Genomic DNA, 70,229 nt, shown 5'->3' with positions numbered 1-70,229 from the left:
CATAAATGTGAGTACAGTTTTGGGGACCAGCTCTGAGAAGAGATGCTAATCTTCTGAACAACCCCCCCAAGCCATCTTTCAGTGTTTAGGAGACCATTCACAATGAGAAAAAGGATAAACAATCTGGTCATTGCTTTTTTTCTGGGAGAAAAAAAAAAAAAGGAGAAGAAAAAGAAAAAGAGAAAAGAGGGAGAGCAAATTGCTCTTCCAAAGGGAGAGTATGAGTATTTAGTAACTTAGTGAGCCGAGGCACCAAGTTTATCCCTGCAGCTGTGGGTTCTCAGCTTAAAAATACAAAAGTAGTAATTAATAGTTTGCACTTATATAGCATTTTTGCAGATTAACCTCTCCACCAGAAGTTCACCTAAATCTAAATGCAGCCATTTCTGGAGTGGAAAATAGTGGGAGTTTAATAATGCATAGCAACACCATGCAAGAACTCAAGTCATGAATATTATACAGAAATAAAAATGCAGGGGCAAGGTTCATAGTGAGAGAACTCAGTTACTCTGGCTAGAATTGCTTCACGCAGTCCGGCTAATAACCTGCCTTACAAAGTTGTTGCTGAATTGTTAAAATATTACAAGTAGGTATTACAAGTACACTTCAGTTCCATATCTCATCTTACAGCTAGCATCTCCCAGAGCATGGTGCCTCCAATCTAATGCCACTGCATTAATCCAATATTGATTCTAAGGAAACAGAGCTTCGGAGCCACCCAAACAATGTTTTGCAGCACAGAAGGTTTCCATTGAGATCTCTCCTCATTGCACTGACCCAGCAATCCTGATAATTTGTGAGAGCTGCAAATATCACATTGCACGGTGATGCGGGTGCAGCCCATTGATTTGATGCTCTCATCCTCATCCTCTGGGACTGTATCCATTGCACAATTTAGCTTGGATGTCAGAGAAGTACTGCAGGTGAGAGAACTGCCTCGGAAACAGATGATAGTTTTCCTGGTTTTGCTATTGCTAGAAAATGCTATTTGCCATTTCTACGCCTCATTCAAAGTCTCCAGTCCTTACTATTGTTTGGCATCAGTTGGTTGCCATGGGATGGGGATCAGGTGTCACTTTTAGCCCTCTCCCTTGGGTTCTTCTGCCTGGGGTTTGCCATTCAGTTGCCTCATTCACAACAGCTCACTGTGCCCATCAGCAATGCCCATCGCTGTAGGCTATGACCTCTCCGGCAGCACACGCCTTGGTCCTTCTACTGCACTGAAGATGTCCCGTGACATCTGGAGCTGGAGATGCTGCTCACGTACAGTGAGTTCAGCTCATGAAAGAAGGAGAATACACTACCGAGGGGGCGTTCGCTCATTAGCTGACCCCAGGTATTCCTTGATTGGACTCTGCTTCCTTCAAAATTCTCTCTTGAGGGTTGAGCTCTAATCAAATTAATTTGTCTGTTGGCTGGTGAGGAATAACAGTAAATCTGAAGTCCTGAAGGTTTATGGAAATTTGCCCACATGGAGCATATCATTTTTAAATATAAAGGAGAAAACGGATTTGCAAAATAAGTTTCTCAGCTGGCAAAACAAGCTATAACAGAGAGCACAGCAAAAGGGAGAAAATAGTCTAGAGAATACTGCAACACAGCTTGAACACAAGGGTTTTGTCTGAGAAAAGCAGTTTCTTGTAATTTTACTGGAAAGGCATTTTTACTCTGAAAATGAAATCTAGACAGGATGTTACTGATGGCCCACATCTTATTTTCAATAAATGATGAACCTTCATGTCCCATGAAATATGAAAGTAGAAAGCTGCATTCTATTATATTCAGCAAAGGTTTGTTTCCCCCTTTTGTTTAAATATATTCATTATCAAAGGTATAGTGCCCTTGAGAAGCTGAGGCAGTTGCTTGTATTGCTGTGCGAGGAATTTAAGATACTTACTAAAGTTTTTACGAACGATGATGCAGAGATGTGTAGCGTGTCTTTCAAGACCCCCAATCCATCTATTCAGAGCTGACACTTAAGCTGTAAAGAGGCATCCTTGTCAAACTACTTACATATTGCATATACAATGAGGTAGCTCTTCATTTCTAGCACACTAGTTGCAGGAGGTAGAATTTAAAGCAGAAGGGCTCTAGACCTCTTATTTCAGACTCTTGTGGCTCCATGTGCGGAAATCACATTGGCAATAAGGAAAGTTCAGCATTTACATTGAATGCATAGTACATGAGAGGGCAGGAAAATATTTTGATGAAAAAGAATCTGGCTAGATCGAACAATGTTTCCATCCCGTGCTTCAGAAACTGTCAGCGTGCTACGAGTTTGGGGGAGGTGTGAAGGGACGATACTTGTTTGGGATGCAGGTTATCCCCATACATCCTTTGTCCTGCTGCTCAGCAGTGACACTTAGGAAATTAAATACATTTGTACGTACCATACAGACCTACAATACAAAAGAGAGAAAACTATCTCAAATGGCTGATTTCTGAAAGTCAGTAAGAGTAATAAGATTCAGTTCAGCCCTTAGATACATACCAATGGTTTCATCTTATGATTCCTCTTTACATTTTACACTTCCTACTTTTACTATTATTTTACTAACACTTTTCCTAACTTCTACCTGTCCTTTAGACACACTGATTACTATTCCACATAATATTTTCCTTTTTAATATGTGTTATGCCCTCACACATGGTTTAAAAGCAGGAAGAAATATTTGTCTTCTCAAAAAATAACAGTGGTTGCTATTAACCAGATTTTGGTCTCTGCTGTGCAGTCAAGAAAGGGTGGCTCAAGTGTCTTATAACACAGGAACTGAAGTAACTAGAAGTTGATGCCTAAGTTGGCATGAAGCTTTCTCCTGTGATTATGTATTTCAAAGGAAAGAACTCCATTGACATGTGGAGTGCTTACACAGACATGCTGGGTACTAGAAGAGCTCCATCTTTACGCCAGTTTTTGTCCATGACAATTTCTCATCGGCAGCCCTATACAGTGATGTGAAAAATCTGAAAATGGATGTTAACAATTCATTTTCTACATTTGCTTTGTTCATGTAACTTAATAATTTCCATGTACCAACAGCTTGATTGTGCCTGCTAGCGTTCACTAGCTAAGTAGTTCTCCCCATAAGAAAAATCTCTGCATAACACAGGCATCACCTGAACCAAGTCATTCACTGCCAGGAAATGGCAAGATTTCTTAGAATAACAACGATCTGGGCAGCTTTTTTACAAATCAATGTAAGTTCCACTCCTGTGAGAAGGGTTTTCTGGGGAAGAACTCCCAGGCTCAGCATCGCTCTGTTTTGGAGGCAAGCAGGAGTTTAAGATTTCCTTCTGCCTCCAACAGGAACGGTGCCCTTCCCACCACGCCGTCCAGGGCAGCAATAACACCACACAACATCAGCTCAGTCTTAGACAAGCAGCCTCCCAAGGCTACTTCAGCAGCTGGAAATCTTGAGAGGTGCTTTATAAATACGCCCACTCTTACAGCAGGTGCCACGTCCTGTTCCACCAAGGAATTTTCCTGCATCTGCTCCACGGAGAAATCCATGTGAGGCTGAAGGTCGCAGCTCGGAGAAGTCCTTGCGTTACGTGACCTCAGCTGGCTAGGATGTGGGACCGGGTAATGTCTAATGGTTTCACATGACTCAGGTTTTTCTCCTTTGTCCTTCCCTCTCCTTCACCAGTGTGCATTTTGCTAGTTAGTGGTTATGCAGCAACAGCTGCAAAGTACCATCTTAAGGCAAATTATTATTAATATCACTTTGCCAAATTGCCACAAACTATTGAATGTCATTCTTCCAAGCGGCCTGGTCACTGCAACCCTCTAAGCAGAGCGTGCATTTTTATCTTCACATGCATTTTTATCCTAAACCAGTGGTGCATAAGGATAAAAGTCAGGAGCCTTGCCTGCCTGCCAGCAGAGGCAGGCGGTGCTCTGAGCCCAGCTCAGCCAGCCCAGGCTCCTGCTCTCACACCGGGTACGGTTACGCTGCAAAAGTACTGAAGGAAAAATCTGCTGTAGTGAGCAATGCTTCTGCCATGTGCCAGTTCAGTAGGTGGCACAGGAAAGCTAATGCTCCAGTGCGATACTAGAGGGCACTGTAAACCTGGCAGTTTTGGCTTCCGAGTGGGACGAAGTAAAAATTGAAGTGTTTGCTATTTGCGGTCATTAAAGCTCTCTTGGTACTTAGTGCAAAATTAGTGCTAACCCCTGGGTCTTGAACAAATTAATTTGTGGAGTTACATTCTGCTGTCGTAGATGCCCCCCTTACAGTTACAGTATAGAATCCTTATTCATTGCCAGGCCCTGAGCTGCTGTATCCCGCTGCTAGAGGGGCTCCGCTTCCAGTAAACGAGCAGTCGGTGTAATGCTTGGAGGAAAGGGGAGCAAGAACCATTATGAGAACTCAGGAACTTTTTTTAAAGCTATCACTTAACATAATGTGTTCATTAATTGGCAGCCAGACCGCTGCCTGACTTCATTTAAAAAAAAACCGATGGTTTCCTTTTATTGTGGTAGCGCAAGGTTTCGTCCTGTGTCTTTTGTATATGCCAACATCAATTTTTTCTCTGTGCCTGCCTAAGGATATACACCTATCAGAGAGCAGGAGAATTCCTGCGCTGCGATAAAACAAAGCTGTTTTTAAAAAGGTCTTTTAAAACTTATTTAAAAATAGGAATATGCTATTCTAAATTAAACACTCCAATCAACGTGATCGATAGATTAATAGGTTTCGGTATCTGTCTCCTCAAATATTCCTCATACACCCATCACTGTAATTTATAATTCAGTATTCAACTTAAATTAGTAAGATTTAAACTGAAACAACAACAGACTGACAAGTAAACAAGACTTCCCAATTTAAATGTAAAATGTTTACCCAATATGCAGAATCAAGCTCTTCGCTCTCACAATATCACCACCTTGCGAAATACACGTAGAACCACAGGGAATAAGAGGAAAAGGGATCTTGAGAGGTCACCTAGTCCATCTCCTTCCCCCAGGGTAGGATCAACCCTGCCTAAATCGGTCTTGACAGGAGTTTCTCTAACCTGTTCATCGCTGGAGGTTTTTAAGGAGATTCCACAAGCTCCCCAGATGGTCTATTCTGGGTGATAGATGGAACATTTTCCCCCAAGTCTAACCCAAATTGCGTTTGCTGCAGTTTAATCCCGCTACTTCTGTCCTACCCTGCTGGATGTGGGCAACAGTTTATTACTTTTGTAGCATCTTTTACATTTTGGGAGATTATTACTGTATTTTTGTCAGCTTTAACTAATCGACCGCAGTTCTTTCCTCCTTTCCTTCTCGGTACGTTTGTTTTCTAGAACTCTCACCGTTCTTTTCATTTTCTATATTTTTCTGGAAGCCTGATGACCAAAACTGCTCCTCCCCAACGCTCAGTGCAGATGGGAGCAGTGTACCATACCACACTCTCCTTACGGACCGCAGTGCCAGCTTTGCTTTTCTCACACCAGGGTACCACAGTTGGCTCAGGGTTAATTTCTTGCCCATGATATTGCCCCTTTTCCTTAGAAATGCTGCCTACGCAGCCATTTCCTGACACACGTTTCGATAGTTCTCATACATTCTGCCTTGCTCTTGTCCTTTTCAAATGTCGATCTATTCTTTCCAGCCTGTTTCTTCAGTTTGCTAAGATTTTTGAATCTTTCTCCTGTTCCCTGAGAGCACTTGCAGCCCCTCTCAGCTTGGTACTGGCAGCAGATGCAATAAGTCTACTCCATATTCCATTACCCAAGTCACTAATGAAAATATTGAGTAACACCAGACCCTGCACAGACCCCTGCAGCGCCGTACTCAAGCCATCCTTCCACTTCAACAATAAACAGCCGATAGCTTTTCAGTATGCTTTCCCAGCCAGTTTGGTACCTTACAGCATTTCTCCTCGACCATATTCCCCCACCTTGCTCCTGGGAATGCCATATGAAACGGTGTCAAAAGCCTTACTGCAGTCAAGATGTATCACATCTCCAGCTTCTCGCCTCTCTGAGACCTGCTGCCCTGTCACAGGAAAATTAGATTGGTTTGACATGATTTATTCTTGACAAAACCACAGCTTGTGGGGCTACTGTATACCTTATGCCAATGCCTTGCCTTTGGATCTAGCGAGCAAAATTCCGTCCCCATGGAAGCAGGAGACAAAACTCCCAGCATCAAGAAGGACTTTACCATGTCCAGATCCCACCCGGCACGCAGAAGCAGTGGAAATATCATTGCACTAGTGCGCACACGGGTAAGCAATGGTTTATTTCCACTGAGAGCTGCAGATGCAGAACACAGTACAGGGATATCATAGACGGCTTTGAGCTTTGTACGCCCCGAGTAGCGTCGCGTTGTGTGCACGCAGTCCCCAGCCTCTCTGAAACTGCATTATCTGGTGCTACATCATTTCATTAGTATCCTTGGTGCAATGGGTCAGATTCAATATAGGTGGAAGCGGGTATAATTTACACGCTGAAAGGAGCTGGAAGAAGGCGTAAATTACTCAAGCACAGACTACCAAAGATTCACTTAAAATTCACTCTGAATTTGGCACCAGATATATAGGAGATAATCAAGTTTTCCTTTTTGAGATCTTGTGTATTTAAAACCTGCTGTGTTTAATTTTTGCAGTCACAACAATGCTCATTCATAAATATTTCCTAATGTTTGATCCTATTAGTATGTGCAGCGCAATGTTTGATTAATGGACTAGAACAATGGGATCAAATATATTTTGGGCTCCAGAATACCGCTTTGTAATGCCTAATATTTGATAAGATATTACAGATAGGCTTGTCTTCTGCCTAGCTGTGATTGCACTTGAATTCTGAGAAACTCAGATGCAGATCATGGATAAGATCTGAATTACAAGTGAGTCCTAATTACACAGCACGCTGGACCAAACCTTGAGGTCTGCACATTTCCAGCGTTGGATTCTTCACAGCTCAGATGCAAATGCTGTTTCTTAGCCCTCTCTCTCAGGAATTCATAACATATTCATCAACTTGTAGTACCTAAGAGCCCTGTCCGACTGTATTTGGAAGACCTTAATTTGACTCCAGTAGGAGTTTAACAATATTAATAACTAATATTAAACTAGATTCCTAACGGGGATGCTAGGACAATACCCTTTGATCACTGCATTAATCTGGTGCAATTGTGTTTATATCAGCCTTGTTCATCCCATGTGTGCTTAGTGCCATCTTGGCATGAATATGAAATATGCAAATCTGGGGGATACACGTTAATAGTGGGTCCATCTGCTAGGATCTTTTATTAAAGAGAAGTGTGAATGCAGTTGCCATGCAATACACTCTTACACACAAAGACCATGAGTTACGAAAACAAGAGAAAACATCTCATGCTTTTGCCTTATTGGTATTTCACGTTCATCGTTTCTGCAGCCCATTTTCATTTTCATTTAGAAATTTTCACAAAAATGAAATTTGAGTGAAAAAGCTCAACAGTTAGCAATGACTGTGCGTATACACGCACGCACATCTCTTCCTCTCTAGTGACAGACAGGATATTACTTTTCCACTGCATATGAAATTAATACCAGAAGCACAAGAAAAAGCATGTAAATTCCAAGCCTTAAAGCCTGACCCGGATCTCACTTCCACTGCTTAAGACAGCTATAACCTAGAGGAAAACTATCTGTTCAAGTTAAAAAGAAGAAAATCCAGAGCTGCTGAATGGAGAGTCAAGCCCAAACTTCAGCTCAGCCTTGAATATGGAGTCATAGCCCAGTGCCTCCATAGGATACGGATGAACTGCTGTGTGCTGCTATTTCACTTTTTCTGTAATAAACAACTCTTTCAACTCTATCCAAAAGGAAAAACTCCTGTGGCTCATTGTTCTTGTGAACCACTGTGTCCTTAGCTTGTCTCTCCCGTGGTTGTGTGCCGCTCCATGCTAATAGTTTGGGGGGAGTATGCTGTAATTTATTTAACAGTTGGCAGGTCAAACCTCCATGCCCTAGATATGCAAGTGCTGATTCGGATGTGGAGTGGAGAAGGTGTCCTGATGACATAAAGTCAAAGTATCCATCTTGATGAGCGTTCCTAATCCAGGAACTGCCATTTGTCCGCCAGCCTGCAGATATGGAGAGCTTTTGTCACCGTAGCTAGTTCTGAGTCTCACACTCATCCCAGAAGGCTGGATTGAGCAATCACTCCTTTATTCAAGGGCACGGAGATCTGAAATACAAAAAGGGCCCATATTGTCCTCCTTGTTTCACAGATATTTGAGTAGGCAGAGGAGTAAGCAAGAAGACAGGTTTTTTTCCATGTCTTCAATATGCAAATAGATTAGCGAGCTCAGCTCTCTATTCATTGCTTCCAACATACATGACACAGATGATGCTGTTCCCATTGTCAGACTAAAACTGGGGGCTGGATGGCAAGAAATTCACTGAGTTTCCATCTGCATAAAGCCGAGATGATGGTTGGGTAAGGAAAGTCACTGCACTGGAATACATCGGCTCTGCTGTCTACATCCGCGATTTATTAGCTGTGGTTGGGATCTGAAAAGCCAGTTAGACTCCCAGTTATTCCTGCACGATCAGCTCTTAGTGCTACTTGGTGTGGCCTCATTTGTATCTACCCAAGGGACTGCCACCTTTCTCCCTCGTATAGGAATAAACTGCTGTAATCTGGGCTGCAGCCAGTGAAACTACTGAAGTGAGCATTCAACCAGCACAACTCAAGAAAAAGTTAAGGGCTGAGATTGATTATCTATGTAATTATTAAGTTCCAGTGATGCAAATAGCATATTAGCATAACTGGGTCAATTATTTGGCAATCAGCACATGTGTGCCTGGGAGGGAAGCATGTGCGCGTGTCTGCTGGTTTTGTGCTGCTGAACACATCACCTGCTTGGAGGAGAATAAACGTGTTTATCCCAGTGCTAAGGAAAGAGAGAAAAAAGAACAAGTCAACCTTCCAGAGCTAGCTGATTATGCATTTTCCGCATCAAATTGTCAGCATTTATTCAATTACTTCACTCATTACAAGTGTGTTCTTCAACCACTAACCTAAAAACCCTCCCTGCTGCTGTCAGCTCCATTAGAAGTGACACGTTCCTTCTTCAGGTTAAAAAGCCTTTGTGGAAGGCATCTCCTCCCTGCGTGAGGCTCGGGGCTGCTGAGGAAACACAGCCCGGCGCTGGGAAGGGAGCTCCTCTCCCCATCGCCACCCGCCCCGAGCGAGGCCGGGGGGCAATGCTGGGGCTTCCCGTGGGAATCAATCCGCGGGTTGAGGTGAGCCCTCCCTGGGGTGGCAGGAGATTTTTTTAAAGCACAGACACGCTCCCAGGCAGGGATTAGAGGAATTTGCAGGGCTCTGTCAAGGATGCGGAGGAGATCCCCAGAGCCAAAACCGTATACTGGCAAACACTTCCATTTTAATAGTAAGTTAAAAGGAAAGTTCCCCTTCTGAGGGGTTGTTAATTATAGATCCCTCCTTTAAATGCTCCTCCTGTTTTTATCCATACTTACTCCCCCACAGCTGGTAAAGATAAGGAAAGCTCTACCTTCCCCAAAATCAAATAAATCTTAAATGCTTCTTGAGCTGATTCACTTGGCTAAGCTCTGATTTGATATATGAAACAAAAGCCAAGGCAAAAGACAAGGCGACAGAAAGCAACATATTTTCCCTGTGTCAAGGTGAAGTACTTCCCATCACCCAGCCCATCTCTGCTGGGGTTAATGGGCATCAACGATATTTAAATGACCAAAGTTTTTCAGCAAAGACAGTGATGGGTTTTTTTCTGACTTGTCATGCTTGTTTTCCTTAAAGAGGCAATGACCGGCCGTAGTTAAGGCTTGCAGTTTGGCACGCAGGAGCATTTTGAGAGGCGTTATCTCCCTAACAGAACAGCAGCCTCATGTTTCCCTGCACAACAACCTTTCTTAGCCTAAAATGCTTTGCATCCCATTTCCTTGATCTGGCTAAGTGCTTGCATGCTGAAAATCCCACCCTCCCTCCAGCTGTCCTTCTGGCAGGAAAGAGACAGCATCTTCTCCCTGGAGAGTACAGTCACTGCTCCTTTGGTTATCTAATCAGGGAGGGCAAAATTCACCGAGGGCCCTGTAAAACCATCTGAGCTGCAGCAAATGCATCCGAGGTCTTGTGCGGGAGGGTGTGAGCCAGGGAGCTGGGAGAAGCCTCCCCTCCCAGAGCAGATGCTCTCTGCCATCTCCCCAGTAGCTTTCACAAAGGAAAAAAATATAGAGTACTCCAGGGACTGAAGCACTCAGCTCTTCCCTCTCCTGCTCACTGGGGTACGTGTGTGCCTAAGAGCAGGGGACCGGTAGCGCCGGCTAGTCTGGCCCCAAAGCTAGAGCAGCGGTGGGTGTGCGGGAAGGGCAAGAAAATAAATATCCCCCACCCACCCTCCTGGACTGTGTGTACCGAAGCTGTCTGTTGCTCAGTTTCTCAGGCTTTGTGTGGGTTTTCCAGCATTTCTCCTAACTACAAAATATTATGTCTCTCTCCTTTTAAAACTCAGTGATTTTGTCTTTGCACCATGCACAAGAACTGGGAAGCACAAGCCTCCCAGTTCGGATCAAGCTGGAAGCTTTCCTCACGTTCAGCTTGCTAAGAACAAAAGGACAGAACAAGGGCGGTGAGATGAGACAAATCTCCCCCAATAAGCGCAAGGTTCAAGCAGCCTTCCCCTCCATCATCCCTAAAACAAAAGCAACTTTAGTAATTTCCTCCCTTTTTCTCTGCAAACTTCTCCCCGGAGTGCTGGTGGGCTGGAGAAAGCCACCGCTGGAACGCGGGGTCGGGCTGAGCTGCGCTTGTCAAATATTACCCGAGACCCTCCCTTGCAAAGGGGTCTCTCACCTGCTCCTGGGCTCGGAGCACAATTATGAGCCTTGTGTTTCCACCTAATAAAATGCTTACTCACTTGCAGGAGGCACTTTGACATCCTTGGCCGCACATTGCTAGATAAGGACTATAAAAAGAATGTATTGCTATTATAGGTGATACAGCAATATGTATCCTCAAATGAAAGATCCTTTATAAGCCTGGTTATTATTCTGGCAGTAATCTCGGAACTCTCTCCACGGACTCAACTCAGCTCAAGTGTTAGCAAGCGCATCGCCACCGAGAACGGGGACTGCGAGGTGTCACGTTTACCTTCTGTTGTTTCGGTATATCCTCTCTCATCCCAAGTCGGGAAAACACTTCCCTCTTCTCCCGCGCATGTCAAAAGCACCATTTGCCATTTAGATTTAGGGAGCCAAATATAGCCATAGTATAAACAGGTGCGAGCCCGCATATGTCAATAGAATTACACCTGCTTATAATGGGTTTACATTTGGCCCTTGAGCCCCAGGGATCCCTTTGGGAGCAGAGGCTGTATTAAATATTAAGGGCCTTATTCTCCACCCCTGCCTACGCTGTAGTAATTAAATCTCAGTGCAGACCCATTGATTTTCAACGGCGCTCTCCTTGCGTGAGAAGGTAGTGCTCAGCGCAAGGGAGGGGGCAGAGCTGTCCCCTCAAGGAAAAGCACATCCATTTTGCTCCTCGTGGAAATTTCACCCAGAAGGAAACGATACCCAGCATTAAATATTTGCAAAATGTGCTTGGGCAAAAGAATGCAAATGGTCTAAAATTAACCATTCGCTGCAACTCTTCCCCATTCCTTCCTGCCTGCGACAGCAGCACCGCCGGCTGCTTTGCAGTCGCTTCCTTTGGGCTCCCGTGTCTATGAGTGCCACCGTCTCCTTCCCAGCATAAGGACCCGTGGAGCCAGACCTGTCTGTTTGCCCCAGGAGCGGGAGCAGGGCGATTTCCCACCCTCTGAGCCTGTTCCTGGATCGCTGCGTAACCTTGGACAAGCCACGCAGCTGCTGCCAGCCTCTCCGGGGTGTTACGCTGGTTAGTTAATTCTGGTGATTTGCCTGGAGCTAGCGCTTTTTACCTGTGTCTATACACGTATTACTGCTAGCTTCTGATCTTTCAAGCTTGCAGGGCTGAGAAAAACGACTTTGGTTTTTCTTTAAATGCCATGTAATTTAGAAGTGTGACGACTCATACTGTGCTGTTATTCTTTCCAATTGAAACCTAATGATGCGTGCATATCACTTAACTCTGATGTCAATAATCAGCACACCACTTGGTCTTTGCCGTGGCTATTACAGGGAATGAAAATGAAATACCAACTCCTTTTTATCCTGTTACTGTACCATAATAACTAATAAAGGAGTAATAAGTGAGACACGGGGAATTTCCAGGGGAGTCATTACTACAGCGAAGACCTAAAGGCACAAAGTGAAATCCAGGAATATTAGCCAGTCCTGAATTCCCAGCCAGTGCTTCTCACTTAAGTAATACTGCTGCTGTAAAATAAGTGTTTACAGAAAAAAATTACCAAGTGGAAAGTGTCAGTCTGTGCCCTGACCAGAGGAGTGCAGATTAAGCCAGAATCAAAGACAGTCTTGCAGGTAAAGACCACCCTGTGCATCAGTGTAGCATTTAGGCTGGGCCACAGTCAAGATACATGCTGGCATTTCATAAATCTCACTTATGCTCCGGTCTATGGGAAACATTTCCCAGAAGAGCTCTAAATCACCTCTGCCCGGTCACAGGATGGATCGTGCGTTTTCCAGGGACTCTTAGATGGAAGAAGCCACGTAAAGACCTCAGAGCAACGGGCCAAAGGAAATCATGTAACCAAATACTGAGTCGATGAGATTGCAAACCACATGCAAGTTGGACAATGCACTTTCTGGCTTAGAAATTATTGAATTCTTGGTTAGGAAGGAACAGTCATTTTTTGGTGGTCGTGTACATAGGGGGCAGTGGGCATTCTTTGGTTTTACTCCCCGTAAATGGACTATCATTTATCCATGTGCATGTCAAAAACCTGTCGCTGATTAGCAATGATCCTGTCTCCAGCATCTGCCTGGTGCAGGGCAAACCTGGACCTTTACCTGCTACGGTTTTATCCGCCCTGTTGATAGCTGGAGCCTCCTCTGCCCCTCGGTGTGGACACCGGAAAGTTGACCTAAGCAACACCTACAGCTTCTGCATCCCCGTGCTGGAAGGTGTTATCACACCTTACAGCCCTGCACGTCAATCCCTTGCCTTACCAAAGAAAAAAACAGGTTGGGTTAAATCCCAAAGCACATTCCCACCATTATCAAAGCATTTCCCAGCCATCTGATTTCCCCATCTCCGAGTTGCTGCTTTGTTTATCCTATTAATTCCAGCCACCCCCTCTTCCCCCAACACACACGCACGCAGCCTCCCTTACAGCATCTTCGCCAGCAGAAGCCTCCCCAAAATATCCAGGGCACACCAGCCGAGAACTTACACGTGCGGGAAAACCCTCGTGACTAGGGCGTTTTTTTTCCTCGAGCAAACATGATCTCATGATTTTTTATTTTTTTTTAAGCTCTTAAAGGAAAAAAGAAAAAAAAAAAAAGGAAAAAGCACGGAGGAGCGGCACGCCCGGCCTGCCCTTCTCTCCCCGCAGGCAGCGGGCTCTGCCCGGCAGCCGGGACGGCGGGGATGCTGCAGCCGCGGTACCCCCGGAGCCGGCGGGGCTGAAGGCTCCCCCCTCGCAGCCTCCTCTTCCTCGGGTGCTTCTCCTCCCTCCTCCCTCCCTTTCCCCTCCCTCCCCGCTCGCATTTCCTCCCTGCACCTTTAAGAAGCACATTGCTCGCCGGTGGGATGGTGTGTGCTAAAGCTGCACAGAGGAAGTTACGCAGCCGGGATCAGGCACGGAGATAAAAGCTCCGATTGTGATTGAAAGTGAGAGCAAAAGGGATTTCAGCCTCGGCATTAACTTGCGAGGGGAGCCGGGGATTGCACAAAGCTTCCCCGGCCATCTGCCCTTGGGGGCCGGCTGCGCAGCGCCTGCCCGCCGGGCTGGGAGGGGGTGTGGGGGTTCCCCGGCCCCGAAGTTCGCTGCTCCGCCGGGAGCCCCGCGCCGCAGAGCTCCCTCCCGGTAAGGACCTGCAGCGCCGAGCACCGGCCACCGGGGCGGGGGGGGGGGGTGGAGCGGCGGGCAGCGCGCGGTGCCGGTAGCCCCCTGCCCCCATCTCCCCGACACCAGCCTTCCCCCCCCTCCCCTCCCCAGCCTCCGAAGTTGCCCCGGGGCTCTCCCGGGGTCCCGAACCCCGCCCGGGAGCAGCACCGGCTCCCCACGGCGGGACGGGGCTCTGCTCCCTCTCCGGAGTTCGCCGGCGAGGGCTGGGCAGCCGGGGGGGCTCAGCGCCCGGGGCCGGCTCTGCTCCCGCTTTGCCGACTTGCAAGACAGCCCTGGCAGTCTCTAAAAGTCCTTAGTGTAAAAGAAATCACGCGTGGGAGGGGGGGGGGGAGCGGCATCGCTTTGCCTGGAGCCGCAAACGCGTTAAGGAGAGCGGCTGAATGTAAGTGAGATTTACAGGTTTTTCCGTCGGGAGCTTTGCAACGTTGTTGGTGGGGTTCAGGCTCCTGTCAGATCGCAGGCTGAGCGGGTGTTCCCCAACTTTGCTTGGAAGGGTGGAGGGGAAGGGATGAGCAGCGTGGAAAAGAAGCGAGAAACTCACGCTTGATCAGCGCGGGGTGGGGGGGAGAGCGGTTGGGGTTTATTCTGAAGGCAACACTTCTGAAAGAAAATTGAAAACTCCTTCATTGAGTTTACTTTCTGTTCGTAATTCCAGAGCAGCTCAGTTGTTGCTCGGTGTTGTCTCTTTATTTCAATCGGGTGTTAATCCAATAATAAAAAAAAAAAGGAACCAGCTAAGTCAAGAGACAATCTAATTTTGCGTTTTTAATACTCTGGCTATCAGTCCCCAGTGATTGCTGAGTACTCTTCAAAGAAAACAAAGAGCATTGATTCTATTTGTTCCCATGAACTGCAGTTTCTTAATAATATCAGGTGAAGATTTATTTTCTAAGGATCAAACCAAATCAAACAGGGCAAAACCTTTAATTCAGAGAGTCCCTCTCCCCCGTCTGCAGTATGCTGGCTTATTTCGCAGCAAGGTTGTGCAACTATTTCTGCAAAGGGACTGTACCGGCTAAGTGTTGCACCGCAGACTTCGCAGGGAACCAGCACGCCTGGCTGACTGACCGACAATAAATACATTTTTTCCGGCAAATTTTTATTTCCCTGGGAATCTATGATATTTAGCCAGCGTAACAAGAAACTAATAGATATTATAGATCCTGTCTTCCCGGGGTTTTCTCCGACAGCCATTCAAGTGCAAAATATAATTGTTAAGGCTATGAAGATAGATCCATAAACTTAACAGCGCTGGACTCCTCATTAAAACTACCCTGCTTGTTTTCTGTACAATACCGGAGTCTCACGCTCTCCGCTGTTATTAGGCACTTGGCTGTGACCAGTTTGATGTGATAATTAGGAACTGACTTGTTATAACTGAAAAGACAGCTCTGATGTCAGCGGGACTTATAAACACTGTGTCACACCGGTTTATTATTTTTACTACATTTACTCATAATGTAAAAATAGCAGCCAGTCTATTCTTTCTTTGGGAGTTTATTCAGGTCCAACGCAGCTATAATAGGCTCTTCTTTGAGAGCTGGCGATGAAGCATGAGAGAGAGCTTCTCTTTTCTGAACTCATTCATCTCCATCAGCAATCTTGCAACCAAAAAGGGGGGAAAGGAAGATGGTAGCACAGCGATGTGAAGCCCCCGAACATGGATCAATGCATCTGTTAACCTGGGGTTTCTGAGCTTTAGTAACTCAGCTTTATGAGAAAGCAAATACTAAACGTGCTGTTGGAGCAGATATCCCTAAATTGTGGAAGAAAAGTTGGGGAATCAAATAGAAGGGGAATCAAAAAGAAAGAACTATCCAGAGCTAAATTTCTGTTCCGGGTATGTGCCTCCCACCTTCTCTTATGAGATCTCCCTCCTGGGTCTAATGCTGAGAGAGGGTTTGGCTTTTTTTTTTTTCTTTTTTTCAGTTGTCATTTTGTTTTGTAATTACTTAAGGTTTTTATAGCTCTACTGGAAAGATGACAAAATTGCAGAAATGTTGCTCTAACCTGAAATGAATACTGGGAAGGTCACTGCTCTTTGTATTAGGTGAACCTTAAATGTTATTAGGACTTTAAATTGTTTTTTATTAAATGTTATTGTTCAGATAAATCATATGTGGGGATGCTGGACAATGTATCTGTCTCCCCAGCTGTCTTATTAATTTGCTTATCTTTTTAAGACTATCAATTTGTCTGTCTGTCCCTGCTCTGTGTCTGCATATTCTCCATCTTCTAATGACCTATAGCTGCTTCTTGATATTCTTTGAAGACCCATTAGAGCTCTTGTTGTCCAGCTGCTATTACAAACCTGGTACCTTAAATGGGGCAGCGCTCCCTCCCATCTCCCAAACAGCAGAAGAGCCATAAGCATCTTACTATGGATTTCTTTTTATTAAAGTTGTATATCTCCCCTTTACAAAAACCTGGCTTGTGGCTCAGGAAGCCCAGCTGAGGGCTGTGTCTCCTGGGGGACCCCTGTTCCTACAAGTCTTGTTGCTCCAGCTGCCCCCCCCCACTCCCAGCTAATTTGTCTTTCAATTTATTGCAGGTGCAGCCTGCTAACGAACTCTCCCTTTGCCCTGACCATGAAAGAGAGAGGAGACCTCAGGTAGCAGCATGGCTTGCAGCTGAAGGCTTGGGGAACTTGATGCTCAGTTGCCAAAAGGCAGAGTCGGACAGAAATCCTCGCCTGCGAGCATCGCCACCGCTGCAAGACGCAGAGGGAGAAGCAGCAAGGCCAGCGCTGCTCCTCAACCCACTGGCCACCCAGCATCCTGCTGGGACCACTGCGGATCTTGCCACCCAACGTGGTTATGTTGGCACAACCATCCTTTGGGAGCCAGGAATTTTAGCTCCATAGAGTCTCTCTTGTCAGAGTTGTACTGATGACCAGATGGTATATTTATTTTATGTATTAATGTTGAAAAGCCCCAATAATTATTTAAGGCAGACCACAGTTTAAGGCACTTTCCACAGCGACGCATTTGCGGCAGACAAGAAGGTTGAGGAAAACCTGATCCAGCACCATCTCACGGCCTCTCCAATTTACTCCTATCAAATTTCATCAGCGACTCAGAACTTGATCTTTCTATTGATTGACTGGAGTCACCTCTAGATATTTTCATGCTGATTTGGAAGCCCTTTCATACAATAAAAAGGGGAAAAATGAGGTTAAGGAAGACTTTTGACCACTGATCAGCAACTCCAGCCAAAACTTTCCCAATCAAGTGATTTGCAAAGTTGGCTTCTGTGCTGAGAGAAACTTTCCACGCCCAAATACAGCGTGCAGAGGGGGACCATTCCTGTTATCACCTGGATCTCCTTAGACTGGATCACTTTTAGATGAGGTGTTTCCATGCTGATCCCGAGAGCAACCCCTAGCCTAGTAGCTGCCTTCCTTGGGACTCTCGGCACTGCCCTCGCCCAGGGATCCCGCGCTTGGCCGCAGCTGCCATGCTCTACCTGGTTGCTCTCCTCTTGCACTGTCTCCCCTTGGCCATGGGACAGTATGACATTTGCAAGTCCTGGGTGACCACAGATGATGGCCCATCATGGGAGTTTTATGCTTGTCAACCCAAGGCCATGCGGATGAAGGATTATGTGACAGTACGGGTGGATCCAGCAGGAATCACTTGTGGGGACCCGCCGGAGAGATTCTGCACCCATGTAAGTGTTTCCCTCCTTGTTTGATGTGTTATAACAGACTCCGCTTGCAGGTGGCCAGAGGCAGTGTCCTGCCGAGATGCTGTTACAAGGACACTTGGGTTCAGGGTGGCAATGGTGGCTGCTGCCTCGAGCTCTCGGTCTCCCCAGCTGCAAAATGGGGAGAAGGTGTCCTGCCCATCCTGGTGCTGTGCCGATGGGAGGTCGGCCCTAGAGCAGGGATGGTGCTGGCACGCTGAGGGGAGGGTGAGGAGGAGCTGGGGGGGCTTAGCAAGTCCTGGTCTGGGGTGGTAAGGTCTGGGTTTTGGAAAAGCTCTGCCCCCAACGAGCACGCGATCTGAGCTGCTCTGAGCACATCCCTTTGTTTGCTAAAGTGTTCACCAGTCCCATCCCAAAAGGCTGCACAGGCACTGGGGTTTTATCAGAGGTGGGCGCATTGTCTCAGCGTGAGTAAGAGCGAGGGGCAGGGTGGTGGAGGCCAGCGTGGCCCTGCACGCCGGCAGCTCAGGCAGTCGGTCTGACAGCCACGAGTTTCGCTGAAGGCCCTGAAAACACAGCTCTCCCTCTCTTCTAGCCTCCGCATGAAAAGACTCTCTGGACAGACACTTACCCTTGTAGTTAAAATCTTTAACTTATTTTCTCTTTAATATTAATCATTGCATTTCATTCCGTGCACCACAAAGCTCAGCAGGAACATTTGATTCATAATTCACAAGGCTTTACGTTGTTAAAAAGAGTTCGGGGGTCAAAGCAAAGAGCAAAACACCATGGCTGCAACATCCCCTCCCAAATGCCCTCCAGGAGTGGTCTGAGCGCACATCTAAGGCACAGTGACCAAGCCAGTCCATGCTGACAGGGTTTCTACTGGGGTGAGCGCTGGACAAGGAGTGTACTAGCCTATTACCTGTAATGAGAAGGGGAGTTCTCCTCCCTCTAAATCAGTGGAAGAGGGGACAGGGGTCCCAATTTCTGTTGCCAGCATTACCCAGGCTCACATACCCCATGCCTCAGTTCCCCTCCTAGAAAATGCACGTACACATAGAAAATACCCTGAACCCAACCAGCGCAGGGCACCTCTTGAAAATCCAAGAGAAAAATGCTGCTTTGATAACCAGGAGATGCCAAACATTTATGACCATCAGAACATGCTGTCACTACTTATCTACCCAGTTCTCCCCAGCCTAAGGGGTCTCATTAGTACCAGAGTAGATATTTTCACTAATTCCTGATAAGTAGCAGCTTTTCCTTTTAAAAGATCATTTGAAAAGAAAGATTAAGTCAAAGGTTGCAATTAAAACAGTTAACTATTGATGGGTCAGTCTGGATTTCCATTTATCTGACCGGCTGCAGAAGGATTAAAAGGTGAACACCAGATTGCTTTCTGCTACATTCACTGCAGCTATTTGCAAACGCTTTCTGGCTAAGGATGCTCCAGACTTCAGTTCCACTGACCTCCAAGGAAGCAAAAGACACAAACTGCAATCAGCTCTCTGCATCTCTTGATTCAGTCAATACTGAGCTAAAATCTTTCTATTCTGGGCACCAGCAGTATTTCCTCGTAGCGTACGCCTGCCATGTGCTGTAACACTTGCAAACACCGCGTACAGCCGTGAATGGGAGTTACACAAATGCAAAACATGGATTTGCCTTCCTGTCCCTGCCTCACCCCGGGGTGTGCGCCTGGCCCAGCATTTGTCCCCTGACACAGACACCAGCATTCACGGCAACGTCCCCGAGCAATTCCCTGATGAAGAATCAAGCGAAGAACAAGAGTAATATATTGCAAGTTATTTTTTAGATTTTTGGGATAGGTTTATGAAATCCCACTGTATTCGTGGCCCGTTCTCCCCCATCTTACACCAGCGCTATCCTCTCCAAAGGATTAAAGAGTTTTAAAAATGAAGCAGACGAAGAGCAGCCCTGCTGAGGTGAGCAAGGAGCCCACCCAGCACTTAGTGCATGGAGTAGGAGATGGCTGCAGGAGAGATCCAGGCTCCGGTCCAGCCTAAGGACTTGAGCGGTGTGTGCTGAGAGGCCATCAAGATAAATTTTCATGGCCTCTGTCACACGTGGCCATTTACTGCTGAGCATCCCCTTATGGTCAGTAGAAGGTGGAATCAGCAAGAAATGGCCTTTCCATCGCCGGTCCTGGGTGGTGACTTGACACCTATTGACATGCAGAGAGAGGCGAGCGGAGCCCGCAGGGGATGCGAGCAGAGTTTTGCTACCCCTGCGCAAAGGAAGCGCTGGACAAAAATCAATGTCGCTGCCCACCGATCGTTACAACCTCCGAGCCCTGGCCCTTGCTGCGGGAGGGGAGGGTTAGTGGCTCGCATGAACCCTGCACAGCTCCTTGCCTGCCAGCCTGCTCGGATGCCTTTTGGTGTCCTGTTATCCTTTCTCTTCAAGTTTTAATTATTTTTATGTAACAGGTGGGTTCTCGTAAGAGCCTGGCTTTCCAGCAGAGAAGTTCTTACAGTGACTATATTGCTTTCTTAGGTGTCTTTCAAAACAGCAGGGTACTGTCCGTGCAGTTAAACTAACGTTACTCAGAATTAAGCACAGCCCAGCAGGACGCCTGCACTGCTCAGACAACTGAAATCAAAATTAAAGACGCACAAGTGTCCCTCCTTGCTTGAGGCAGCCAGACAAGAGGGAGCTGGACGATGTCCCTGCACGGGGCATCGCTGCAGGCAGAGGAGAGAGTCCTGGCGAAAGTCAGGACCCTGTAAGACAGGGAGTGTTTCCTACGAGGCTGTACCGGCACCGAGGAGGCATTGCACAGCCCACAGTATCGCACGCTACGGTTTTTACAACTTCGAGCAGCACTCACAGAGAGTTCTGCAAAAGGAGGTGTCTGGGGGATTGCAGGAATTATTTGGAGGATTGTCTTTTCTGTTTTACAGCAATTCCAGACACATCTGGCTGCTCCCTTCTGGTTGGGAAGCGTTTTGCTGCTTATTAAAGTTGGGAGTTTTGCTTTTTCCACAGTTCCTGAACCTTCTCCTATTCGTGTCAATGCCCTTCTGGCACGGTCACCTGCAAAATGAATTGTACTTTCCCTTGTGGCAGGGCAGGGGGAGTGGTGGGAGCAGGAAGACAGAGGGATAAGTAAATAAAAGCCTGAATGAATCTAAAAGCGTGACTGAAGACTAATAGGGAACAGATCTTTTAACGCAGGATGCCGAGGGAAGGGTGAAACTTCAAAGATCACATCCAGGGCATGGCACGGAGCAGCTAAATGCAGATTTCAAATGAGCGGGGTTCGCAGGACAGGCGCGGCTGGGGCACGGCAAAGCTGCGTGGGGCGGAGGGGAGATGCGGCGTTACTTCGCCATCCCACCCTCCCGGGGAGGAGGAGGATGGCACAGCTGGCAGGGTGCTCCCAGGTATGAGATATTCTGAGATGCTGAAGCACTTCTTTGATGCCGAGCAGGGACCTTCGAGAATTTCACTTTCAAGCGTTGGTGTTTTGCACACATGATAAAAAAAGAAAAAAGCAGGTTTTGTGGGCAACCTACACACAGGGCAGGCAGCAAGAAAACACCAAAGCCATGGCCCCTGCTCCAAAGAGGTTTGCAGCTCAAGGGATTTCCAAATCATTCTAGAAAAAGCAAGGTGGGGCATACAGGAGAGGTGGCCGGAGCAGACTGCCTGCGAGCCAACGGCCATCACGTAATGGTTTCGCTGCTCCTTGACACCCCGGTGGGAGCTCCCCGCACCCGGCCGGCAGCACAGTGAGCCCAGCTTGCCGCCGGATGGGAGCCCTTTTCTTTTCCCCCAGAGGTGTCAAGACCGTATTTCTTGTTCAGACAACACTCTTTGATGCAGGGCCGAGCTCTTAGCCTATATTGATGGGTGAGGGGTATTTTTATTTGGCGTCAGCATTGTTTCATCAGCTAATAGAGCTTGCTGATTTTGGCACGGGTACATGAAAGGAAAAGGCTTTATTTATTCATTACACATTCAGCCAAATTTGATGTTTAGTTTAATTCTTAGCTAAACTTTTCTGAATGGCATGCGGTTATAAGGCTTGTACTAAAGAACTATTTCTCTTAGTAGACCAGGTGCTAAAATTGGAAAAAGCAGACAAACTTTTGGGCACAGAAACCCTTTTCCCTACATTCTTAGCCCATCTCATACGACTCTACCCAACCATATCTTCAAACCCCTGTTCAGGTGCAAACAAAGGATTGTGGGTTTGGGCATGATTAAAACTAAAGTCAAAGTTTTTAAAGTAAGAAGGAAAATGGAGTTGCTTCAGAGATGCTCTTCCAAAAGCATTTTTAAAGATGCAGCGTGATCTGGTGATTAAAGGATGGATTCATCCCTTCTGGTACCCCGAGCAGAGAAAAAGCCCGCAGCCCTTCCCCAGCCCACCCTCTCAGGGAGGTGCCCGTGCTGCCCCTGCGCCTTGCTTCAGGCAGGAGAACCGGGGGGGCAAAGCACGGGGGTCCTCAGCCTCGCGACTGCCCCAGGATTCAAGGGCAGCCTTTGGGCCGAGCGGAGCCTGTATACAAGGCAAACGGAAAATCCTTTCCAAGAAAAGTGGATGTTCTCCCTCTTCCTTGAATACATCAGCACTACCCACTCTTGGTTGCAAACCCATCCTTGGCCTTAGCAGAGGGCTGGGAGTCAGAGCTCCCCTTTGCCCTTCCTTATGGGCCCTCCATGGCATTGCGGACAATTACTTTGCCTTTATGCCAAAATTCAGCAGCACAAGAAATCCACTCTCTGCTGTCAAAGTGCCCATGGCATCTCAGTCAGGGTTGTGGGGACGGAAAGTCGCATCTTTCTTTTCCCATCTGTAAAGTGCTAACAGCCCCCCTTCCCCCTTGAACCCGCCGGTACATTAAATTAACACCTGGAAAATACTGCCCTTTCCTTTGAGGAGAGCCTGGAAAAGGCAACTGCTGCCATTTCCATCCGGATGAAGGTTTCCCTAATTCACCCCTTGCACCCGTCGTGGCATTGCTTTCGAGCGTGGGAGAAAGGGCTGGGGCCTTTTGGTTTTGTTCCCACCCTTAATCACTTCTCAGCACCAGGGTTGCTGCGGAGAATACTATTTGAAGTCAAGATCAACGGCTCCTTGCCCCTGGGGCCAGACCCTTGGACTGCATGTTATTAGCTGCTCAGCAAATTACACACTACTCCTCTCCTACCACAGAGGCTACTCCGGAGTGCGGCAGGATCTCAGCGTTATAAAAGCAGAGGCTTTACAGAAAATGAAAGAATACAATTCAGCTTTAAATTAGAGAGTGCTGAGCAAACGGGATTTCCTCTCACAGTCCGTAGCAATTTCCTTAAATGCCCAGTTTGGGATTCATCTTGTGGTAAAGTGGGATGCTGCTCCCCTAACAAGGATCATTTCCACTTGCTGATGGAAAAGACACAGCAATAAAAGTCAAGCTGTCAAGTAGATTTAATTGGTACAGTGAGCAGAAAGTTTACCCCCACCTTGAAAGAGATGAGGAAGAATAAACTGCTTTTAAGAAAAGCTTTGCTCTTCAAAGGGAACAGCGTCCAGATGGGAAAAGCTGGAGAGAACTGAATCCGAAGACTTGCTGGGGAGCAGGGCCAGAGCCGGGAGAGCGGCTCTTACAGCAGCTCTTGCACTCACTCTTACACCAGCTCCAGGTATCAGTTTTCCATAAGCAACTTGAAGCTGAAGGGATTCAGGGAAGTCCCTCCTCTTTTTTTTTTTTTTAAATCTTCATTGTATTCTATAGCATAGATATGATCTCCTGTTAAACTTTAAAAGGAATTCTCCCTGCAGTCAAGACTGCCTGAGTGGGAAGGGGTGCTCTCCTGCCACGCTCTGGTTTCCCTAAGTGAAAGTCCAGTTTTAACCTCAGTTGAGCCCAATTACAGTTTCAGACCCCAAACAACCTTTTTTTACCACCAGGATTTTGAGGCATGGGGTTTAGGCTGTCCCAGCCCCACAACCCTGCCCCGTTGTCCCACGCAAGTGACAGCCACGTCCCCGCTGTTCCCCCTGCGGCAGCACTACAGCTGCGGAGCCACGGTCGGTTGAACCAGTTCAGTGATCCGTCCAAAAATCACCTCTGTAAAACGACCCAAACCGCTTTGCTTTTCGCTCCCGTGGCAGCCACGGGGCTGAGCGCTTGGCTGCAGCGCTGCCCGCAGCAACAGCTGGGTCTTCTGCAGCAGCGACAGGCTGCGAACTGCAGAACTGGGGTTACAAAATCACGCAGGGCACTGGATGGGCACCTCTCCCCCCCGGTTACGCTCTGGGGCAGCACGGCAATGAGCAAGCAATCCTGATGTCCTCAATGGGGACCATCAAAGCTCTGTGTCTGCCTCACACCATTGCTTTGGAGAAACCAAAATGGAAACATGCCCAAGCAGCACCAAAAGTCCTGTCCACAAGTCAGTCAGCACAGCCCCTTCCTTCGCAGCAGCCTCATTTCCCCCGCAGCCCCCACAGCACAACCCAAAGAGCTCAATCTAAAGGCGCAGAGGGGTCTTTGGGAGTGGCTGCCCCCGTCCCCACCAGAGCCACGCACCCCGGCACCAGCGGCTTCTCTGTTTTGTGCTGAGCTCAGCCCCACTCGCCAGAAGCACTAGACCCCTGCATCCCACCGGGGAGGGGGCCGGGGCAGTGAGGAGCGAGCGGTCGCTCTGTGCGCATCTCACACTGTCCCTGCCCGGTGGGGTACAGAGCTCACAGCAACGCAGCGAGAGCCGGGGGGTCTCGAGATTAATGAATTCCTCCTCTGACCTAGATGGTGAGCTCCATCAAGCGTGAGCAACAGCAGCTTGGCAATGCTTGGCTAGTAGAGCCCGAATTTCTGACTTGCCGGAGTTATTATGCATGGGGGCTGTTGCTGACCTGCTTAGCAGGAGTTCTCCACCGAGATGGTGCGAGCACCGCTGCCGCTGCTGCCCTCTTGAAGGCCTCCGTCTCCTCGGGCACACAGCCTGCAGTGCTGAATATGCCCCGGGCGTTACTCGGGCCATTCAATGCAGTACGCGGGTTCCTGTGCTGGGAAACACCAAAAGGGCCTTTCCCTCTATGGACCGTGAAGCACTGCTTGATGACCATCCAGGAGATGTCCATGGGAAGAAGCTGATGCCTGCAAAGCCCTGCCTAACAGGCAAACAGCAGTTTGGACTTGCAGCCTTCGCCCCAGGCAGACATGCCATCCCCTCCCAGGCAGCACCCTAACCCTGCCTGCAGCCTCAGACGTGTCCCGTGCGGTCCCCGCAAGGCCCCCCATCTTTCAGGCAGGGTCGTCGGACCCCACAGAGGGTGCGCGTTGCAGCATTGACCCCGCACCCGCCCTGCTCCGCTGCCCCGACCTGCGCTTGCTCCAGCGTTGGGCCGGTGCCTCCGTGCATCTGCTCTGCGCTGTGAGCAGGCGGGCTTAGGGAAACCTGTGGCTTTTGGCTCCATGAGGGTTTCTCCATTTGTCACCTGTCCCCGAGCAGGCTCCAGCCACGAGAGGGGACTGGCCGGGGCTGCTCTTCCAGGCACTCAGTGGGTGCAGGCACGCAGCGATGCAGAGCCCCCAGGTTGGGTCTCATCCCAGCCGGCTCCCACCTCTTCCGCGTGCTCGCATCTGTGCGGAAGCCACAAACGCAGCAGCCTCCCCTCCCCTCCCCGGAGCAAAGCCAGCGGGTCATTAGAGCAGCGCGGTGACGGGTGCCCGAGTGGGCAGCGGGGTCGCCCACCCATGAGCGGTGCCAGGCGGCTCCAGCGCCCACATGCCCGTAGCCCAGGACCAGCACCCATTTTTGCTGCACGCTCCGGCGTGGGTAATGGGTCTCTGCTCCCCCAGAGCCGAGCTCCGCATGGATGCTGCCACCACCGTGTCCGGTCCTGCCCTCGGCACCTCCACGTCCCTTTTGGGGGAATATCCCAAAGGGAGAACTAGCACAGATTCAACTGGTTTTGACACCCAGCCAAAGGGTTTGTGAGCCCCCATCCCCTGGCCAAGTCGGCTGCTTCAGTTCCATGGTGCTGCCATTAAGGGGGTTTGGGGGAGCCCTCTAAAGGAGAGGATCGTAGTCCTGCCCTCGGGGACAGCCCCCCGCAGCAGCCAGGGCACATTTCGGGCTGACCACAGCACCATCCCAGCCACCAACAGGCACCTGCTGAAACGTTACCCTTAAAACAGAGCATAAAGCAGCTAAATACTTTGCATGCAACAGCAAAAGCAGAGTGCTTGATGCAGCAGACACAGGAGCCCTGATTGGAGGTGGGGGGGTGGGTGCAGGGGTATCCACCACCCAGCTGTGCTCCCCCCGAAAAGGCTTTGGGGGAGATCTGCACCCGCATTTGAGGGCCGCGGCAGCACCTCTGCTCCCTCCTCTTTCCCACCCCCAGCCTCCGTGTCCTGCCCTCCCCCATTCAAACTATCAGGGCCTCTCTTACAGAATAAAATATTAATAGCGGCGTAGCGAGCCTCTCTGCAAAGGCTGCACGTATTGAGCTTACAAGGCGCACAAGCTTTTAGAGAGCAGGACACTTTTCCTACTTCCTAAGCATTTTCTTAGTCCTGAATCAATAACGCGCTCGGAGCCCAGCACACAGGTCGCTGCTGTTTTGCTCCTGCTGGTAGGGGCTGTGGACGTGGATATGTCTCTGTAGCAAGATGCAAGGGTTTAATAATCTGGCAGAGAAGGAATGGGGCAGGATCCAAGCAGCTTAATTTGTAGACAAGCTTCAGGGAAGTGCCCTGGGAAGAGCAAAGCTTGCAACTCTTGGGTACAGAAAGTCCAGGTTTGGAGACGAGCTGAAAAGCAGTCAATGGGATTAAACGGCTGCGTCTTTGAACGTGTGCCCACGGTTGCTGGCTGAGGGGTGTCTGGTTCATCAGCTTCTGATCTCGGGCTCTGGGTCACCCCTTAATCCACAAACCTCCAAAAGGAGCGGTTGCGGGGGTGCAGCCCTGGCGGGGAGGTGGGTGCGGAGGTGAGACCAGGGCATCAGGAGGGATGGGGTTAGAGCGGCTCACCGGGGGATTAGCAGTTCACAAAGAAAGAGCTGCTCAAAAATTATTCCATGAGAGGCCAGGCTGCGGGCGATGCGTGTGTGTGCCCAGCACAGACGAGATTATCTGCTTAGGAGTGGAATTTTCCGGGCGGTGTTAACCCTTGCATCACCCACAGATGTCTTTTGGGACAAGGTGCTGGGCAGCGGATCCGGCAGCAGAAGCCGAGCTGCTGCCTGGCCACCCTGGGGCTTTGGAAATGGAAGTGCTGCCCCGAGGTCACCCTGCAAACGGCGTCCTCAGGGCCATTCTTGGAGAGGTCACCTGTGGACAGCGCTGATTTCAGTCTGGAGGTTAAAATTCATCGTGTCACCAGATTTTCTGACCGTTTCTGGCTTAGCCAGAGTGGGCATGAAGGGATTTGTGTCTGCACGAGCGGTGCCGGCTGCATTGTGAGGGTGGACAGGTTGGTCCTTGTGTGTGCCAGGCTGTATCCCCCTCCAGAGCCTCCCTTTGCGGAGAGGATGCTTCCTGCCTGGATGTCAGCCTCCTGCTGAGGTTGTATCATCTACGGTGCAAAGATCGGTTCAGACCCTTTTCATGGAGGCACTAAGCAGACTATGGGGAGAGTTTCAGAGACAGCATGGGGTGAGAGCGGAGATTTCCTTCACCCTCACATCAAGATTGGGTGAAGGAGCCGCTACTTGGCCCAGCTGCAGGTGCCTGGGGGAGCTCGATCTTCGGAAAGGTGGAGCCCCCAACGCTCCTGGTGAAACCTGCTCTGAAATCCCTCCCCGCCTCAGTTTCCCCACCTGGACATGGGACGTTGCACTGCTATCGCACGACCCTGTCTGGCGGTGTGATGTTTCTGGTGGAGAGAAGGGCACAGTGCTGAGCTAGGATGAAATACAAACGAGATGCTTCTCGAATTCAGAAGCAGGCTGGAGGGGGAAGGGGAAGAGCAGCCGTGAGTAGGGGTTGAATCTCTTCTCTGGCGGCGAGACGGGCCCAAGGGAGCCCGAGAGCCTTGAACAAGCGGCACGCTGTTCGGTGAATGAGTATCTGCTTCAGGCCAAAGGGAAGAGGCAAAAAGCAAAGCAAAATGTCTCGCTGAGCGCGTCCCGGCGTGTGCTCACTAAGAGCCGTGCCGCGAAGCCGGCGGTGCCGGTTTCTGCTGACTCACGCTCTCCCGAATCGCGCACGCAGGCAAAGCATGTCCTAACGCCCGTGCCGAGGGGTGACCTTGCGCTCGGACAACCTCCGATCCAGGAGGAAGGGGAAGGAAGCAGAGGAGCAATCAATCCCCAAACCACGGCCGGGGGGGAGACAGAGGGAGTGACATTTGGCTGAGCCAGAATTAGCAGCAGATCTGTGGAGGGACCCCATTTCCACCCTATTAATAATTCATTCCAGCGCTGCCTTTACCTGCTCATAAACAGCAAACAGCTTGTTAGCGAGGATGGTTTTCTCCTCCTTTGCTGTCTCGGCCCTAATAAGAGCCCCTTGCAGATGGCTGGGGGGAGGGAGGCAGCAAGGGAAGGACACAGGAGCGAGCAAACCACCCCGCCAGCCTACCCTGAGCTTCCCATCCCATCCCATCCCATCCCATCCCATCCCATCCCATCCCTGTCCCCACAAGGCTCCCTGCCCCGGAGCCCGCTGCCTCCCAGCCGGAGCTGAAGCTGCGAAATAATCCATCACCGAACCTTGGATGTCTTGCCAGAACCTGCCTACACGCACGGGCCGTTTAAAAACATCTCTTTGGAGGGTTACCACGAAGAAGGGAGCAATGCGCAGGGGCTCTGCATACGGCCTGGGGCCGTGCTTGCTTGCGGGATGTGCAGATAAGGGGTTTGCTGGAGCATTCCCCAGCACCCAAGTGGCTCTCGGGCAGCAGCCGCACAGGCGGCCCCTGGGAAAAGCAGATCTTCTACCACACGTGGGAAATGAGAGTTTCTGGATTATCTAAAATATATATAACTTCGCCAAAGTGGTATTTTAAAAAAAAAAAAAAAGAGAAAACATCACCTTGAAGAAAGCTACTAAGATTTCATTTCGAAAAGGCAAATTTTGCATTCACAGCACCCCCAGCGTCTCGGCAGTCCCATGCTGCGGTGCGTGGTCCCATCCAGGACCCCTCCCTGCACGCCAACAGGCATCCCAAAACGGCGCAGGCAAAGCTGTTCCCGAGACATTGGTCGGGCTCGAGTCACAGCCGTGCTGCGGGGAAAGCCCTCTTGGGGGACGGGGTAATTAATGCAAGAGGAGCGGACCCCGGGCTGGCAGCCCCGCGTGGCCTCCCCACAGCTCCCGGCGTCCCCCCACGCTCCCCGGAGCGCCGAGCGAGCAGGGCACCGACCTTCACCCGGGAAAGGGCTGGTGCGGGGCTGTTTGGCTCAGGAGGGGCCTCATATTTCTCCTCAATTATCTCCGTGCTCCCAGCCATCTCTGCCCGTGAGTTATGCCATTTGCCAGCTGTTGGAAATAATCGCTGTAAATTAATTACGGTTGTTTCACCCCTTTGATCCCTCCCAGCCCATGAATAGAGTGAAAATTAATTGTCAGAGAGTATTTCCAGTTCTCTGGGAGTCCCATCCTGGCCACTGGCAGGTTATGGTTTATGCCCTGAAGCATGAGATTTAATTACCCACAAATGTTATTTTTGATCATAAAATCACCTTGTCTTTTCATAAATCTAGATAGAGCAGTTGACCCCTCAGGTCAGAAGCAGCAAGAGTGAAAATACCCTGTAATGACGTTAGGACGAGCCCGCGTTTTCTCCCGGGTAAATGCAATTCTGTTTGGGAAAGAGCATCACGTCCTGGAGTGGTTATTGGAAGAAAAACCAAGGAAGTTTCCCGAAACGTGCATCGCTCAGTCTGGCCCTTGTCAAAAATTTGTGTTGCAGAAAATAGATTTAACTCGGTATCAGTGCAGAGGATAAAGGCGGTTGTCACCAGAGCTGGGTTGGGGACGGCATCTTCCCCGCTCGGCAGGTTATTTCCCCATGCTGAACCGTGGTGCTGACAGGCACCGGAGCGAACCCGCAGCCCGGCCGGGACGGGGACAGGGACAGAGATCCCTGCGAAGCCCCAGCAGACCCCGGGAAGCCGTAGCAGGGGGTGGAGGCAAAGCGAAGCCCCACGGCTCAATCCCGGTGTGAATCGGGGGAACTTGGCTGAGCGTAAAGCAGCAGGAAAGCAATCGCACCGAGACGATCGTTTCAGCTTTATCTTGCAGCCTTCTGAGCAAATAGATCCACCTTGGTGCTGGATGGGTAAAGGAAGAGGGAGAAAATAAAACTTAGGGGGGAATGTGTGCCAGAGCACTCGCAGGAGAGGCAGGGACGGAGCGGGCTGGCCCCTGCTCCCCTCCGCAGGTTGGGGACCCCCGTCTCCCACGGCCATCAGTCCTCTCCATGACGGACAGGTTGTTCAGGGAAGGGGAGGCTGCAGGACACCCACGGCTCGGTGGCACCGGTCCACAGCGGGGACGTTAGCAGGGCAGGAGGGATCAGGTGCACGTGAGGATTTTGCCAATGTGGCTGTTTTGCAGGATCTGGAGGAAATTTGATACGAAGTTAAGGACTTTGTTGCTGTGCGAGGCGACATGGGGACTTCGTGAACCTCATCAGCTAACCTTTAAGCAGAAAATCAAAGGCAGCGTTGTAGGTGCCCTGCGAGAAGCAGAAGGACCTTGGGATGCACCCGAGAGCTCCTTAAGCATTGCAGCTGGGTGGGGCGGGCGTTAAGGGGGGCATTGTCCCTTTCTGGGTGGAGGTGGAAGTTCAGACTGAGGTTTCCTCAGCCATGAGTGCTCCTGAGAAGGAGGGAAAGAGGTTTCTGTGCTGTCGCCTGCCCCACTGAAATTGCTCCAGCGACCTCCCGACTCACAGGCCAGCAGAACGCTGCTTCCGCAAAGGGATGTTTTTCCCCTGAATTACTTGTGCCACTCAGCAAAACTGGATGAAAGCCTACAGATAAGAGGGGCAGCACCATGCAAACCCTCCTTAGCCACAGCCCCTCCACCTCCCGCAGCAGTGGCGGATGCCGGCTGGTGCTAGAGGGACAGCCTTCGGCGGGCACCAGACCTTCTCCTGTCTACTCCAGGAGCCTGGTCCTTAAGCAGATCTCTCATTTTGCAGTCTGCAGGAAGGTCCTCCTCATTTCAAGGGAGCCAGACCTGGCCCTCCTGGCTCTTTAGGCTATAGAGGGGGAGATCAAATGGCCCCCAGTCCCAACCATCATCAGCGTTTGCAGGAGAGCCTGGAGACACCCAAGGTCTGAGAGCTCTCTGGTTCAGTTTGAGAGCCGGTTTGTCATGGTTTAACCCCAGCCAGCAACTCAGCCTCCCCAGCCGCTCGCTCACTCCCCCCCGGTGGGATGGGGGAGAGAATCGGAAGGGTAAAAGTGAGAAAACTCGTGGGTTGAGATAAAGACAGTTTAATAGGGAAAGCAAAAGCCATGCACTCAAACAAAGCAAAGCGAGGAATTCCTTCACCCCTTCCCATGGGCTGGCAGGTGTTCAGCCATCTCCAGGAAAGCAGGGCTCCGTCACGCCTAACGGTGACTTGGGAAGACAAACGCCATCACTCCAAAAGTCCCCCCCTTCCTTCTTCTTCCCCAGCTTTATATACTGAGCATGACGCCATACGGTGTGGGATAGCCCTTTGGTCAGCTGGGGTCAGCTGTCTCGGCCGTGTCCCCTCCCAACTCCTTGTGCCCCCCCAGCCCGCTTGCTGGTGGGGTGGGGTGAGGAGCAGAGAAGGCCTTGACTGTGTGTAAGCACTGCTCAGCAGTGACAAAAACATCCCTGGGTTATCAACACTATTTTCAGCACAAATCCAAAATATAGCCCCATACTAGCTACTATGAAGAAAATTATCTCTACCCCAGCCAAAACCAGCACATAGTTCTTGGGGAAAAAACCTTCTACAGAAGAAAGGACCCAAGAGAAGCCCCTGCCAACAGCATAGATCTTTGTGCCAAATAAAAGCATTTAACTTTTTTCCCCTTTGATAAAAATCTTCCTATAAAAAAGCCAAGGATTCCTTCCCCCTCAGCTAAAAAAAAATAGAAAGTTTGGATTTCCAAAACTAGTCCAAGTTGATGAGACCTTGCCATTACTCTTATTAGGAGACTGTAGTTAAAAACAAGTTGATCCCAGGGTGACCTAGGTTTTAGCAGAAGCCTTGGCTTAAACAACACAACTTCATCAGGCAGAAGAGACCCCTGAAAGCAAAGCAATTCCGGGGGGGGTCCCTGGCCAAAGCACCATTAAACAAATCACACCGGGTTATGAGAGCTGTGGTGACCATCCTTGGCTGAGCAGTACAAACTTTCACGTCATCTACTTATTTTTCCTTGCTCAAATCTTGGGAGGTTTTTTCCTTTTAATATTATTATTATTTTTATTATTTTTCTTCATTGTGCAGCTAGTGGTTGCAATTGCTTTCCAGCTTCCCTTTGGCATGGAGATCTAAAAGCTGCAGTTTTATTTCTGTGCAGCTTTCACCATTCACAACAGATGTCTAGTTTGTTTAAAATATTCAACAGCTTAATGATTAATCAAGTAATTTCACCTACAAAAATATATAATTTTATGCTATGAGGCTTAAAAATGGCATTATCTGCCAGGAAAAAAAAGCAAAACAACTTTGTGCGCTCATTAAGAGCCCTAGAAACCAGCTGGGCTTTGTAAAACCGGGGCCTTTTATTGCGGCTGTTTTCCCCCATTCCCTCCCTCCCCAGCAAGGTGTGGAGCAGCTTCGCTGCAGCATCCTGGATTCCTGTCATCATGCCTTGTCAGAGCGATAGCTCGTTCCTTACAAAATCCTCCTCAAGGAGCAAGTCCCCGCTGTCACCTTCAGAAAGTCCCTTTTGCAGCATTTCTGCCCGGCACCGACCCCAGGCACCGAGAGGAGGCAAAACCCAAGGGCTGGGTCTGCAGTCACCGGGACTGGGACACATTTCCAGGCACGTCACTCCCCACCGGGACACTTGCCCCATGGAGGCACAGTCTTGCTGCGATGACATTTGTTAGGACAACTTGTCCTCAACGAGGCTCTTGCAATTTGTCCCTTGGGGCTGAGCTGGGGCTAAGCAACGTTGTGGTGCTCTTTGGTGCACCCTCAAGAAATGAGCAACCAGAAGAGCATGCTGGAGAGCTGGAAACCTGCAAGGTCTAGTTGCTGTGAGGACACTTACGACTGATTTAATAGCATGAGACTCAAAGTGAACTGGTTTATTTTAAGCTCGCTGAGACCAAGTTTGCCTGGCTAATGCATTCTGACTTTTAGATTGAAGACGTAAATATCTTGAGACTTTGGACAGATTCTTTGGAGGACACACGGCTTGGAGGAGGAAATCAGATTCAAAAATAATACCTGGAATTGTTTCAACAGTGCTATAACTGATCTTACGAGGACCAACAGAGCAGCCAAAGTATGGCCATCTGTTTCCGCTCCCCCCTGCCCTCCCGGCTGACTTCAAACCACCCCACCAGCAGAAAATGCATTGAGCATCCCATGGAGGAAGGACAATTCAATAAACCTAAAACCAAAAAGGAACACTTCATTTTAGCAGAGGAAGCCGTAGTGATGTGACTCACTCGGTGGCTTTTGAGGCTCTCCCCCACCTTTCAGCACCGTCACTTAGAGGTTATTTTTGCGTTTGCCCTGTTACAACCAGGCAGCTCTCGAGCCATGTGCTGCTCCAGAGCATCAGAGTGGTTAAAGACATCTTTGGGCTCGCTGCCTGCTGAGCTGAGCACGCTTACAGGTTGGGACATACAGGAGCCATCAGGGATTGTGCACCTCCATTCCCTGATCTCCGGGACGAGCATATGGGAGACAGGCAAAGTTTTGGCTCTGCTGCTTGCCGCTCTTGACCCGCCAGGTCCCCTGCCAGGGACATGCCTGGCCAGCTCTGTCCCTCCAGACAGGACGCTGGGAGGGGGATCACGCTTGTCAGACTCAGTTGCTTTCCTCACTGCTCCTGGGAAACCTGTCCCACCTCCCAGCCTGGCCACCCTTGGCTGGTCTGGGTAATGTTTTCTTATTGTGGTTTGGTCACAGAGTCCTTCCCCTGTGTAGTTTGGCCACTGCTTAAGGAAGCCTCCAAAGAAAACCTTGGCAGGAGCATCATCCCTAGCCCCAAAGGTGAAGCTGGCCAGTGTGGCCACACTGGGGACAGCTCTAGCAGCAAACACTCAGTGGAGATTCACCTTACACCAGCTCAAGGGCTTTGGCAGCCCCGATGGCTGCCGCACGCAAGGAAAAGAAGCCACGCAGCAAGAGTGCTCTTGCCAGGACGGCTCTGTGCACGCAGACTCCTGCTCATACAGAGCTGGTCTGAGCAGCAAGGTGGGTTTATCGGGGAGTTTTGTGCTGCTGCCTCGAGCCAATTCCCCACCTGAGCCCACCGAGACGCTGCGCTGCTGCACCCTCCTTCAGACAAGAGGTGGAAACGGACCTCCCGGATGGTCTTTTCAGGACCGTCCTATTAAGCCATCTGTATGACCACACTGGCAGTAGGACCATACTGCAACACAATATGTTGCCTCAGCACAGGAAACATACTCAGAGCCCCCAGCGCTTCAGCTGATGGGGATTTTTCTTCCTTTTCCATCAGCCACTGCTGTAAAGCTGCGCTAAGAGGCAGCTACATCCCCCAGCAGGAAGTGGTGTCTCATTAGCAGAGGTAAACAATTCCTCCGAACGTGACGAGTCAGGAGAGCATATTAAATATGTCAATAGCTTGGGTTTTTTTAATCCCCGCTCCAGAACAGCATGTCGCAGCAGGAGAGGACCCCCCAGCACGGCTCAGAGCCCTGCTGCACCCCGGCTGGCATCTCCCCTTGCTTGGGGTATCTCCCCCTCTTTAGGAGGGGAGTGGGGAGCTCCTGGGCTGGTGCCCTCACCCCTCGACCTGACCCACCCGAGCAAGCCTGAGCACTCCATTGATTTCCTTTGCTCAGCTGGCGCAGCTGCAAGCAAGTGAAAAATAATAAAACATTTGCTTTTAAAACATCCATCAAAGCATCCATTTAGTAGCCTCCCTGCTCCGGGGATGGGCACCACACCGGCGCTCAGCAGCTCTGGCTGCAGCCCTTCCTCCCAGCACACACGGAGATGGCAAAAGCCACACGTCGCTTGAGTTACGGCTGTAACAGGGGGAGCAAATCCCAGCAGGGGATTTGCCGTCAGGCAAATTTGCCTTTACCGTCAGGCAGGTGCGTGTCTGAGAGCAAGACAATGTTGAAAACAGTATGAGTTTTGCCCCGTTTTATCAACTGGCTTCTGCTGCTTTCCCTGGCAGCCTCGTGCACACGCACAACAAGGCATGCTTTATTTACAGGAGTCCCCTTTTCTCCCTAAGGCCGCCGCTGCATCCCCTGCAAAGGAGCCTGGTGCTCACGTACAGATCAGCTGCTCGCTATTTTGTCTTATCCCCGCTGCTGGCGGAGCAGCATTCTGCCTTATTTACAGCATGCTACTCACACACTGCTCAGGAGACAGAATTATTTATGTCCTCCTGAGCTTTTCTAGGCTCCTCGGCGCTGTGGCCTCCACTCGCTGTGCAAACAGTTGCTCTCATACAGCACGTGTCTCCGAGCTGCAGGGAGGCACCAAAGGCCCATTTTACAGACGCGGAATGGAGAAGCTCCAAGTAGTTCCCAGGACTTTTGGTTGCCCAACTGGAGGTGGCAAAGCCCAGATTTTCCAAAGCACCTCACGTTACACATTGTTTTCCACACTGAAAGCACAGCCGCGCTTTGCACCGGAGAACATCCATTTGTGCAAGCCAGATCCCCTCCTCTGCTTTACCCGGGGTATACATGGGGCACCCTAAAAGCAGGTCACAAGCGCTTGGGCTCCAACAGTTTCCCAGGTCAAAGCAAGCCTGTGGTGCAGGATCAGTCCCCAGTGCCATGGACACAGGAGCAGCCTCTTCCCACGCTTGCAGCGGGACTCTCCCAGCCCTGGGACACAACCAGCCTGCGCAGACTCCAGCCCTGCCCCTCGTTTGATTGAGCCCTCAGGTACCAGCATCAGCTCCCTGCAAGCCAGGGACCGGCAGCCCCCCGCACACCAGCACAGCCCCGGTGCTGCCCTGGGCAGGAGCACGCTGCTCCCCACACACAGCACCTTCCCACGGGCTCCCGGCCACGCACAAAGCGTTCACAAACCAAACCACAAAACCCGGCTCGGTCTTACCTTGCAAGTCCACTGCGCTCGGCAGGGCCAGACCTCGCACCCCAGCAGGGTCCTCGCCTCCAGCCATCAGCTCTGAGCAGCCCCAGCTGCTTTATCACCTCCTCCTCTGCCAGGTGGCTCTGCCTCCCCGACCGGGGTCCCGCCACAGCAGAGCCCACCGTCCTACCAATCCCTCTCCCTCCCCGATCCTCTGGATTTTGAGTCCGAGAGGGAAGTAAAGCGACAGCAAAGAGATGCTTCATATGCAAAAAAGATTTGCAGTGTGTTGCAGAGGGTTTTTTGTGGATGGTACCCACTATAACACAGCCCCACGTCATCCCCAAGGCAGGTCTGACCCACACGCTCCCAGAGGCAGGGGCTGCAGGGCAAGTAATGAAGGGCTTTAACACACATGCAGATGAGCAATAAACCCATTGGCACAGCTAACCCTGATGCCCGCCTCCAAAACTTCAACGTCTGGTGCGTGACCTTGACAATATGTCCTTAGTGCAGTTCAGCACATGTGGGTGCGTGCATGTGTCCCTGCAAAACATGCAAGCTTGGCCATGCACTGTCACTTGTGGGCAAAATGGGACGGCTGGGCCTTTTCTCCCATTGCCCAGGCCTGCAGGCAATGAGTAACGTGGCAGCGGACGTTGTCGTCTGGATGGGATGAGCCATCCTTCCCACCGTGGTCCCTGCGGGCGGGTGAGGACCATTGCACCTCCTGCCTGCAGCTGGGGAAGGCAGCACGGCTTGGGAAGCGCCCGTCCCCACGGGCAGGGGCGCTGCCAGGCACAGCTACATAACTCGGTTTCTGCAAAGACAGACATTAACTCACGTTCCCTTGTATTTGCCATGGGCTAAGGCAAACCTGGACAAGCAGCAAGTGGCTGGGGATGGTGTTTAGGCTGTGGGAGTCCCGGGTCCCTTCTGGGCGCTGGCAGGCGGGCAGAGAGCTGCCTGCCCCGTTCCCTTCCTGATCCCCTGTCAGCTCAGCCTCTGGTTAGTTTAGGTAGGTTGAACTGAGGAGTGACCAGCAACGGTCATCACATTGGGCTGAGCAGGCGCACCCCAAGCATACCTGCTCTGCCTGTCCCCGAGGCCAGGGTGCTGTCCTGGGGACAGCGGAGACACTGGGAGCACAAATCTCTGCTCTCTCCACTGCTGCCCAGTCCTCTCCCAGCTCAGACCTGGGGAAATCGGGTTTCCCTCCTCCAGCTGTGCTCAGAGGCGCTGGGGAGACGGTGTGTCCCCAGCCCATTTGGCATCAGGAGCCATCAGAGGCACGGATGTGCTTTGGGGATTTCAGCCATTCGGTTCTTGCAAGGGAGCAGGGGTGAACGCAGCTTTCCATAGGCTTGTAACTCGGCCAACCTTAAGCGAGGCTTCTCAGAGACCGTCTCGGGGAAAGCGCTTTCTATGAAAATTGCCCCCGTGCCAAATTGAAAGGCCCTCTCCCAAAGGGCCTTTCAAAGGAAACAGCTCAGCTGTTCTTATAGCAAAGGCAAAGCCATGTATTTCTGTCTTAAATTCATGCTCAGAAACAGCATCCTGCAGAGCCAGATGCCTGGCATACTCCAGTTCGGCCCAGCAGCTAACGTTTGACACAAGCAGCTAAAACCAGGGCCCAGTAATGGTGCGAGCTCGGCCGCGTGCCCGCGGTGCCCATGTGATGCCCAGGCGTTGCCTTTCTTCTCTTGTGACCGTTGTTGTTGTTCCAGGAGAACCCGTACCTGTGCAGCGACGAGTGCGATGCCTCCAACCCCGACCTGGCCCACCCGCCAAAACTCATGTTTGACAGCGAGGACGAAGGGCTGGCCACGTACTGGCAAAGCGTGACATGGCGCCGGTACCCAGAGCCGCTGCTGGCCAACATCACGCTGTCCTGGAACAAGAGCATCGAGCTGACGGATGACATCGTGATAACCTTCGAGTATGGCCGACCCACCATCATGATGCTGGAGAAGTCGCTGGACAACGGGAGGACTTGGCACCCGTACCAATATTACGCGGATGACTGCATGGAGGCCTTCAGCATGCCAGCACGGAGGGTCCGGGACCTCTCCACCACCAGTGCCAACAGGGTCCTCTGCACGGAGGAGTATTCCCGCTGGGCGGGCTCCAAAAAAGAGAAGACCGTCCGGTTCGAGGTGAGGGATCGCTTTGCCATCTTCGCTGGCCCTGACCTCAAGAACATGGACAACTTGTACACCCGGCTGGAGAGCGCCAAAGGGCTCAAGGACTTCTTCACCGTGACCGACCTGCGGATGAGATTGCTGAGACCGGCCCTGGGGGGCACCTACGTGCAGAGGGAGAACTTGTACAAGTACTTCTATGCCGTCTCCAACATTGAAGTCACTGGCAGGTAACGGCTGCTGTATTTCTTTGGGCGTCTCTTCTTGGAGGGATGAGAAGAGGGTTACTGCTAGAAAACTAAGCCATCAGTGTTTCTGTTGACCGATAAGATTATCGGTGTTTCTCCCTCTGATACCCTCTCTCCCAAGGCAGGACAGCATCGGTAGTAAAACAGATGTGTCCTTGCAGGGAATGGCTGGGGCATCTCCAAGGCTGGCATGGGAGTGTCTGAGAGAAGGGCTGTGTCCTCCCGGAGCCGGTGCCCAGGGGAGCTGGGACACGGCCTGGACGGACAGTCAGGGTCTGAGTTCCCTCCGATACCCTGTCCCCAGCTGTGCAAACACAGGCAGCCTCTGCCCAAAAATCTCCGGGGTGACGCTAGTGGATCTGGGGGGATGAGGAATGAGGCTCGCCTCGCCGAACTCCAGCTTGCTGCCAGTACAAGCAGGATGGCTCATCCCAAGTCAGTCCTGCAGCCCCGGAGCAGCCCTGGCTCCAGCAGATGAAGTTTGGGGCGAGGGTAACCACCTGACAGATCTGGGGCAGGGGAAGGCAGGAAGGGGCTTGTTTCTCCTGGTTTTTGTTTTTCATTTCTCTGTACAATGCCGTAAGTTACATTATGACATCAACTGAAAAAGCAAAGTAAGGTGGAAAAATGCCGAGATGGCTAATTTCCCATCCAGCTTGTGGATTCAGCTTGTGCGAGACTTACAGGCGAGAGGGGAATAATCTCCCCCTCACCCACCCCGTGCTAACAAGAATCACCACAGCGACAGAGGAGCCGTTTGTATTGGTTCCAAACTGTTTGCTTCTGAGGCTTGCAAGCAAAAATGTTTTGCAGGTGCCACCAAGGCTGGCTTTGAATGTGCTCCAAGGGGAAGGAAGCTGCAGCGAGGGACGGGAGAGCCCTTTGCTCCCGCGGGGGGAGGCAGGAGGCAGCGGTGAGGGCAGCAGCAGGCAGAGGGGCTTGTTCTCTCTCGCAGCACAGCTGCCTGTGTGGGATGAGCGGCCGTGGCTCTCAGCTCGGCTGGCGGCACGTCGGTGGGCCCGCCACCGGGATGGCTCGGAGAGGAGCCCCGGGGGGCTCAGGCACACGGGCAGAGGTGCGGGAGAGCACCGCCGCACGCTTCCGCAAGCGCCCGGGTTTCGGTGCAGTGTGCCTCTGTATGGGTAAGGGCAGAGAGACATTTTACACCTGCCCATAAGAAGTATTGCCAGGCGTACTAAATATCCACGGTCCTCAGAACAGCTCAGGATGGGGCAAAACAGCAAAGCAAAGAGGGTGAAAGGAAAGCTGGCAAAGGAGAGAGGCAAGGCCAGCGCGTTGCCTTCCCCTCCACAGCCAGTCCTGCCCCCGGCTCTGTCTGCCGCGGCCCCGCTCCCCCCAGGCAGCCGAGCTGCCCGCAGGGACGCTTGGTGTTACCGACAGCGGTGGCAAAGCCACGGATGAATTCCCAGCCAAAGCCCACGCTGACCGGGGCGGCTGGTGGGAAGGGTTGGAGCTGGTGTATCAATTTATCCGGGCTGGTTAGGCTCTGTAACAGGGATGCAGAGTTTTCAGCTGAGAAAGTGGTAAATTAGGATTAAATATTTGATGCCCTTGTGCAATGACCTTTGGCTCTCAAGCACGGAGATGACTGTGCAGGTAACCAAGGGCTTGTTACTGCACCTACAGCACCTTTGGGATACTTGATGCTTTAAGATACATGTTAAAATACTCTCAGTGTCCTATGAATGCCTTCCTCCCCAGAGACCGTTACCTTTTCTGCCTGCCTTGTGCAAGATACGTCACTTCAGTACTTAATTTCTGGCTCTGCGGGTGGGATTCTCCACAAACCAGCACCTCGCTAGTTGTCGGCTGTCTTCCTCCCCCCACCAGTCCCCCAGCATGTTTTGAACGCACTGTCCAAATTTAATACCATTTAATAGCAGCAGAGATTGCTTCAAGAGATAAAACCCCTACGAACTTTGTGAAAAGAACATCAACATCCAGTTGATGTTCACTTTGTGCCCAACTAGGGCAGGGGAGGAAAGCCCCTTCGAACACCCCAGGGAGAGGGGGGGCACAACCTCTGTGAGACATCTGAGAGTCCACAGCTGCCCGCACCCCGAGGACAGCGCTGGCGAGGGAGGGTCAGGCTGCGAACGCCCAGTGGAAGCTGCAATGCTGCTTTTTTTTGCTGGTGCAGGAAAGAGAAGGGTTGGGGTTTGTTGGCTAATTCCTGGTGGCCTCCCTCCGGAGCTGGCACGCTGCCCGCGTGGACGGCTGCCCGCGTGGACGGCCGCCCACGGCTGCTGCAGAGCAGTGGCTCCTGCTCGCCTCCACTTCCCTCTTGGCTCCGCTCACCACGAGCTGCCTGACAGTGACTCTTCCAATGCAGCCGGGAGAAGAGGGCTTTTCCTTGGCCGAGGACAAAGAAAACTCTGAAATCTGCTTTTTCTGGCCCAAACTCCAAGTCCTGAGCTACAGCAAGACCTAGCTTTGCTTTGCTCCACCTCTCCCCAGCTGTCCCCACTTGCTGGGCTGGTCCCCAGGAGAAGGGAACACTCATCCTAGGCAGGGAAGAAGTTGATGCCTGTCCTGGGCTGAGTCTTCCAGCTCCGACGGGTGCAGGGCAGGGCAGGACGACCGGCTGAGGAGCTGTGGATAAGTGGTGTATAAGGTGGAGAAGCTTCATGTGAATTAACTCACCTCCTGTGATTATTCTGGTCCCAGCAAGCAGGTTTTTTCACTGGAAAGCAATCTAATTCCAGCTGTAAGCAAAGCCAGTTACAGTGCAGGGACTAAAACCAAATTAAATCTTGTGTACGGCTCAACAAGGGGTGGGTTATTGAGAGGAAGAGAGGAGAAATCAATGCGAGCCTGACAGGAGCGCTGCGCCGGGAAGGGGGGAGGCAGGGCGGGCAGGGCTGGGGATGGACCCATGCCATGGAACAGGAGGAAAGTGCCTAGATAAAATGGGGGGCTGTTAGGGAGTCGCTACAGGGGTCATGGAAATGAGAGGGAAGATAATTATGAAGACGTGAAGGCTCAAAGGCAAAAATCAGCCAGAAAATCCCACCAGGACAGCAGAGGAGCCGGTGACTTAGAGACATGAGCAGCCCCAGGAGGACAGAGGAGTGGTGCCCGGCCGCGGTGCGTGCCATCAGAGGAGCAGTGCGTGCCATCAGAGGAGCAGTGTGTGCCATCAGAGGAGCAGTGCGTGCCATCAGAGGAGCCTGTACGGCACCAGGATTTTGGCAGGCAGCTGGCAGTGCCCACAGGGCGATGAGACACATGGCAGCTCACTTCCAGTTGATGCTCACGGTCAAGGGAAGAGCAAAACGCTTTGCCCTCAGAGCAGACCGTGGGCCTGGGCAGTTTCTCATGTTGCAGCCTTAGCTGGTGGGTTCAGAGAGGTTTCACTGATGCCCTTGGCCTGCGTGCTCCTGGTCCCCCATCCGAGCACACCCTGTCCTTCACCCCTCTGCTTCCCACCACAGAAAACCCCTCACCGCGATCTCCCAGAGCTTTTGGAAAAAGCAGATAGAGACAGAGCAAAGGGCATGGGGAGAAGGAGAAGGAGTTTGCTGCCTTCTCTCCTCCTGTGGGCCGGATGGACGGGGGAGTCAAGAGTTTGTCAGGATCTCCAGCGGGTCTGGTGAATCCTGAGGGTCACTGCTCTCTTCCTGGGTGTTGGTGCAATGGGCTGGTGCTTCAGGGCCTCCTCTGCCTCCTCCATCTGCATGTCCTCCTCCCACAGCCTCAGCCAGGTCCATTTCTCCGTTCATGGCTCACAGTTTATTTTTACTCTCTTTCTTCTTGGTATCTTTTTCTTTTCTTTTTTTTTTCCTTCTTCCATCCTGTCCCTATTGATCTGCAGAGTAACTGGAGATGCAGAGGAGTCAAGACAGGAATAGACACGAGCAAGCCCTTGGCCTGGGTGCCTGTGTGTGTGCCAGGCAGGGTGGGGAAGGGAAGCGGAAAGACTTTTCCCCGCAGATCACTGTTCACCACTTAGTTTTCTCATCGGTGCAGCAATGAGCTCGGTCATCTTCTCAGGAATGGGTGAATGAGTTTTCCTGGCTGCCAGGACTGATGGCCGGCGCGATGAAAGCTGCCGATTCTCTTTCCATTACACACCATGTCTCTTTGGAGTAATTTTTTCCCCTTCATAACGTCAGTCACCTCAGTGCTCAGCAGGGCACGCTCCATCACGGAGACATTAATAAGCCATAATTGAAGTTAATGTGCCATGGCCAGGACATGTGGATCCAGTTAGGAGAAATCAGATTGAGCAGAAGTGAATCAATTTTAGGCCGATTATTAAGATTTCTCTGCTTCATCCTCCCCTGCCCCAGTGCATGCTCTGTCTGTCTGTCTGTCTGCCCATCCTGCCGGTGATGAGCAGTCCCTGGAGGAAGGCAGGAGGAGGGAGCGTTACTCATCACTGAGCAGCTCCATGTAAGCCTCATCCCGGGCTTTGCTCAGGCCAAAGAGGCACCAACAAGAAGATGAGGTTTCCAGTTTTGCAACAGCATTTCCTTTCCTCTCCTCACCAATTGCCTTTCGGAGGGTTTCCTTGGCTTCTCTTTTGCTTACACAAAAGAACTGAAAGGAAAGGCCCTCTATGTTCCCCTGTTTTGGTCCCTGCCTTCCCCTTGTGCAGTTCTCGGTGCCATGCGCAGATGCTCTCCGGGAGGCTTTGCTCTCTGCGTGACTTGGAGTGGTGAGTTTGCGCTAGCGGAGCAGAACAAATTCACCCAGCCTGTTATCCTGATGCCAGCAGACAGGATCAGGCACTCCAGACCTGGAGGATCAAGGCCATCCCCCAGAGCACCTCCTCAAATAAATCAGGCTGGTTCATCGTCAGTGGTACCCACATGCAGGGATACTCTTTTCTGCCTTCTTCGTGACTCTCAAGATGCAGGGGTGCTCGATGCTGTATTGCTGTTAAATATGAAGCAGTTCCTGCTCAGCCCCTGGAGGCTGCCTCCTGCTTCTGTCAGAGGACGGCAATGACGGCACCTCAGCACGCTTCCCCTGCAGTTGTAGCTCAGCTCGAACTGGGGGTGCCAGTGCAAAGCGTGTCCCGCCTGCCCCAGGCTGCTTTGCCCTGCTTGGACATTCCTCCTTCTGGCTCTGTTGGTGAAGTTGTTGGAGAGCCTCCTGCCAAACTCGACTTCTCCAACAAAGGGGTCTCTAAAAGGGAGGAAAGAAGCAGGTTTGGTCCGTGGAACAGTCTCTTGTTGAGGGTCTTAGATTTTGTGTAATGGCCGATGCCCCGTTGAGCACCTTTCCCTGAGGAGCAGGGTGGGACCTGCCAGCTGCACCACCGCTGCTTCGCAAAGGGGGACAGGCAGGGACCTGGGGTAAATGATCTGTGAGAGCGTGGGCTTCCCCAGCTGAGCTTGCCCAGCCCCAGTGCCGGAGCGTTACCTCCAGAATAGCCACGGGCTCACCCACACGTCCCCCAAGAACTAGCCCAACGCCCCTGCAGCCCATGGCCAGCCTCCGCCCGTGCTCAGCAGCTTTGGGAAGACCATGACAACCAGGGCGAGCACCGCCTGCGCCTGGCCCCGCTCCTTCCCCCGCAGCTCCTGGCAGCCAGACTTCGGGTCCCAGGAGGTAACAGCATCCTCGTGTCAAGGACGGCCAAGTCTGCGCCAATCGTGCGCCGCGTTCCTCGGCCCGTCCTCACCTCCGTGCTGGGCAGCCCCCGAGAGCTGGATGGCTGAATTTCCCTGGCATTCCTCCAAGCTGGAATTAGCTTGAGTTCAAGCAAAATCTTGCTCTTGGTCATATAGTTAAATTAAGTTAATGCGCAGCAACTGTTTGCTTGGCTTTCCTGGAGTCTCATAAAGGTTTTTACTCCCACTGCAGCGAGATGGAGGGGAAACTTGCTGAGCGGGAGGGAGGGAGTTAGCGAGAAACCCGGAGAGCTCCTCCTTCCCCCAGACACTCGTGACACTTTGTCAATAGCCGGAGACAGATGCCCAAGGTCCTATTACCTGCTCCTGGCTTCAGTTTGTGAAGGTTTTTATTTCCCCTCCGATTTTGTTGCCGAGTTGCGTCCGGCCCTGAGCGGATAATAGAATTTCATCGATAGCCTGAGAAGGTGATGTATGTTAAAGCACTTAATATAAAGAGACTTCTATAGGAGCCCAAATTCAATTTGGCCAATGAACTCAATTGCCGGCATTATTGCATTCCAGGAGAAAGACCAAGAGCATTTATACACATTACTCTGCAAATATTTATGTTCACGTATCCGTGTGATGTCCTCTTCACCCTTCCTCCCTTCTGTTGCCAGACCCCCTAATGGGGAAGTTTGGTTTTGTGTTTGCTTTTTAAGACAGCTTTGAATGTAAATAATGTTCCACCAGTCAGCAGGATCTTGACAGCTGGTGAGTGTCAACTTATTTAAAATAAATAGCCTCTCGAATGGGAACAGCCAGCTAGCGTGCTTTCCACTTTGGCATCTTTTAAATTGTCTCCTCTTTGTAACCCAAACCTCAAATCATTTCGAAGGGCAGCGAGGAGGGTTCCTCCCCTCCGGGAGGACTCATCCATCCCTACCACACAACCAAAAGTGAAAACCCACAAGGAAAAAAACACACTCACAACATGTCCCTCTGACCTAAGGGGGGGGGGGGGTGTCAGTTTTTTGGCTCTGCAAAAAGCAGTGAAACCCAGAAGCCTCTCTCCCTGGTTTGAGAGGAAAAAAACAACGCATTAAAATGGCTTTTCCTCCCCGTTCAGCCCCTGGACCGCAGGCTCAGTTACACTCCCAGCCCTGCTCCTGGGATGAATGAGCTGCCGACGCCTTCTTCAGCCCTTTCAGCCCTACTTTGGTCACTGGCAATAGCGAACCTCTGCCGGAGCGACCTCCCAGCAAGGCAAATCCTAATATAACTGCTCTCCACAAAGGGACGGTGCTTCTTCCATGGCCCAGCCATTAGAAGCTATTTTTACCTGCTTCTGCACGCACAGATGGGCCAGAAACAATCCAAGCTCAGCGCCTGTTATGCTTTGCCCAAAATATTTGCTCCCTGCTTTTGCTGAGCTGCCAAAACAGTTGCAAAGGAGCAGGTAAAAAGTGGGTAAGCCATGGCCAGGCAGCTGCCGGAGCATGCTGCGAGCAACGGCTGGGGATGACAATAGAGAGATGGAGAAGAGTTATTCATGTTTCCCCGAGAGCCGAGATCAGTTGAAACATCGTTTTCCTCGGGGACAGAGAGGAAAGAGCTCCCTTCAAACACATCGTCCCATGGGACTCATTAAAGGCTCATCAATTACAGTGAGAGCAAACAATTGAGGGGAAAGCTATCATAAGCCTTCCTTTGGATGGCAGTCATTAGCAGCGCTCCGCTGTGCGCTGCCTCTCCCCAGCGCCGGCTCGGGCAACCGGAAAGGGAGCAGGGGGGCACCACTGCCAAGGCAGCGATGGCGGGGAAAGCAGGAGCCCGGTGGCCCTGGAGCCAGCAGGAGGGGACCAGGGCTTCACAGCATCCCTGGGGCCATGCTGGGGCTGCGCACGGGGTGGAGATGAGACCACAGGCTGGACTGGGAAGAGACTTGGAAGGGAGGTGGTGGCCCACTGTAGTGGACTTCTGTTGCCCCATGTCTTTTTTAAGGAGCTCGGGGCAAGGCAGGATTGGGCCATGGTGGGAGCTGGCTGAGAGGCGTATGGGGACAGAGCAGCTCTCTGGGTCTCCAGCCCTACCCAACACAGCAGCAGGGTCACGGCGCCAGGCCTGAACGGGGGGTGCCAGCACCCCAAGGTCTGTCTGGCTCAGCCCCACAGGGAGGGAGAAGGATGAAGAGATGCTCTTTGCCTTTCTCCACCGTACTTCCCTGCTCTGCAAGTGGGGTTATGGACAGAAAAGAGGTTGTAAAACACGTAAGGATCCTTGGAAGGAAAGCAAAGGGGTGGGATGGCTTTTTAAAATTATTTCAAAAGTCATTCTTAATGAAAGCTCAGGGACAGGGGCTGCTTTCCCACTCCCTGTGTGGCTCCTGCAGGTTTGCGGCACTCACCCCCAGCTGCACCCCCTTTCAAAGCCTGCGCACAGGCATCTCCTTCCCTCGCACGTGGGCTTGGCACCAGACGCCTCTCCAACCGCTCGCTGCTGTGACCTCCAGGATGCTGACTTGGAGAAATGCAGGGACGGCAAACTGTTCTTTATGGCTGTAAAAAAAAAGAAAAAGGAAAAAAAAAAAAAAAGGACACTTTCCTGTAAACTTTCCTTGGCGCTCCAAGCTCCATGATGTTCCCTGGTGGAGGCATTGGCAGCGTCAGACCACACTGCACCACTCTGAGGGCAGGCAGCAGCTGAACGACCTGCACTAAAATAAACTCATAAATACCCCGTCGCGCAAACTATAATGCATTGGGCCAGTCATTGCTCCAGCAACTTTTGCCGAGGAACAGTGCGAGCCACTTTCTGTTTAATGCAAAACGCAGTTGTGTGCACCCGCTAACAGCCCAGTGCAGGACCCGGGTGTCCCCAGGCCATGGAGGGTGCCCGTGGGTGCTGTAGCTCCTTCTGGGTGTGTGCTGGGGATGCTCTCCTCCAGGCTGTGCCCCACCACGGCTGCATCCTACGTGGGCTCTGAATGCTTACCGACAAACAGTGTCGTCACCGCTAGCCTTGACCCATGAGCTAGAGACCAGAAACACTCCCAGCTCTTCGGATCACCTCCGGAGCCAAAGAGACCATATTGCAACCAGCCCTTTGCTGGAGCAGCCCCGGGAGTGGAGCGGGGCCAAAGCTGCCTTCTGCAGGACACGGCGCAGGTGTCTGCCCCACTGCTGCTATTTAAGCCTCATTGCTAAGTAGCTCCTAACCTTTCCCTTCATCCTCTCTTTCCTGTGATGGCTGGCCGCCCAAGGAAGATGAGTGGAGGCAAGCAGGACTAGCAGCTCCCACCCAGGGGACTGGGCTAATGTCATTTACTCCAGTCTCCACCAGCTGGATCTTGGCTGGGGAAAGACGTTGTGCACAGACCGTCGGCGAGCTCACGTGCTTGGGCTGCAGGCCCAGAGGAGGAGGCAGAGAAGCCTGAAGAAGGGGTTAAAGCCGAGCTGCCGAGCACGAGCAGCAGGGAGGCCCGGATGCAGAAACCTTCACACAAAATGGGGTTGGCAATCGGGGCTGGCTGAAGGCGCTTGGCTGTTCGCTATTAAATAATGCAGCCTGATTGATTGGGCTGAAAAGTGCTGTGTTGCGGGGTCAGCTTGCTGGGGTTATAGTTCTCTGCTTAGATTGATGATCCTCAAAGGTCGAATTCAGAAAGCAATTCCCCGGTAAAATTGATCCTTTGGATAACAAAACTTTTGCACAGTGCTGAAGGGCCGAACAGCGAGAAATATAAGTGACCCGGGCGCAGGCAGGCAGGGTGACTGGCTGCCTCTGCTTTCTCTTTATTTAATTTTCCTTGTTTACACCAATTAGGAAGCAAGGATCTTCTCTGGGAAGAGCAGTGCTCCATCACCCGTACACGCAGTGGCTGGGGGACATCCATGAGCACGCACCCCTGTCCCCGTCCCGCTGGCAGGGGAGCGTGCAGGTGCCTTTGCAGGGGCAGGAGGCGGGGGGGTCTGTCCCGGGAGCTGGTGCTCAGCTCCCAGCCCTCCTCAGCAGCAAGGGAGCGGGGTGTGTGTACAAGCAGGCACATTTGACTGCCTCCTGCACGCATCCGTGCCTTGCTCTCCTGGTAGTGAGAAGGCTGGGTCCTGCTGCTTGGCGGAGGTTTTGTAGCTGGAGCCAAATTAATGGTGAATGGGTTTCACCCTCCTGCACGGCAGCAGCCTGGAGCCGGCAGAAGCACCCTGAAACGGCTGCTTTGCCCTTGGCAGGGGGTGCCAGGAACAAGGATGTGCTACAGGCGGAGGTGGCGTGATCGAGGCTGCCCCAGGCTACCAGGGGGGACCAGGTGGTGGTCACCTAGGGCTGATGTCCCCACTGCGAGACTAGCAGGGTCAAGGACAGGAGCCAAGCGCTACCCTCCACGTCATCCCAGACTTCAGAGAAAACAAGGGGGATGTCAAGCCCTGCCTTCTTTGTACCACCTCCCCTGGGGCTCTTAAAATCCCTCTCAGCTGGATTTTAAGGCTGTGCCCTGGAGCTGGGTCCCATCCCCTTGCTCCCACCAGAGGCAGGAGGGAGGAGAGCTGCAGCTCCCAGAAGCTGTTGCTCTGATTCAGGCTGGGCCCAAAGCGGCAGCGGTGAGGCTTTGACCTGCTTTAACCCACTATCTTGCCTGCTTTCCTCCTGTCTGCTCATTTTGAAGCGAGAGAAGGAGGCCATGCTGTGTGGACACTGAATAATTCAGAGTCAGGCTCCGCAGCACCCCAGGGCTGGGCATTGCCTCTGCCAAAGGGCTGGGACAGCTCAGCTGAAATCCTTCCTCACCAGAGGCAGAGGGGACACGGAGCAGCTGAAATACAGCATCACTCGTGTGTAGGTACCGGTCAAAGCCGCTTCCTTCCCCCGGCTGCTCGGATTCACGGCTTGCTCCCAGAGCACTGATGCTCAGAGGCTGTTAGTGCTTTCAGCCGTGACGCGGCATCTCCAGCTCTCGCTAACACACAGATTCAAGTGGAGCATGCTGAGTGTCTCAGCCTCTGCTCCATGGACCACATTTTCTTCCTTCCTTCCTTTTAGAGACTGCAATATTCCCTCCCCTGCTTGGTCAGAGACGGGGCCGGGTTGTAAGATGGGGAGAGAGACACTGTTCATCCAGCTTATGCTTAGCCGCTGAGCGGGGTTTGCTAGAATTAAGGACAGGGAGGGGAGGGGGAGAAAAAAAATCACACATGAGGTCAGCTTATCCAGCCATGCGTGAGGAGAGGCATGGCAAAGGTGGCCTCCTTGGGTCAGGCAGGCGGCTGGGGAGCATCTCTGGGGGCTCCAAGGGACAGGGGGAGCGGCACCAGGACCCGGCGGACATGCACAATGCCGGCAGCCAGGAGAGACCCGGCTCGTGGCTCCCAACCTAATCCAGGTTGTTCATCCCAGCACAGACAGAGCAGGAGAAGAAGCAGGCCATGTTTCCTCTATCTTCTCTGCAAGCGGTTTGTTCCCCTCAGCTCTGCATCTCATGCAATTAGCCCTGTAAAATGAAGCGCTGCCTGGTCAGACTTCTCGACCCATTCACATAAGGCACAGCATTACTGTTTTCTAATGGTTCTGCTTCTGAGGGTGTAAATTATTGCACGAAGCAGTGAAAAACCAGCGGGCTGTGCTAGGGATCCACTGTCTGGAATCAAATGAGAGGTTTTGGTCCCCAAAGTCTCTGTCTGATGGCCTGAGCTGGGGCCCAGGAGTCACTAGAGCCACGTGTGAGTTATGGGCTCAGCCTCTGTGCTCTGCGCAAGTCACCTCTGGAGTCTGAGCAACAGGAATTATTGTGCACAGAGATAATTATTCCCTGCATACTGCACTACAGCTCATTAAAAGTTTGTTAATGTTTGCAAATTGCTGAATAGTGTTTTTCGTTGTTGCCTTCTCTGATGAGGCAGGGATTAAAAGGCAGATTCTGATGGTGACTTGTTCTCTGTGTTATTTTGGTCACAGCAGGCTGGGGCCGTGCTGCATCTAGGGAAAAGGGTTTGTGCTGTGCAACTTCACACCACAGGAGAAAACGCTCTTGACTTTAGCACACTGCACAGGGGTCAAGGGGCTGAGTCCCACCGGTGCTAGCTATGCTTCTCCAGCTAAGGCTCGAGACGGTCCTCTCTGCCTCCAAGTAAATGCCTACATCGGAGCTAATCACTTGGATTTCTGAAAAATGTGTGTGACTCCTTACTGGAGTCTCAGCTGGAGATGTTGACTTACCATTAAATGATCTGTGCTACTGCAGTCAGATAGTGGGAGTGAAGTATCTGTCATGTTGGAATAGAGACTGCAGATCCACCTTGGGTGAGGACGTGGACATCGTAAGCCCAGCACCAGATACCTGGGGAAACAGCTGGGTTCAGTGAAAAAATCCTGCAGAAGGAACAGGAAAGGGATAACCAGCCCAGCCCATGGACATGCCCATGTCATGCACATGGACAGCACTACACCAGGAGCAAGGAGGAGTTGCAGTAATACCTGACAGCTCTTCTCCTGTCTTCCTCTTCCAGGTGTAAATGCAACCTCCACGCTAACCTGTGCACCTTCAAAGAGGGCAGCCTTCAGTGCGAGTGCGAGCACAACACCACGGGGCAGGACTGCGGCAAGTGCAAGAAGAACTTTCGCTCCAGGTCTTGGCGAGCAGGATCCTACCTGCCTCTCCCCAACGGGTCCCCCAACGCATGTAAGTAACCTGCAGCGAGCCAGCCCTGGCCGCACTCCCACCTTGGGCTGCACAACACCCACAGATGGGAGCAGATTCTCATCTTGACCTTCTCCATCTCAAATCAGTGCAGGATGCTCAGCTTTCGAAAGGGAAGCAGGTATTTACCCATGTCTTAGCACACAGGGAAATGAGAGAGGATCTGGGTGGATGCAGAGGTGATTTGTTGGCTACTGGTAGATGAGTGATGAGTTCAAATGATGGTCAAGAATAGGAAGGATGACCTTGGGTCAAGATATAGGTCCGTGGCTTGTGGCAATGCAAATTACTGTCCTTTGAAGAAGACATTATTTAGCCACAGTAGAGCACTGGCTGTCAAGTAGTCCATGGGCTCAGCGCTGGCACTGCTCAGCTGCGGCACTGCAGGTTGCTTTCTGGATTGCTTTCTGGATCCCGTTCTGTGTATGTCAGTATTTCAGGCAAGCGCCGCGAGCTGCGGTCCCTCTGCGCAGCTCCAATCTCATCCAATTGCCTGCTGGAGCAAGGCACTGACAGAAGCAAAGGCGCGCAGACGAGATGAAGGATGCATACCCACCATCGTTCGAGCAGGGGAATTGCGGCAGGAAACATCACAGATGGGCCAGTTTCTCCTGGGTTTCTGTCCAGTCCACGTTAGCAGACTTGTTTAAATGTCACGGAGCCACAGTAGCCACTCCAGCCTTTCAAGCAGCAGCTTTGAGCATTACCAAAGAGAATCTTTTCCCTCCCTCCCCCCAAATTTTTTGAAAGATTTATGTGCTTTAAGATGATCAAAGCTGAAATGCAGGCTCCAAAGGCCGTGACGGGAATGTTTTGTGTGTGCCAGGGCTGGTAGACGAGCAGGTTCTTTGAAAGGGAACGAGCTTGTCAGCTCCCACCAAGTGGCTGCATTGCTTCAAAGGAGCCTGGGAGAGTTTCTGGTGTTGACAGGCACAGACATGCTGTTCTCTCTCTTTCCCTCCTCTCCATTCCTTGTGTCTCTTCCTATTTCTCTTTCTCCTCTGCTCTTTCTTCTCCCATTCATCTCTCTCTTCCCATATGTCACTCTGTCTTCTTCCTACCCCCCACCCCAAGTCTCTCTCTGTTGCTTCCTCCTCTCCCGTCAACATCATCCTCGTCCTCTGCAACAAAGGCATTTCTCTGAAGTCCTCTCCCCTTGGTGGTCCTGCCTCTTCCATCACTGGTCCTGTGCTTTACGTTCACGCAAAGCTGAGACTTTCCATGATTCATCCGCTTGTTACAGTAGAGAGGACCATGGCCATTAGTCTCCTGGGTGCTGAAAGCCAGAAGCTGGTCCTTGGATGGCCTTCAACTGGCAGGTTTGAAGCTGGTGGCTTTGCAGCGTCCTGTTGAGCAAGTGCTGCAGTGGGAAGGGTGTTCAACCCTTCTCGCTCACAGAGAACTGCCCCAGGCACAACAACCCGATTCAGACCCTACGGCTCATACTTAGCCCGGTGAACCTCAGAAGATGTGCTTGTCCTTTGCTGGGCTTTAACAGCAGGCCAAGGAAATGGTTAACACCAAAACCCATCACCAAGGACCGTGCTGGTTTTTCTTGCCCAGGTGAAAGGCTTGACATGCCAAGACCCCAGACAGCACTGTCTGGTTGCCTCTGTGGTTTGACAAAAGCAGCTTTTAAGATGTTGCAGCAAACTCATATGCCTGTGAGCGAGACCCCTGCTAATTAATTGCTGTTTGGTCCCGTGTCATGTATTTGTTTGATCTTCTGCTGGTATCGGAGCCGATGGCATCCTGCTTCCAGTGACCGGGCTTCTTCTTGTTTTTTCCAGGTGCAGCTGCAGGCTCAGCCTTTGGCAGTAAGTAAAAACATAACTGAAATGCTGGCATTTAACACCTCGGTGCATGGTTCTTGCGGATGTCACTAGGAAAAAAAAATTGTTATTTTCTGTCCATTATCATTTTCCAGGCAATAAGTCTTCCCTAATTATGCCTCATTTTCTGTCCTGTCAAAGAGTCTTATATTTTCTTCCTTTGACTTCAGTAGCTTCATTTTGCCTCTTCCTCTGGCATGGTTTCCCCCCATGAGGTTCGTTAGAATGGCAGCCGGAAAGGAAATAAAAAAAGACTCTTCAAAATCACCAGTGCTCGCTGTGAACTTTTCCCCCCCAGTATTGCAGAATTCTGCTCTGAGAAGGAGCTGGGTTTGAATTATTTGGCATAGCATCCAGTCTGGGTCACCTTGGGCTATCGATAAAACAACATCTAGAGAGTGTGTGTACATCTGTACGTACACGTGTATGTATATGAACATATGTCTATGAAGTGTCGGCAGCAAAGACAGTAGAGCTCAGCGGGGATTTCTATTGAAAGATTGATGGTATGATAGGACTCCTTATTTAACAAAGCTGGAGGTAGTTTGATATCAAAGAGCCTTGAGTTTTGGGTAAGCAGAAGCCTGGGTTTGAATTTTGTGGCTAGGAATTACCCTCCATAAGGAAAACAAATTGGAGAGCTGAATGAATAATGAATTCTTTGGTTTGCAGGCAAGTGGAAAGAATTGGAGGAGAAATAATTTCAGAGAAATGCAAATGCAATTAAGAAAAATGCACCTAATTGAAAAGTGGAGGATGGGTTTTCTGGGTAAATGAACCATATTTAGATTTTAAGCAGCTAAATTTGAATGGTTAAAAATTTCAAATAAAAATTAAAAGTCTCCCTTAAGTAATTTAGGATTTTAAAAAATCAAACGTTTTAACAGTCCAAAATATTCTTTGCTTTTCTGGTCAAAACCATTTTGATAACTCTTTTTTTCCCCCTTAACAGAGCTCGGCATTCTCAGTGCTACCTTTGTTTCACTGGAAAATGTTTCCCATAACATTTTTCTGCTAGGGAGAAGCTGGGGGTGGTGCTGGGAGCGATGCGCAGGAGGTGGACAGGAGGGATTTGTGTCCAAGGCCAGTTAAGGAGAGATTATTTAGCCTGCATAGGAGACTAGAAGTGACCTAAATTAAGTATTTAAACTAGCTCAGGGCTATTATGAAATTAAGCATGATAATCTGCATGAAGCAGTGGGACAAACAAGGACAGGAGGGCAGCAGGTGTAAGTTAAGTAGGAATTTGTGTTCCGAGTGTTATTTTAGTTCGGGCTGTTGTGGCGAGCGCGGTGGGGTGGGCACCACACCCGGGACTGCTCCTGCTCAGCTCCACGGAGGCTTGCTGACGTTAAGCCATCAATTAATTTGCCCCGCTGAACGAAGGGTGCCAGTGGAAATGAATACATGCCAACGGTACGGGTTGGTTTTGATAGTGGCAGGTAGTTCACTGCCTGTGGGGTGGCAGAAGGGACCGGTGCTGTTGACGGAGCCGGGGTAGGCAGGGCTCTGCCAGCTGGCACGTAGACGTCAGGCAGCGGAAGCACACATCCTGGCAGGGTGGCCTGGGGCTCCTCTGCACCTCCTGCCTGCTCTTCGCCCCACCTCTGCCCAGGCATGCTTCCGTTTCCCCTTTTCAGCTTAATTGGCAATTAGTTTATGATAGAGCTGTAAGTATTTAAGCCAATATCTGCACCAACAGAGTAAGCTGATACAGCCACAACCTCCGGCCCCTGCACGCATACACGCGCTCGCCGCATCCGGCGTCATCGAGCCGCCATCGCCTTAATCCTCTCGGTGCCCCAGTTGTAACTGTGCTGAGAAATGGGTCACCAGTTCAGCCCGAGCAGCGGCAGCCACGCGGGCATGCGGGCTGGCAAGGAAACCCTCCATTCCCCCCAGTAAGTGCCTCCCACCTCTTCTCTTTGCTTGCTAGCGTATGAGCGACGGCAGCGGGTTACCACCACAAAAACCACCACTGCAAAAACGACCACCACAACAACGCCCACCACCACAACCTCAACCACCACCACAACCACCACCACAGCCACCACCACAACCACCACCACCAGCACCCCCCTACCTGCCACCACCACCCAGCCAGGTGGGTGCCACGGTCCCTGCCTTGCTCGGAGGGCCAGGACTCTGCTGCCGGGCTCCTCTTTTCGGCTGCTTCCCATGCCGGCTCCTCCGGTGGCGGTGGGGAACGCATGAGGCTGCTGTGTCGGTGACCCTGGTTATCTGCTCTGTAGGATGATGAAAGGACATGGATAAAAATCACCCTGACTCGGTTCACGTCCTGCAGCCTCTGGGCAGTCCTGGTTTACTGTTCTCTCTATTTGGTCCAAGGGCACTTTGACACGTGTGTAACACGGGCTAGGAGCAAGCGTTATGGTCCCTATAAGCAGGCAGCCAGCCACAGCAGGTCCACCTCAAAGCCAAGAGGCAACCACGCCATGGGTTGACATCCCCCTGCACCAGCTGATCTCGCTCTGTTGTGGCTCTGTTATCATTAGAGCAGCAAGACGTGAAGGCAGGACTGGATGTGGAGAAAGCAACGCTTTTCCCTTTTTTCTTTCAGTTTTGTTTTTTTAAAAAGAAAAGGTTTTCAAAATCCATCCCTCCTTGAGCCACTTGGCAATGTTGTCCTGCACAGGGCTGGCACGGCTGCAAGAGATGCTCTCTTACAGTTCCATCACAAGGCAAGGCAGGAAAGCAATGAAGGCTTTACTGTCCCACCATAAAATTAAACCGTGTATCTGGTCTTGCCTGGCTGGAAGGAGAGGGGAATTGTACCCCCAACCAGCTCTATCCCCGACCTCCACATGCGATACCAGAGCAGGCAGGCGAGTTGCCCCTGCTGCACTTGCTGGGTGCTGCTCCCAGAGTACGATGGGGAACGCTGGGTGCTGCTCTGCCCCACCAGCCGCTCGCTCGGACAGGGAACCTTCCCCGTGGAGGGCTGCTGCCTCGGCGTGCGAGCAGCCACCTCCTGCCACTCACTGCCAGACTCAGAGCAGCCCGCAGGCTTTGCTAAGCCATGCCAGGGACGGGACATCGGGTCAAGGGAGAAGCTGGCTCTGTCCTTGCCGGCTCTCCCAGTCCCACATCGAGTCCCTGTGGTGAGACTCAAGGATGTAACGCAGGCTGGCTGCATCTCCACGGGCAGTTTTCCTAGGGCAGAGCCGCACTCTAACACTCCCCAGGCGGCTGCTGTACAAGCAGCCAGGGAGCGTGCGGGGCTGGAGCTCACACGCACGCCAGAAGCACCCTTTCCTAATTTCTAAAATCACCCTGTGGAGGAAAACTTTTGTCCTTTTTCTGGAGGTTCCTCCTTCCCTCCCCCCATGAACAAGGAGACAGCGTTTTCACTTGTCTTTTGGAAATGAGCAGATAAAACTTAACAGCAGGACATTTTTTTTAAGCTTCTCATGGGGGAATTAGACACGCATTCCTCCCCTTGCCATGCTTTCTGGGCCTGATATTTCCCAGGAGGACGTTTTACACCCACAGTATGTTAGTAACAGTCTGTCTGGGGGAGCTGCCAGAAGCCAGTCAAAGGGATGAGGAAACTTGATTGCATGTTTATGCAAATATAGATATATTCATGGAAGTACCCTGCTTGAGTAGTTTATCAGGAAGCCGAGGGTTTAGCTCCAACTTCCATGGAGCTGGAGTGACCCTGGGCACAAGAGTGCAAGTCTCATGTCTGTTAAGAAGCGCTCCTCACCCACGTCCTTGCTGTACATGTGCAGGAGGAGGTTCATCCACCACCCCTGCCCAGAGCTCACACCATCGCCATGGCCCCAGCAGCGACAGGGGATCACGTCTACATCTGCACCACACTTGGGGTCATTTGATTTTTATCCATGATCACCCATAGCAACATTTTAGGTCTATTTTTTTGCAAGTGCTGTGTACGTGTGGGTGGTGTGTTTAGTGTCTTATCTTGTGTATGACTTGCAGTGCTCTGCCTCGCTTGTGTCATACATCTGGGGCGGGCAGGATGGCATCTGTGTGGGGTTGGGTGGCAGGGGGGGACAGGCTCTCCCGCCAAACTGCTCTGAGGGACCTGGGAGACGTCACGCACCTCGGGGTTTATTCCTTCTCCAAAACCTGCTTCCTGGGCAGAGAAAATGTTTTCATAATGCTTTCATTAACTGATGGCAAGGGACAAAATAAATAAATAAATCACAGTCCAGCCACCACGTCTCTGGCTTGATACGGTCAGGGCTGAGCTCAGAGTTCCTCTCCCCCATCCGTGTTTCTGCACAGCCAGGTCCAACCCCGGAATGGTGTGCCTGGGGATGGAGACAGCCCCTGGAGGGGCTGCTCCAAATAAGAAGGTAGTCAGGGCCACCCAGCAGCTCAGGGACCTGCTCTCTTACATGGGCAGCATGCTGGGTTTGATGCCAAAGGTCCATTCTGTGCCTTTGACCAGCAATAGGGAATCAAGGCACAGCCTAATTCTGATCTGCTTTTGACCAGAGACGTTCCTCCCCCTCCAGTCCTGCAAAACATAAAGTACTTCTTTAAGTACCATGACATCCCAAAGGGGCTGTGAATGCAACTCGCTTGGACCTCAGGGAAAACACCTTGCTAAAGAGAGGACCCTTCGAGCTCCTGGTAAGACACCCGTTTGCAGGAGACGCAATAACCCCAGACTGGGTCAGAGTCCCAAAGTGACATACTCTGTCATTACCTCCCTTCTGAATTTTAGAAGCATTAAACGAATCCCTCCTTGCTTTAAAGCCAGCTTAGCCAGCCAGACATTTAGAAAAAGAGTCTTGTTAGGGCCCTGCCCCATCCCTGTGCTGTTTCACCGTCTAATTTCCACACTGTCTTCTGCCCTCTGAATTTCTGCGTCCCACCACAAGCAAGCATCATCAGACCAGCCTCTGAGTTCGCTGCCTCTGCGCCCATGAGCAAAACACAGAAAAAAACAGGTATTTAAAGCCAGACCGATGTGTTTTTCCCTTCTCCTTCATGCCTCCGCACACTAGTGGGTAGCGGCAAGGCAGAAAGCAACGTAGCACGTAGGCTAGAGGAGTAGATTAGATTTGGGTTGTCTCTGGGTTGCATGGATCTGCTAGACATCTGCTTCCTTTGGCTGCTCGTGGCGTTTTCCGCGGTCAAGGTGGAGCTGTGGTCATGTTCGTAGGATGCTTTTGTGCCCGGTCGCCTGCGGTGAGAGGGGGGAGAAGAATGAGTTTATGGGCACGGTCTGTGGTCTGAAGGCAGTCGAGGCTGCCAAAATGGGTAGAAAGAAGGGAAATCGCAGAGTTACCCTAAGGAGGAGGAATTAAGTGCTATTCTCATTTGCCTTCTGTAGTTCTGTTATTTCGAAACCTTCCTTGAAGCCTGTCAAATTCTTCCTTGCCATTTGTTACATTTTTCCCACATTCAAAATAAGCAAAAAAAGCTCTTTTTTTTTTCCTGCTTCCATTTCCCCCCCCCAGTTTGCAGCAGTTTCAGCAGTGCCAGTTCACCTCTGGGAAAAACAAAACCAGCCTGAGCCCTGCTTGATGGTTAAGAGTTCCAGCAGAAAGAGAGCACCAAAAGCCTGGCTTTGTGTAGGTCCTGCAGAAACGGGACCCCGTGTTTATGTTTTGAGAAGGACTTTTTCACGGTCCTTCCCCACTGCTCCAGTGCTTTTTCCCCTGATGTTTTTTGCTGTAAAGCATGACTTCTTGGGTCAATTTATTCTACTTCCCCAGAAACCCCCCAAGACCAGTGATTTTCATCAGGCTGATACAAGCCCCTGAGATAAGAGCCACCCGGTGTTGCCCATTTGTATGAACTGGGTCTGGGAGTGAAATGTGTCTCTCCCCCTCCCAAAATGTAAAACTGTCCATTAGTGTCCCAGAGCTACAAGGGAAAGGTTCTCGGGATAATGAGCATTAATAATTTTCCTGGCTCTGTAAAGGCAACTGAGTGGAGGTGTATGTGAATGACTAAAAAGCAAAATGCCTTCAGGGCTGTTTTTTATTGTGACTCTAATTAAACCCTTGCCAATTTGCACAGGGCTTTTTTCATATTCTCTTTAACACCGTATTAATATCAATTGGTTTCCACTTTCCAGCTGAAAAGGACAATGTCTATCACCTTCTCTTAGAGCTTGCCGTTAAAAAAAATAAATAAATAAATCTTTTTTTTTTTCTTTTTTATTCTGCATTGTTTATCATCCCCTTGACGAGGCTGGGAAATCACATTTCTCTCCTACTCGGGTTTGTCCTTTGAAACTTGGCAAGGATCGAGAGATTTTTTTTTTTTTTTCCCTCCTCCTCCTTATGTTACCCAACTGGAGCTTGAAATTAATAATATGGCTTTTAAAATTTTATTCCTTGGTTTGTTTTCTAGCAAACCTGAAGATTGTTACCAATATTGAGGAGATGGGGAGGGGTATGGAGCCAGTGGGGGTGAGGGTTTGCAGGGAAATCAAACAAGTGATCTATAATTTTCTCGCTGGTTTAATTTCTCTGCAGTGGCTTGCAATTTCTTTAATTGGTATTTCTGAGGGACAAGCAGAGCCTGAAGGAGGGCCCGGAAGTTTGGATTAGAAACCAGGACTTTGTCCCTCCATCACAAGACACCTCTGCTAATTCTCAGTTCCGTTATCTCAAAGCAGAGAGGGGCGCAGATCAGTCGCCGAGGCCCTTATGCAAACACACGAGCAAAACGCCGTGCGTTCAGCGGGGCTGAGAACGGGCAGCTCAGCACACCGCTGCCCTCCTGCCCTTGGCATCGCAAGGGCTGCCCGGCCCCTCCCGTGCCCGAGGCTGCACCAGCTGCCTAATGCCAGCAGCAGCACTTGCACGGAGCAGCCAAGGCACGAAAACCTGCGCGGCACAGGGTTGGGTCGGTTTTGTCCTCCAAAGCTCCGGCCCTCCATCGGAGCACTGCAAAGCCCCTCGCTGGTTGCCAGCTCCCCCCAGTACAGCCAGTAACACAGCTTTCCCCTTTGATCGCTGCAAGACTACACCGGCTTGTCGGCAGCTGCCCCGCTGCAAGTGGGCTCTCCCCCAGCCAAGGCTGGCCCAGGAGCAGAAGGTAGGAGACATGCGGCTGAACTGGGTCCCGCCAGCGAGTACCAGCTCCCAACGCTCAGCAAACCCTTTAGTTTCTAGAGTTCTGCATCTCTGTTTTCCATGCATCTCTCTCCTCCTCCCGCCTGGGAAAAAGCTCAGGGTTTGTCTATGCCCGACACGCAGCTGGGAATCTGGTGAGGCTGGATTGAGCCTCAGGGTTTAGTCGTATACATGAAAGATGAGGATGGTAAGTGGTAGAAGAGATTGTTCACAGCTTGCTGCTGGGGTGAACGGAGAGGATCATGGAAATCCTGTCGTCTCCCGAGACTGGAGTCTGTTTGTAGAGCAGAATAACTTTGTAAATAGATAGGCCTGTGTGGCTTATAGCGTAGATGCCTTCTTATGTATTTCCTTGCTTCAGGTCTCCTGCATGACTGCCTAAGGTGAGCTGCTCCTGGTGGGAATGTTGGGAGGCTTCACACTGGCTGTTGAGGCTGAAGCTTCTCCTCCTCAGGGTTCTCACCAGCACACACGCTTCGGCAGTTGCCCGTTGGTGCTCAGCCCCCGTTTCCCATCTGAGATGCCTGTAGCTCGCTCCAGCTGTAGACATTAGCATCCCTTCCAGTGCAGAACATAACAACCGCTGAAGCTGGGCCCAGGACACAACCCAGTGTTTGGAAATACTCAACTGGGTGGCAGAAAGTGCTGCAATTGAGGCTCTTTGGAATTGTTGTGCTTTTGGGCCTGTCTCTGGCCTCACAGGGAAACAAAACTGTATTCAATACAGTAACAAGGGATAGGCCTACACCATGGGCATCAATTCCAGATGATGCTGACACAGTCTGTGCTGAAGAAGGGGGGGCTTCTGAGTCTTGACAGTGGTCTGCAGATTTAGCTTCTCTCCATGCTTGGGCAATGTAATTACCATGTGCCAAGACTCACCCATCCAGCAGCTCCCACACCCTCCCCTTAGGGGTACTTTTTCTGTCTCTCTTCACACTTAAAGACTCTAATTTCCAGGAGACTTTGTCCCTCATTCCTCCTTCAACACATCCTCAACCAGATATGGCTCCACCAACCCACCCTAGATACCTGCCTAGAGCTTCCAGTGTCCCTTTGCCACCTTTTTAAGCAAACAAGAGAGGGATCTGTATTTAATCTGATGTTCTCCCTAATTGATGCCACCATAAGCTGTTCAGCGCCCATCAAACGCAGCAGCACTTGGACCCAAGCCGAAGCCACCAGACCCTCCTGAGAACATTCGAGGTAAGGCCATGCCCGTCCCCAAGGACGGGCAGGACAGGTTTCTCCCCCAGTGCCCGTAGGCCAGGACAACCCACCCGCCCTCAGCATGACCCACCATCGTACAATCTGCTGTCCTACTCAGAGGGTCCACCTCAGCTCCGTTCTGCTCATCCAGCCCCATGGAGATCTTTTTGGAGATGTGTTTGGGGCTGGGATGGCTGCAGGTGTGTCCCTGGGCCCCAGGAGAGCCCATGGGCACCACAGCTGCTTTGGGAAGGGGTTTCTTGCCACGGGGCGAGGGGCATGCACCTTGCCCTGGCCAAGATTAATTGGGCAAGATTAATTGGGCTGACCAGCTGCTCTGGCCCAACAGGGCCAAGCCTCGTTAGCAGATCACCCTGCTCCCAACACCCCGTGGAGCCTCCTGAGGGCCATGGCCCCCTCCTCATGAGGGATAGGCACAACCATGGGGGCTTCTACACACGGATATAGCCCCCAGGGCCACCGGCAGCACCCACTGCAGAGATGTGGGGCTTTGGAGCACCCCAGGGACCCACTGAGCTCTCCTTCCCTTCTGAGCTGCCCCACTTACCTCATGGCGGGAACAACAGGCCCCGGTCCCCCTGTGCTGGGTCCTGGGCCGAGTCCCCTGTGCTGGGGACTCAGACCCTGGGCTGGGTCCCCTGGGCTGGGTGCACTGCTGAGTGCCTGTGAGGAGAGGCTGCCATGTTGCGTGCTTGGCCATCGTGCCAGGCGATGGAGGAGGCCGTGCTGGCAGAGCAGGGCCTGGGCACCATGGTGGCCTGTCATGGAGGCTGGAGAGGCAATGTTGGTGGAGGAGGGTCTGGACACTCTGTGCCAGCCCACCATGGGACCAGGGGAAGACATGGAGACCTGAGGAGGCCCTGGTGCCACAGCAGCCTCACAAATGGCGTCAGAGGCAGGAGTGGGCCTGCTCTGACCATGGCTGAACCCTGGACGTGGGGAGCATGGCCACCTCCTGCCATCGCTGTCACTGTGGGGATGCGACCAGCACCGGCGGGATGTAGCTGGCAATGCCCACCCAGAGCCTCCCTGAGCACCACAGCGCTGTGCAAGGGCTTGCACGCCACAAAAACCGGTGGGACCCGTTCCTAAACACCCTGTGGGATCTCAGCGCTGCTCAACCTTGCCCCTTACTGGGGTTACCAAAGCACAAACCCCGCCAAGCACTAAATCCCATCGGCTTGATTTGGAAGCGACGGCCTTTACCCCCAGCACCCCGGTCATTCTGTGTGGGATGGGGGTCTGGCGGGCAGCACAGCCCCAAGGAAGCACCATCCTGGCTGGGGCAGCCCCTTACCCTAAGGGATTATCCCAGCCCAACTGTGCTGGGCTGGCCCTGGGAGCCCCCTCCCCACCACAGCACTCAGATATGTTTTATCCTCTCACGTAGCAGCTCCGAAGAGCAAAGCAGGGCGCACAGCACACTCTGCAGGCAAGAGGCACGGGAAGAAGCCAGGTACGTGCTGGCAGGGACAAGCTGGGCTGGAGCGGTGCGTGCTCGGCAGGACCCTGCAGCAAGCCCTGCCAGATACCACCTCCGTAGCGTTTGTGCTCTTAGCTGTACTCCTAGTAGCTTTTTGGGTGCTGGTTGGCATGACCTCCATCAAACTGAGGCCACGGCCAGTAGATTTTTTTTTTTTTAAGCTGTTTAGACTTGTAGATCCTTATCCCGAATAACCCAATTCGTGCCACCGAACGTGCGTAAGGGGGGGATGTGTGAGCAGCTCCTCTGCCTCGGCCCCCGTCTCTGTGCATTGCAATAGTGTGGTGCATTGGGTTTTTCATGCATCAAACTTTGAGGAGGGGAGAAGAGGAGACATTTAGCAGCTACCAGCTGTCTGGTGCAGAAATAGATGCCAGCGCTGCCAGAGCGGTGTTCTTGGCTCGGCTCGGCATTGTTCTCGTAGCAGAGCTGCTCGCGATAGGGTAGGACACAGAGCGGTGCTAAGCGGCGAGAAAAAGCATGTCTCTGATTTTTCTTAAGCATCCTCAAAGAGCTCAAAACTCATCCGGCTCAAACCAGAATCTGGCCCAGTGGCTCCTATTGAAACATATAAAGGTAAGAGGAGGGAGCGCGGTGCTCCAGGGCTCCTAGTCTTCACCCAGGTGATGTGGTCCAGCAGCCTCCGACATGGAGAAGATGGGGAGGGTTTGTCTATCCGAGTCGTGGTTAGCTGTATGTAGGAGTGCATCCCTACTGTGAAATAACGCTTGGGAATTGCAGCAGCCAGAAGTATTTGAGGTGAAATTCTTTGGGTATTGGTGAAACAGGCAGAAGTTGTTTCGCAGAGGGTCAGGATTACAACAGACTCTCAGCTCCTCCTCAGGCAGCCGTGAACCATGGGGAAACCTTTGCCCTGCTCCATCTTCCCTGGTCATCCTTTCATTGAGACAAGTCTCCTCCTCCAGTCACATGTGCATGCCAACCCACACCCTTCCCTCCCATCCGTCTGCCATCCTTGAATGTTTAATGCCAGAGCTTGGAACAAAACCACAGCTCCAAGGCTCCCTCCTCCTCTCCGAAGGCTGGGGAAGCTCAGACCTGGATGATGCTGTTTCTGCTCGTGTTATCCCCTGCCCATGGTGGCTGGGACACCTCCTGACCAGGACAGCTGGGCCACAAGGCAACTAGGGTACTTCCTCTCCTCCTGCATTATACTTTTAAACTTCCAGAAAGATCCAGCATCCTGAATCTAACGCTGCAAGGTAGTCACCATCCCATCATGGTAATAAAAAGCAAACACAAGAAGCAAGTAATCAAATTCCTCCAGCTACAAATTAAACCTAGCTGGTTGTTTTCTAACACATGCCCACAGCTGAAAGGGGTCAGCCCTGCATGCTGGGGACAGGAGCAGTGCTCAGCCAAGTGACGGTGGCATCTCCCACCCCGCCAGCAACCTTTGCAGGCGTCCCTTCGCTGTGCCAGGCAGCCCTGGTTCAAACCCTCACGCGCTTGCCCACCATCTTTTGAAGGACCCCACGCCAGCCACGCTTCCTTGCATACATTCATTTTAAGCCTTTAACCTGAGAGTCACCATACTTCACAACCAGCGTTGATTTGGGAGGTACAACAGCAAGGGGGATGCTGAGAAGTGACGCTGAGGGAAAGAAGCCAGAGAGGCAGCAAGGTTTTACCTGGGCACGCAGCAGCTTCAGCTCCGCTTCAGCCTTGTCCAGGGCCTTCCCATCACTGGAGGCAGCGAGCGCTGCTGCACCCTCTGCCAGCCCCATCCCATGGGCCAGTCCCCTCCTTGCCACAGCAAGGCAGAGCGCAGCCCTCGTCAGAGCCTTCGCTGGGGCTCTGCACCCCAGCACAGCTCCCTTGCAGGTCCTACAGCCCCACCAGAGCCAAACCCAGGTACCAAGCTGAGCTCTGCTCATTAACAAGGCAGCTCTTTAATAACACCTGACTCCCATCATTATGCATGTCCTTAAAGAGATCGTGTCCTGGGACAGCCAGGGGCTGGCTCCTGCCTGTCCTCACCCCAAGGGGACAGGGCCCCCTGGCCCTGCTCTGCTCTCTGACTTCCAGCCCGTTCCCCCCACGGCAGTGAAGAACGGCAGCCACTGTGTGCCCTCATCCTGCCCAGCCCACCCCAGCCCTGCGTCGGCAGTGGCCATGGCATTTCACCCAAGCAGGAGCCTCCTCCGAAGCCTCGTGGCTCCTCTCCTCCGCCCAGCGTGAGGGAGGATGCTCCGGCCCAGCTCCCCAGCTCTCTCCTCCTCTCCGCAGACTGCGAGTGCTACGGCCACTCCAACCGCTGCAGCTACATCGACTTCCTGAACGTGGTGACCTGCGTGAGCTGCAAGCACAACACGAGGGGCCAGCACTGCCAGCACTGCCGCCTGGGCTTCTACCGCAACAGCTCGGCAGAGCTGGACGATGAGAATGTATGCATAGGTGAGCGCTCCAGCGGCCTCGGGCTGAGGCACTGGGACGCGGGATGGCTCGTGAGGGACCTCGCTCTATGGGGTGGGCTTCAGTTCAGCCCCTCTCTGGAGGGTGGTGTGTCCACCTGTATGTTCCCCCAGGACAACAGTCGTTACGGTCTCTGCAGCCCACCAAGGCTTCTCTTCCCTGAAAATGAAGCCCAAATATCTTTCCAACTTGATTCAGATGCACTGCTCTACCAGGAGCTGCTCAGTTCCAAAGGGGGGTGGTCTTTGCACCCGTGGCTGTTTGCACTGTTGGAGCCCCTCACGAAACCATGCCCTCCCAGTCCCTTGGTCTCTAAGAGCCCGCCCGTAGCATGCAGCCAGCCTTTCAAAGGCCCCAACACCTCCCTCAGGGCATTAGCGGGCACAAAGTCCCCAGGCAGGACAGGCACTAACAGCCCTGTCTTTGGCCAGAATGTAACTGCAACCAGATCGGCTCCATGCACGACCGCTGCAACGAGACCGGCTACTGTGAATGCAAAGAAGGTGCCACGGGGCCCAAGTGCGATGACTGCCTGCCCAACTACTACTGGAGACAGGGCTGCTTCCGTAAGTACCCCGGCAGCATCATGTTTCCCTGACCCAGAGGGACAGAGGGAGGTGCAAGATGGGCCCAAACAAGAGGGGGATCTTCAGCACCACCTGCTCGGGTGCCCTGTGATGCTCAGGGTGTAGGGTGAGCAGACTCCAGCCGTTCCTCCCACATCCAAAATGAGTTTATAGCTTTGCCCCTGGAGTTTGCAGCCCCCACTGTGTTCCTCTGGCCTTGGGGCTGCTCTAGCGCTACGAGGGTTGGGTAATTTAACCCCTAGGAGCTAGAGAAGAAAGCCAAAAGCTTCTAGTTTCTGCTGCAGTCAAGGGGTTTAACATACCCCAGATTAATACCCAAGTCCTTCCCTCCCTCCCACCTCACAGCCAACGTCTGCGATGACGAGCTCCTGCTCTGCCAGAATGGCGGCACCTGCTACCAGAACCAGCGCTGCGTCTGCCCTGTGGGCTTCAAGGGGGTCCTGTGCCAGCAATCCAGGTGCGAAGCTGACAAAAAGGACTGCGATGGTGCCCCCGGCGTGCGTGGCAGCCTCGGCACCATCCTCCTCGGGGTGCTCGCCCTCCAGCTGCGCGGCTGGGTGGACCTCTGAAGCCACAGAGGAGGGAGCCCAGCCCAGGCACGTCACCTGAGGGACCTGGGGAGACTAAGGTACTGGGTGGCTCTCCCCACCGTCTCCTCCGCCTTCCTTCACACTAGGACTTGCACAACGTCTTCTGGTCCACTTTCCAAGCAGAGGGGTATGCAGAATATCAGGGGCTGACTCCTGCCCACGAACCCATCCCGGCAGCAGCCGGGGTGGCCGCAGCGCAGAGCCGGCTGCCGAGCAGCGGCGCGGGGACTGCACCAGCCTGTGCCGGGACCGCGGTCCCGCAGCCCGGTGGGGAGACGGGGCCCGTCCTTCCCTCCGCGCAGCAACTCTCCTTCCCTGCTCCGCACAGGGCAACCTGGGGCCGGGGCCACTGGGGCCCTGGTGAAATAGTGCCGCGATCCAAGGGATATTTTTTTTATTATTACTTTATTTACTTTGGTATAGGCTGGGGTGTTCTTTTTATTTTCCTCTCCTTAGTGTCCTGTTTTGAAAGAGCCTGTCATGACAATGCCAGAGCCCCGTAACACAACAGGCAGGGAAAGGGAGGGAGGGAAGGGGGGACTCTGGTCCATCCTTGTTGCATAGTCCCATGTCCCACCATCGGCCTGGCCTGGCCACGCACATACTGTTGCCTACAACTCTAGTCGCTGCATTGATTTTGTATTTTCATTGCTGGGTTTTGTTTTCTTGCACTTACGGAGAACGCAGGGGCCATTAGGCATATGGTACGTGAGGAGTGCAGTGTCTTATCCACACATGTCCGTATAGTGTACGGTTCAAATACTTTTTTTGGTAGAGACTTATTTTTGTTTGGATTAAATGTTATAAAAGAACCACAACTTAAAGGGACATTTTGCCATGAGCATTTGATTCTGATGTATCCTCCTCCAGTAAAGCAACTATCAATTGCTGCTCGATCACCACGTTTTCCTTTTTGTGTGCACAGTTAATTACAGGTAAAGACTTATTTTTTGATTCATAATGTCCTCTTGTGTTTTCTGAGTCACTACCAAGGTGCACCACATGGTGAGGGAGAGGGGAGGGAGAGAGAGGTTGCCTCATCCCTGAGAGCTGTTAATTATTTCTCCTAATTACTTTGCTGAACCTAGGTTAGACTACTAACTGTAGACAATGAACAAAGCCCGAGTGATGTATTAAGCACTGGTCTTGTGTGGAAAGGCCATTTCCAAATGAGCCTGCGGCAGTAGAAGGCTGGGTAGCCCAGGGATGCCTCTCCAGGGGGACCTCAGCTGTCCAGCCCCATTGCAGCCCCCCCCCGTGCCGGTGCCATGATACACCTTTGCAGAAAAAGCTGTTTATTTTAAATACCTTTAAGCAGCCAGAGCCTGGGGCTTCAGTATAGAGCTCAAAGGTACTAGGTCAACTCATTTAAGGCTTATAAACATGCCGCTATCAGAGGAAGCGTTTGCAGTCAAGCACATAAACAAAGGCAGGAGAAACCAGAGACAAGAAATGATGTCACTCAGTCACAGCAACGGGAACGTCATGAACACAAGAGCTTTAGTTTTGTCACGTCCAAAGATTTGCCAAGCAAGGAGCTGATTGAGTGGAGGATTAGAAGACAGGAGAGACCCGCCAGCACCTTCAGTTCTGGGCTAGTTCTCTTGACAAGGGAGCAGCCCTGCCCTCGGTCACCGCCCCAGCTCTACCCTGCCTGTTTTGGCATCTACCCTGGCATTTCCAGGTCTGGTGTCCTTGCCAGAGTGCTACTCCAAGAGCTTCTCTGTCAACGTCTGTTCTGTTTCAATGCTCGGTCTCCATAGGCCTGTCCCTACAGCCCATCCTGCTCAGCTGGGGCCTGTGCTGGGAGCAGCCCAAGTTTCAAAAGCGCAAGAGCCCGCAGTGTCTTCCAGCCTAACGCTGCAGATACTGTGTACACAGCCAGTGCCCCCGAAATGCAGCCACCTCCACGGAGAGGGAGGCAATGAACCGGTACTTTGAAAAAGGAGAAGAAAACAGGAGCGAAGGTGCAGAACGGATATTGTCACATCAAAGAGCAACACAAATCTGGTGCGCGTTTTGAGTAGCATTTAACATCACAGAGGCAGGTCACAGGACTTAGTTAATCCACCATAAAATAAATGAGGGTTAAACTCACCCTGCTGAGATTAGATCTTTGAGGGAGTGGGCTGGCACAAGCATTGCCTCCCTTTCTTTAATGCAGTGGGTTGCTGTCTGTTGGTACTGACACTTGCTCTTTCTTTGTACTTTCTGACTGCAATAGATTTAAAATCCTCATACGTTACTGTTCGTACAAGTAATGGCATAGAAAAGACTGTAACAAGACCAAGATCTCTAATGGCACTTCTGGAAGGTGAAGCAACATTCTCCTTTCCCTCCACTAGTGTTTTTCTCTAGAATATTAGATTAAGCAACAGAAAATTTACTACTTCATAACGCCATATCCCAGACAAACTCTGCACCCAGCAGACTCCCTGCAAACGCACACTTTCATTGCGATACAAGCAGGAACGTGCCAAGCAGCAGCACCAAATTCCCGTAGAAAATAACTTCAGAAGGACACAACAAAGCTCAGAACAGCCCAGGAATGAAGACTGCTGAAAGTGATAGACCACTGCACTAGACCTTTTTAGGTTTGAGGGATTTTCCCTTGGTTGATTGGGTGTTGGTTGGTTTGGGGGTTTTGTTTGTCTGTTTTTAAGATAAAACATCATTGGCTTCCTAACTCAGCTCCAAAGATGGTACCACCTCCCTATGAACCCTGAATACCAGTAATGTTCAGTCCTGGACCTTCTTTAACCAAAGCCCAATGAATAGTTCTGTAACTTCAACCAGAAGCAGAAAGTTGTGGTGCTAACCCTCCTGCAGCTATGCCAAAGGACACCCAAAAATTGTTGGGGAACAAAACACAAGGCTGCCCTCCACACTACAGATACCGTCCTTAGGCTCTTCCTAGTCGTGCAGAAGCAAAGCCCGCTGTGAAATAGTAACTGCAAAGGACAAACATGACGTGCTTTATCTCGCAGAAGAAATCAAATGGCCTTTAGGCTGAGAGCGAGAGCAGAGCCAAAAGGGGAGTCTCAGACTTCCCTCCTGTGGCTCTGCCTGCGGACGGGGCAGTACAGCTCATCGTCAGGCTCAGACACAAAGCTAGCCCTGCGTGTTGGAGATCAGGATGGCACTTTACCTGTCCAACGGTGCTGGAGAACTTGCAATCACATAACACAAACCACTGCAAGACAGAAAACAACTTAAACTTGGTATTTAAGAAAATAATTTAAAACTTCTGAAAGCTTCAGTGCTGAAGATCCATTAACTACAGACATCTGTTAGCACACAGGTGTCTACACAAACAGAATAGACCATTATTGAAATAATACAGAGAGGAACCATCACAGCAAGTACCCACAGATCCGAAAGTTCATCTTCTTTAAGATAGAAACATTTGTACACCAGTTAATCCTTCCAAATGGGAGAAGTTGTCCAATGAGCTTGATACTTCACTTGTGGAAAGGTTAACCAAAAGGTACTTCTCTTTCCGAGAAAAGCCACTTGCGCTCTTTCAAGAGGTTTTCACGTGTATCCCGTCGCCGATATGTAGCCGGCATTTGATTCATTTGAAAAAGTTTTTAAATTACACTTCTGTCTGCAAAAAAGTGACCCCTTCAAACAGTACAAGTAGAGCTTTTGATTTTTCTTGTTTACCTCCAATTCTACTCTGATTTTAACTATTTAGAGTACTGACAAATCTAAATAACCAAAAGCCCCAAAGCAACAAAAATCTGCCCGATGCGGCAGATCGCTTCAGCCAGGCTGAGTCCACAGCCCCAGCCGCAGAGAAGTCAACAGCAGTCTGGCTTTATGCATATTTGCTCATTCGCCAGATAAAATGTTAAGCCTACAGTCCCTGGGAGCTGGAGACAGAAGGAGAGGGGGAAAAAAATTCCATTGGCACTTACCAGGTATGTTATTTGGTTTTCTAAAGATGAGGAAGCAGACACCTCATCTACAAGAGTGATTCGTAAGGAGCCTTGCGGAGGCTGGAGCAGTGAGAGAACCAACACTTCAGTGGTAATAAAATTAATGATCTCACCAATTCTGTTCTATAACTGGCTTTCATTAAAAGTCCCAAATGTAAATAAAACAAAGTATAAAGGAGGAGCTGAGCATTCTTGCTCAGAAATAAGAGCAGAGCTGGGTTTTGAAGAGCTTTGTATCACCATCTTCTCAGCCCTTCTGACAGGAGTTGGAGTTTGGCCACTATCATGCAGAAAACAGCTAAAAATCACACGCTGATTTGAGATGCAGAGAAGAGCTTCAGACTGTCCTAAAGGCTCCTTTATCATTTTGATTCTCTAGGTGTCGTAACAAGTTTCACTACAGGGTAAAACGTGTGAGGAAAGCCTAAAACCACCGATTTTTACCACGTAACTACCTTCTCTCCTGGCCAGGAACAATACTGGGCTCCAAAAGCTCCATCCCAACCCCGCTCTGTGCTATTTCAGGGATTAAAATAAAGAGCGGGGAAACCAATGGGATTTCTTTGTAGCAAAGGGAGTTCTT

The 70,229-nt window shown here is 51.5% G+C and overlaps 1 protein-coding gene across 3 annotated transcripts; it reads left to right on the top strand.

The window, feature by feature from the left end:
* Window positions 1-13,698: 13,698 nt before the first annotated feature.
* Window positions 13,699-66,634, top strand: NTNG2 (netrin G2). 3 transcript variants are annotated; one of them, XM_072883043.1, is made up of 12 exons: window positions 13,872-13,936; window positions 16,530-17,647; window positions 37,522-38,165; window positions 50,269-50,441; window positions 52,250-52,276; window positions 54,228-54,395; window positions 57,169-57,237; window positions 60,511-60,585; window positions 62,000-62,065; window positions 64,343-64,510; window positions 64,960-65,094; window positions 65,461-66,634. In XM_072883043.1, the coding sequence occupies exons 2-12, from the start codon at window positions 17,435-17,437 to the stop codon at window positions 65,682-65,684; spliced, it is 1,962 nt and encodes a 653-aa protein (XP_072739144.1). In that variant the 5' UTR covers window positions 13,872-13,936; window positions 16,530-17,434; the 3' UTR covers window positions 65,685-66,634. The 3 variants fall into 3 exon arrangements, with proteins under 3 accessions (XP_072739143.1, XP_072739144.1, XP_072739142.1); XM_072883042.1 differs by lacking the exons at window positions 13,872-13,936; window positions 54,228-54,395; window positions 57,169-57,237; window positions 60,511-60,585; window positions 62,000-62,065 and adding an exon at window positions 13,699-13,740; XM_072883041.1 differs by lacking the exons at window positions 54,228-54,395; window positions 57,169-57,237; window positions 60,511-60,585; window positions 62,000-62,065.
* The last annotated feature ends 3,595 nt before the right edge of the window (window positions 66,635-70,229 follow it).

The sequence above is a fragment of the Ciconia boyciana genome, chromosome 18 (assembly GCF_034638445.1).
Source record: "Ciconia boyciana chromosome 18, ASM3463844v1, whole genome shotgun sequence".
NCBI lineage: Eukaryota > Metazoa > Chordata > Aves > Ciconiiformes > Ciconiidae > Ciconia > Ciconia boyciana.
Note: the sequence above shows the minus strand (reverse complement) of the source record. Positions and strands in the feature narration are given on the sequence as shown.

What these genes read in the sequence shown, in the direction of transcription:
- NTNG2 (XM_072883043.1), top strand. Translation starts at nt 17,435, where the DNA reads ATGCTCTACCTGGTTGCTCTCCTCTTGCACTGTCTCCCCTTGGCCATG. An exon ending in AACATTGAAGTCACTGGCAG is followed by an intron (nt 38,166 to 50,268) that starts GTAACGGCTGCT and finishes TTCCTCTTCCAG; the next exon opens with GTGTAAATGCAACCTCCACG. An exon ending in TGCAGGCTCAGCCTTTGGCA is followed by an intron (nt 52,277 to 54,227) that starts GTAAGTAAAAAC and finishes TTTGCTTGCTAG; the next exon opens with CGTATGAGCGACGGCAGCGG.